This window comes from Sturnira hondurensis, unplaced genomic scaffold, assembly GCF_014824575.4.
Source record: "Sturnira hondurensis isolate 20B ecotype Veracruz unplaced genomic scaffold, ASM1482457v3 Scaffold0010428, whole genome shotgun sequence".
Lineage (NCBI taxonomy): Eukaryota > Metazoa > Chordata > Mammalia > Chiroptera > Phyllostomidae > Sturnira > Sturnira hondurensis.
In genome coordinates, this window is record NW_028083059.1 from 24,418,039 (window position 1) to 24,490,127 (window position 72,089).

General features: G+C 35.5%; 2 protein-coding genes across 5 annotated transcripts; one reads left to right on the forward strand and one right to left on the reverse strand.

The window, feature by feature from the left end:
- Positions 1 to 816: 816 nt before the first annotated feature.
- LIPI (lipase I) lies at positions 817 to 39,645 on the reverse strand. Of its 4 annotated transcripts, none has more exons than XM_037058852.1 (10): positions 39,600 to 39,645; positions 36,215 to 36,600; positions 33,479 to 33,587; positions 29,911 to 30,012; positions 26,075 to 26,164; positions 24,937 to 24,999; positions 23,106 to 23,207; positions 13,786 to 13,894; positions 9,900 to 10,076; positions 817 to 1,216 (listed from the first exon to the last, which is right to left on the reverse strand). In XM_037058852.1, exons 1-10 carry the CDS (start codon positions 39,643 to 39,645, stop codon positions 1,129 to 1,131), a joined length of 1,272 nt encoding a protein of 423 aa, XP_036914747.1. In that variant the 3' UTR covers positions 817 to 1,128. The 4 variants fall into 4 exon arrangements, with proteins under 4 accessions (XP_036914747.1, XP_036914745.1, XP_036914744.1 ...); XM_037058850.1 differs by having other exon boundaries at positions 23,124 to 23,207; positions 24,937 to 25,104; XM_037058849.1 differs by having other exon boundaries at positions 24,937 to 25,104.
- A 5,018-nt stretch (positions 39,646 to 44,663) lies between these two features.
- RBM11 (RNA binding motif protein 11) lies at positions 44,664 to 53,747 on the forward strand. The gene is made up of 5 exons (XM_037059037.1): positions 44,664 to 44,816; positions 47,049 to 47,211; positions 48,541 to 48,613; positions 49,823 to 49,919; positions 52,192 to 53,747. The coding sequence occupies exons 1-5, from the start codon at positions 44,721 to 44,723 to the stop codon at positions 52,471 to 52,473; spliced, it is 711 nt and encodes a 236-aa protein (XP_036914932.1). The 5' UTR covers positions 44,664 to 44,720; the 3' UTR covers positions 52,474 to 53,747.
- Positions 53,748 to 72,089: the final 18,342 nt, after the last annotated feature.

The window sequence follows — 72,089 nt, forward strand, 5'->3', positions numbered from 1 at the left end:
GTTAAGGCAGCCCCAGCAATATTTCCTGATACAGGAGGAATCCAAAAGCATACAGGCTGACTCAGTTCACGGATTAGTTAAGAAACATACATAAAGCAAACCTTGGGAACACTCAGATACAAGTGAGAGGGACCTACAGCCCAGGAATTCCTGCACTGAACAAGTAAATAGGACAATGCCGAGTACATGTAGATTACCATTTTGAATGCAATATTTGTAGATACAGATACTAACATGTGGAGAACACTTTATAGGGGTTAAAAATACGAACACAAGGGCCTGCTGACTTTGATTTAGATTTTGGTTTTGAGCATGATCCTGGCTACATTAGTTAACATTTCTGTGCCTCAGTTTCTTCATCAGTGGTGATAACAAGGTCAACCTCATCGGGGTTTTGTAATGATCAAATGAATAGAAATACAGCGATTTATGTGTTAACTACCATTATTTTTACCATTAGCATTGCAGGCAGACACTAGTCAAAGCATCAAATCAATCTTCACAAAAATTCTGAGTGACTGAAACAGGGCAAGATGAATCTGGTTACTCATGATAACACCATGAGCAGCAGCAGACCCAGCATCTGACCTTAAGCATTATGGACCCATAGATTATTATATTCCTAAAGATTTTAGAAACAAAATTTTTATTTACAAGACATTACAAAAATGCTAAATAGGTCACTACACAGAAAATGCATTTATGTTTATAAGATTTCCATTAATCCAAGTGGCTTCTCCCAGTGACAAATTTACAATTAAAAATTTTTCATATATTTTGCCACTGTAGTCTGAGAAATGGAGAATGTTTAGACAGTGTATTGAAGCAATAAGCTTCTCTTTTTTTCTAAAGACATATTATCTATGAATGATAAACAAGGGAAACATTCTATGATAAATGGTTGATTGAGGTAAACAGAAATAAACAGCTTTTAGAATGAACTTGGAATGCTTTGTCATATACATTTTTAAATTTTATATATTTTTGATTTTTAAAAGTTTATCTAAAAAAGTAGAAATATCTGACTTACAGAGTGAACAATGCATTCTAAAAGAAATGCTGATTACATTGTTCCCAGTTACACCTTCATTAATTCACAAGTTGTTGCAATTAATGGAAAAAGGCATGTCATATTTCCTCTGGTTTGCAAGTACATGGATTGAGAAATACTTCTTTGTTTTCTTTAAGTACGAAGTCATACCTACAGAGTGGTGGTCTAAGAGAGAGAAAAAAAAAGAAAGAAAAAACTCTTAGTAAAACAACAAAGTTTCTTTTCCTCATAAATATTAGAATATGTTATGCTTATACCTAACTAGTTTTCCAAACGCAGGGAGTTGGAACAAACCTATACCAAGGTTTCCACTCTCTTACTGGGCTTTCCTGGGATGAGGCATACACAATGTTTATGGGAAAAAAAGAACAGGAGAATTTCTGTGTTTCAACTTCTCTCTTTGCTGCTCCAATGAAATATGTACAATGCATGGGAGATATTGCTGAACACCAATATAAATGAAACCCAAACTCAACTCAGTGGCTAGGCCACCTCTCTTACCACTGAACTGAACAGACAAGTGCTGATGAAGTGACTTAATCAATTATCTTTGCCACCTACTAAAATGGAAGTGATAATATGTGAAGTATTCTATATCTGGGAGAGGTTGTGTAGTTGGTAATTGAGGATTTTTGAGAAGTTAAGTCACTGGGGTAAATCAAGCATCTTGTCTAGTTATCTTCCTCTTAATATCTTGAAAATCTTCGAAAACACAATTCACTAGAATTAATAAAAGACTGGTAAATGTTCAGAAATGGAGGGTAAAGAAAAAAATGGTAGTGATGAATAGAAATTTTCTGTGTCAGCAATCGGAACAGTCCAGGAGACAACTCAATGTCACAGGGGCTGGTCATTCACCCTTATTTGTCACAAGCACTTTGCCGATTCAAAGGACACAAGCTCCCGGCCTTCTAGCTTGGTTAAGGTGTCACTGAATCCATTTTTAAAATATTCAACAAAATTTTTAGGTTAAATTATTTAATTTTTTAAATAAACCAACTTTTTTCTGCTAATGTATTTAAAAGTAATAAAATGTAGGCATTCACCTTTAATTATAAAAGTTGATGGAAAATACTATAGTATTTTCCATTTAAAATAATAAAGGCATATTAAAATTTTAATGTTAATACTATAGCAGTAAATGTACAATAAAATGATAATACTTTAATCTCTTAAGAATTTTTAGGTGTTAGCAAAATATCTCTATTACATTCTTAGAATCAGAATATAATTGAAAAATCAAACTCATCTTTCTCTATTATAAGACGTAAGTAGAGGAATGACTTTACCACTCCCCACCCAAATGTATACATATTTATATCGATTATTCATCGCACCACATCCCTTATTCGCTGAACGTGCCTTCAGTGTTCTGGGTCTCCCTCCGCCTCCCTGTTTAACTGGCCCTAGTAGGACAAGTGTGCCATTAATCTTATCAATGGATAAATTACCTCAGCCATTAAATAATACTGCTATTCACATATTGTAGTACACAATATTAAGATAGGCTTTTTTTCAATCCTCACACAAGGCTATTTTATTATTGATCTGAGAGAGGAGAGGAAGGGGGTCGCAGAGAGAGAGAGGGACGTAAGAGAAAACAATCAGTCAGTTGCCGCCCCGACACTCCCCACCCAGGGATGAACCCACAACACAGGTGTGCACTCTGACCAGGAACTGAACCCGCAACATTTTGGTGCCATTTTGCTGTCCCCGACAACACTCCAACCACCTGAGCAGCCCTGCAGGGCTAGCTTTTCATTTTTTAAATCATCACCAAGGATATGTTTTTCTTCCATTGATTCTGGAGAGAAAAGAAGGGAGTGAGAGAGGGCGAAAGATAGAGGGAGGGAGACAGAGAGAAACGTGCAGAGGAGAGAAACAATGATGCGAGAGAAACAGAGGTAAGTTGCCTCCTGTATGCACCCTGACTGGGTTTCCAACCTGCAACCTTGGTAGGTGCCCCAACCAGGGATCAAACCTGCGACCTTCTGGCGAATAGAACGATGGTCCAACCAACTGAGTGACTGGCCAGGGATGATTTTCTTTTCTACAATAATACAAAGCCTCTGAACCCTGTTACTAATAGAACTATCTTCAATTGGTAATATACTAAATGTATACTTATAATTAAGTATTCCACACAATACAAAGCCTCTACAAGCATTACACACAGTTTAGGCAGGTTTGTAGTGCTTACAATGTTAAATTTCACCAGCACATAAGAGGAAAACCAAGTTTGTGTGTTTTTATGTTGTGAAAAGCCTATCCAGTCCTGGTTTTAATTTTGAAATAATTTACTCTGTTACTAATAATTCCTCCCTAGGCAATAAAAAAGATTTTTTTTTAAATCCATACTTTATTTAAAAGTCTGTGACACATGTTGAGTTACCATGGGGTAAAAATATTATGCTTTTTTCCAATTGCCAAAAGAAATAACTACTGCATTTTAGTGCTTTGCTTACCACACATTAGCAGAAATGAACACACTGTATTGATAAATTATAAACTTTAATAAAATAATCCAGTGATAATCTCTCTAAAATTCAATTACAATTAGTTTTTTTTTCGATTTCAATCCATATATATCACGACAAATTACAAGAGATATACATTCTTTCTCATTTCAAAATTCACCTTATGGATTTTGCACAACATATCAGTACATCTGCACCCCTAGTATTCTTTTAAAAATGTTACCTAAGATTAGTTCTCCAGCACTAGCACATGTGCCTGTCTCCACCTGTCAGAAGGGGAAAACCAACAACTCACAGGTCTCTGATAAAATGCATAAAGAGGTCTTGCCTCAGTAGTCAGAATAATGAACCCTAAACTGAACACTACTCCAGGTATGCCTAATAAACCTTAAAAGCAGGACCTGAAAGAATCAATTTGTTTGTAGGTAACTGAACAGCATCTTGAGAAGAAATTTGAAGAATATTCAGTGGGCTACAAAAATATAACCACTCCATGTGATAAAATACTCAATGTCTGGCATGTAATCAAGAATTTCCAAGAATGCAAAGCAGTAGGAAAACGGACCCAACATAATGGTCAACCAACTGAAACCAGCCCAGAACTAGCAGAGCTGTAAGAATCAGCAGGCAAGGGTATTAAAAGAATTATATAACTGTCTTCCATGCATTCAAATAGGTAAGTGGAGACATAAGAGATACAAAGAAATCCAAATCAAACTTCCAGAAGTGAAAGCTACAATGTCTGTTATGAAAAGTTCCCTGGCCCTGGTTGGTGTGGCTCAGTTGGTTGGGCATCATCCCACAAACCAAAAGGCTCCAGGTCTGATCCCGGTCAGGGCACATATGGGAGGCAACCAATGGATGCTTCTCCCTCACAGCCATGCTTCTCTCCTTCTCCCTCCCTTCCCCTCTCTCTAGAATCAATAAAAGTAAGTACCCTGGATGAGATTCATATTACATTAGACAATACAGAAGAAAGAATGGTGACCTTAAAGACATAGCAATAAAATATATTCAACATGAAATAAAAGAGAAAAATAAATTTAAAATTGAGACCATTAGTAAGCTGTGGAAAAATTTCAATAATAAAGCCTAATAAACTTGACATTAGAATCCTCAAAGGGAGAGCAGATAAAAAGGGACACACAAAAAGATTTTTAAAAATAGTTAAAATTTTAATAAAATTTGATAAAATGTATGAGTCCACAGGCCCCAGAATGTCAACAAGCTCCAAACACAAGAAGTATGGTAAAATTACAAGTTACAACATAATCAAATTGTTTAACATCAGTAATGACAAAATCTTAAAACCAGCCAGAGAAAAATGGCATATTTTCCTCACAGGAACAAAGGAAGGATAGTAACAGATTTCTCACTAGGATAATGCATAGTAGAAGACAGTACAGCAACATCTTCAAAGTAGTCAAAGTAAAAATAAAACAAAAATTTAAAGCTGTCAAACTAGAATTCTACAACCCAATAAATTATCTTTTAAAATGAAGGTATTAGATTTTTCACAGATGCAAAAAGTATAAAACAATTCACAATCAACAGACCTACACTAGAAAAAAATAGAGTTTAAAAAACTTTATTAGTCAAAAAATAAATTATACCACATGAAAATATCCAACTACTATGGCTTAGAATTCCACTAGAAGTGGTAACTAAGTGGATAAATACATTAATTTTCCTAGGTATTTATAATCTCTTTAATAGCTTGACTCTTTAAAAATGATAGATTAGGCCCTGGCTGGTGTAGCTCAGTGGATTGAGTGCGGGCCTGCGAACCAGATGATCGCGGTTCGATTCCCAGTCAGGGCACATGCCTGGGTTGCAGGCAGGTTCCCTGCAGGCCAACTCCCAGCAGGGGGCGCACGAAAGGCAACCACACATTGATGTTTCTCTCCCTCTCCTTCCCCTCTAAAGATAAATAAATAAATAAAATCTTTAAAAAAAATGTAAAAAAAAAATGATAGATTATATTATGGAATTTTTGGCATATGTGAAAGTAAAATGTATTCCAACAACAAAATGAAATCTATAGTGGAAGAAATGTAGTTATATTACTATATAGTTTTTATGTTATATGTTGTATGGTAAAATTCACCTGAAGGTAGACTGTGATAAAGATTATAATATCAATCCCCCCAAAACATCTAAAATATTTTTAAAAGAGTTATAGATTATAAACCCATAAGAGATAAAGTGGGCACATGAACTACTCAATTTATACAAAATAATGAAAACAATGAGAAAAAAGGAAACAACGAACGGATGGGACAAACAGAACACCAAATAGCAAGATGATAAATTTAAAACCACCCACATTAATAATCACATTGAATTAAAAGATGTAAATGCCCTTAGTCAAATGGCAGAGGTCATCAACATACTCTGTCAAGTTAAACCTAGGTTTACAAGATGATCCAGCAATCTCCCTGACAGGTACTTATCCAAGTAAAATAAACTTATATTTACATAAAAATATGTGTGCAAAAACATGCAAATATTTATGTTGGCTTTATTCAGAGACAGATATCAAAAACTGTGAACAAACCCTATGTCTTCCAACTGGTTAATGGATAAAGAAACTCGGGTATACCGTACATAGAATACTAGTCATCCATAAGATTCCATGGACATAAGGATGAACATGGATAAATTTTAAATGCACAAAGCTAAGTGAGAGGAGCCATATTTAAAAGGCTATATACTATATGATTCCATTTATGTAACATTTTGGGAAAGGCAAAACTACTACAGTGGAAATAGAATTGGGGAACGCGGTTGAAAATGAATGTGAGGGCACCAGACAGTTTCTGTGACTGATGGAAATGATCTGGATCTTGGTTGTGGTGGCTACATGAACTTATCAAAACTCCTAGACCTGTATGCCTGAAAGAGCAATTTTACTGTAAAGTTTAAAAAGGTAACTTTAGTCCAACTTTTCTCAAGATGTAATACCAGATCACCAACACTGTGAATGTACCTGTCAGTCCCCACATTCCAAGGCCCTGCTTTCCGAGACAACTTTAGAATAGAACTACACTGTAGTCTTTACCACACTTGGTTACAAAGAAATAATCACTGGTTGAGTGCTTACACAATTTAATCTGGAGCATAAGGCATCACATTTTTATAACTCCTGTTCCTAATAATTTGGCCGTGCTAATTCTCATTAATTGCACATTATCTGTATGGACAGATCTAAATAGGAAAAGCAACTAAATAGTTATGACAATTATCTAGGTAATTAAATTTGAGGCATACATTTTATCCAAGCATCTGTTAGCATCTCTGGCCAGCAGGGGGTGTTAACAGTTTTGCTAAACACCCACAATGTATTTTAGTTTTTTTTCCCCTGAGTAGAAAATTTTGTAAATTTGGTAAATTTCCATAGTCTATCCACTGAATTTCACATAGAGGTCAGTTACATGCATGCTTACTTTTTGTGCTGTAACATATCCCTATGACTTCACCCTATTTCTTACCAAACTAATGAATGAGTTGCATAAAACATTTCTCTATGTAAATCATAAAGAAGAACATAATGGCTGAACCATAACAGCGGTCACATCTGTCTGCCCTTCCTTTCTCCTTAAAATAAGTCACTTAGAAATGCATGAAGGGAGTGCAGTGACCATCGGTAGGCTCACCAGCATTCTGTGTCAAGGTGTGAACACCATGTGGTGAGGTGGAAGATTTGAAAATGTGTCTTCTCCTTAAAATGTCTTCTACGAATATAAAACCAGGGAACTGTTCAAAGTGTAGATAGTTGTCTATGCATAGCCAGTGTTTGTGATAAGCAAATACTGAAGACAAATGAAGTATCCAACAATAAGAGAAAAACTAAGTTGATTATTACACACAAGACAGCCGCCATTAACTTATGGTTGGAAAGAGAAAACTGTTATAAACAGATTCATGATGTTGCAAAGCTTCCAGTACATTGTGATTGTACTGTTATCTATGTGAACAGTGACCCTAGAAACTGTTGAAGGGAATAACCTTCATGACTCTACACAGTTTAAACAGTGAGAAGTGAATCTAGGCTTGGTATTTGCCCATATACACATAGGGCAGATACATCCTTGGTTCCTTTTACTGTTTAGACATATGGAACTAAATTTATCTTTCTCATTTTAAGCTCCTGTAATGTTTTATGTACAGTGATTCTAGCTAAATTTTTGGTGCCTGGCCAAGATTTCCATTGTGTGCTTTTTCTATACGATGGAGGTATTGCTTTTGTTTCTCTTTCCATTTATGGTGTATAGAAAGAAGACTTCATTCCTGGACAATATATACGCTTTACATCTAAATGCCAGAAAAAGAGTATGCAAGCTAAAGCCTCTAACTTCACTGTTTATAGTTACTTTCCTGATGCTCACAGAGGTATTAATAGGGGAGGGGGGATTTAAGGGAATCTGATGGTGCAACAATCCTGGCCCTTTAAAACCTAGTTTTGGGGACAGCAGAAGTACAACTGTCCCTTGAACAAAGCAGGGATTAGGAGTGCAGATCCCACACATAGTTGGAAATCTGTGTTTAACTTTTGACTCCCCCAAAACTTAATTACTAATAGCCTACTGTTGCCTGGAAGCCTCCCTGATAACATAAGTAAGTAGTCAATTAACACATATTTTGTATGTATATGTATTGTACTGTATTCTTGCAATAAAGTAAGCCAGAAAAAAGAAAATATTAGGAAAATCATAAGGAACAGAAAATACATACATATATTGTATGTGTTCATGACATACCTAGCTGTAATTTTTTTTAAATTTCTATGCTATGTGATTCCTGTACAGTTTTTTCAAATTTTCACAAATCTTCAAAAACTTTTAAAGTATATTTATTTTTAAAAAACTATCCATGTATAAGTGGGTCCATGCTATTCAAATCTTCAGTCCTTCAAGCACGACCTCATAATCCCCCCAATACATTTTGTCAGGGAATAATGTTGCTAATATTCTTAACTAAAAATATCCATATATTTCCATATTTCAAAAGAAAAGGACAGTAAAATTATCCCAGTATTTTTCCATTTTAATAACATCTTACTTATTGACTTTTGAATTACTAAATATTCTTTTATACCAAGTTACAAAATAACTTATGCTTTAAAGAATTGCCCCAACTCTCCTCTATTTGATATATATGTCATCTAAATAAATATTACTTACCATGTTTATTATTTTATTCTCCCAAAATTCTATTTACTAAGTTCAACAACACCCATAGATAGGCAAATAGGAAATCAAATATATTAATACAGAGAATAATTAATACAGAAGAATAAAAATTAAGTGTTGCCCAACTAAAGAAGAGAGATTTCTAGCAATCCCCACACCTATTGACGTCAGCACTTGGTTCATGCTCCCTGTGAGAACACCTCCTACTCAAACTGCCAGATGATCAGCTCACTGAAGACCTCTGAGTGGTTCTTAGTGCTTTCACAGGGGCGTTTTCATGGCAATATGGGTTCTGCCAATGTGGACATGTATTGGTATGTCAAGACCATGAGGTCAAGGATGGTGGGAAAAACCTCCTTGGTTGTGAGGACATCAAACCAAGAACAGCATATCAAATGGGCTTAGGAAAATGCTGTTAGAGTCTATTGTCTTTTAAAAAATGGTACCCAGAGAGTAATGCTGGTGTCACAATTTGGGGAATAGAGATATTGGCGATGTTACTGACCAACCAAGACCGGGGCTGTAAAACTGCAGGGGGAGGGGGTATGGGGCACTAAATGGTATTGGGAAAAATACAATACAATTTTTCTTACAAGTGCAGAGTCAGATTCTCCTCATGTTGTTATTGTATATATGCTAAAGTCTGACTCCTGTCAGTATACTCTTGGGGTTGAATCTCTAACAATTGGTAGAATCTTAGCTACAGTGGATGAAAATGGACAATATTCCCTTCTCAGATAGAGAGTAATAAAGTTAGGCAAAAGAAAAGATCATTGAAAACCATGACGGTTTATAAGTTCTGCAATTATATGTCTTACTATAGTCAGTTGGACCTCATCTAAAGGATTGTATAAAAGGACAATAAACCACTCTGTAAATATATATGTACATGTAAAAATTATTGATAAACTTCTAAGGCAGACATTTGTCTTACTCTTTTCATTTTTGTTGTGTCTTATGCAATAACTGTGTGTGTTTTTCTTTGGTGGGGTGATGTGATTCTAAATGAATCTCCTCCAAACAAAATGCATTTTATACCTTTTAGATAGTCTCATAAAATATAATTTGAAATACACAAAAAACAGATATTTGAGTACTTAAATTCTTAAAGCATTTTATAGCAAACCGTATTTTCAAGTTTAAAAGACAACATATTTAAATCTAAATTTATTTTCTTACCTCTCTGGATATGTAAGGGATTTTAACATGAGACGCTGGATTCTATATTGGCATGTGGAACACTGATGATTTGAGCTCTGATAATATGCCAAACCGATGCTTGAGATATTTACAACATCGTTTAAAAACTGAGCAAGAATCTTGACTTCTTGAACTTTATAAAGTGATTTATTATTCCTAAACAGAAAATTTGACATACTCAGAATATCAGTACTTTGAAATATAACTTAACTCTAAAATCAATATAATATGAACAATGCGGTATAGAGACCAATCATATAGGAAAAGGCCAAACAAGAAACATTATTTAAGTAATTATTTAAATAATTTAAACAGTAATTTAGAACAAAATATATAAAATAATAATATTTTCATCCTTATACATGATATTTAGAGAATACTTTTTCAAAAAAAGTGGGACATCTTATCTTTCTGACTAGGTGTTTAGATTATTCCTTTGTCTAAAATTAGATAAATCATCTTATGCTTCTTTTTTTAGACCCCCAAACAACTACCAGAGTTCCCTGGATAGAATGGGTGCTCAAATAATGACCCTTTGTTCTTCTGTGCCACTTTGTCAAATATTTGTGATTTAAAGACACAATTGTAAACGCCTGAGTTTCTAAAGAAAAAATAAATAAATTCAATATTAAATAAGCACAATTTCCTGATTGTTTGATAGAACTACAATAAAGCTTTACATACTTGATCTTATTTAGTGATCTCCACAATTCCTTTTATTAGGTACTATTTGTGTTACCATTTTACAGATGAGGAAACTGAGTATCAGGGAGTATAAGTGTCTTTTCTAAGCAAGTGAATGCAAAACTGGATGCAAACACAGCCACGTCAACACTCTTTACCACTCTGCTCAGTCCCTTATCCATATGTGGAATGGATAAGGCCCCATATCCTTTGTAAGGAATGTGGGGCCCTGGGGTCAACACGAGTCTGCTGACTCCAAACAGAACTCTGAGGAAAATGAAAGTGAGAAGAGAGAGGAAGGGGGGGGGGAGGAGGGAAAAGGGAAGGGGAGAAGGGAAGAACAGGAAAAAGGGGGACAGAGGGAAGGGGAGGGGAGGGGAGGGGAGAAAGGAGAGAAAGAGTATTTTTAAAATCTGTTAAAATAATTTCCTTCTTTGAGGCAATGTCTTACTTGTGCACAAGTCTCAATCACACATAGAACAGCACAAGTGCAACCAGCCGGCACCCGGCACTAGCTCCATCTTGTATTTATCTTGTATTTATCTTGCTCTCCTCTCCTTTTGAACCTCCACAGCAGGTCGGCCAGGAATGGTTATCACTCCCTCAAAGTTTATCTCTGTACACTCCAGAGTGAGTCACTGCTGCCTCTTCCACAGAATATGTCATTGGTCACACCTCTAATTTTTGTCCAAGAGCTTATCTAGGTTTCTCAGAGATATTTCAAAATGAGCATATCCAACTGGGTGTGTGTTACCTTACTCCACAAAGTCACACCCACTCCAATGGTTTCAAATACCTTGGTTTGTGACCACCAAATCTCTGCCTCCAGCTTGGTCCTGTCTGCTGGATTCAGACAATATACCTGCTGTTATTCACCATGTCCATTTGGATATTCATCTGGAGGATACCTAAAGCTCAATACACTAAATCTAATGATACTGTCCCCAACACCCACCTCTCAAAAAAATCAGAATCTACACATTCCCTTACCATTTTAAACAGCAACCCCTGCTTATTCCCCAAATCAGACAACTAGGATTCATCCTTCATGGTATCCTCTCTTTCGTTCCACACACCCAGTCAATCACAAATTACAACTGACTTTACTTGTGAAATTCCTCAAATGTGCTTTGAATTCATCCTTATTTATCCATTACCAGTGCAAACACTCTTATCTCAGGACCGTTTCTTGCCCATATTCTTACAACAGTAAGAATGTCTTACCCTGTCTTTCCTGCTTCCCATCTACTGTGGTCAAACTGTTTTTCCAAAATAAAAATCCAGTCCTGTCCCAACCAGACTGCCTCAGCTAAAGCATGTCAGTGGTTTCCATTCGCCCCATGAATAAAATAGAAATCCTGGAACATGTCCCACAAGTTCTAGTTCCTACAAAACCTAGGTGCTTTCCACCTCTCTCAGGTCTCTCTTGCTTTCCCTGCCTGTATTTTCAGACATAACGCTCTTTGTTCAGCCCCAGAAATCGACTGCTCCCTCCTGCTTCAGGAGCTTTGCCTGTGTTGGCCTCTCTGCCTGGAACACAGCAAAGCAGACTAACTCCATCCCATCATTTACGTCCTAATCAATGAGTATAAAACATCCCTAAAGAAACGTGTAGTGGCCCCACTAATTCTCACCCCCTCACCCCAATTTTATGTTTCCTTTCACACCATCGTGTGCCTCAAGACATATTATGATATATATACATATATATGACAGATTTTATTTACATATTTTTATAATTACTTAATTACCTTTATATTTTTCATTAGGATGGAAGCCTAACGAGAGTAGGACCAAGTCTATTTTTCTTTTTGGCATTACCCTCAGAACTTAGCACAGTACCTACTTCTGTGTGGACAGTCATTAAAAATTGTTTGAACAGAGAAATGACAAACATCATTTTATTTGTATTATATACTTGTGAAGTCTTTCTGCTGCCCTAGACGATATAAAGATAAAAATCTAGTTAATCCAAAATTCTACCCCCCAATTTGTAGTGCAGTTACTGGCTTATAGAAGCTCTCAAGAATTTTATTGAATGATTACATTGATTCCTCTCCATGTAGCTTCGGGCTCAGTGAATGGCACCATAACTTAAGTAGTCCTAGAGATTAACACTTGAAGTCCCTCTAGATTGGTTTATTTCATTCACTCTCACATGTCTAGTTGTAAAAACAGATCTATCCTAAATCTTAAAAACCCATTTTCACTTACTTGGTTAATATCCCCATGATCTTTCATATCAATTATTACAATAATCACCTTTCTGTTCTTGTTCCTCTAATCCCCCCATTAGCCACCCATCTAAGGAGTTATTCGCACCTCAATATCCATTATTGATAATGGCTTAAAATTGTAGATTGGCATATTAATATATTTAGTATATTTTAATGTATATGACTTTAATGACACAGAGAAAAGTGATCACAGTATAGCATTTACATAAAAATCAAGACACAAGATCAAGCAACAAGATCCCAATTTTAAAAAATAATATGTGTGTGCACAGGGTCATGTACTAAAAGAAAATATAGGACAAAAAAAGAGGAGGTGAAGAAGGAAAAGGAGGAGAAATGGTTATAAATCAAATGGTAAAACTGAATGTCCCTAAATGATATAATTATAGATGATTCTCATTGTCTACTGTATAATGTGACATGTTCTTTTACAGAAAGCAAATATTCCTATTTGGAAAGGGAAATAAAAGCTCATTTAAATGTCTCTGACTTCCCTGGCATCTAATGTAGGTAAATCCCAAAGCATAACTAAATTTATTAGCAAGGATATTAATGGAAAAATAATAAATTCACTGGCCAGACTTAGATGGACAGATTTACCATAGATAAGTAGTCCATATTTTGTATTCCTTTATAAAAAATGCACTAATTCAAGTATTTGAATAAAACACCTGGGTATTTCACAGTGCTCTGCATAGGACATGATGTTTGTAAAGGAAATGAAGACTCACAACCTCCTTGCCTTCTCAGCCAGGTTGAAGCAACTGTTCTAGGGTAGCAGTCTCAGTGCTACCATTGAAATCGGGCACACTCCTACCACTATCTATGCCTTTGAAAGCAGCCTGGTGAAACAAGTTTACATGATTTGAATTATCTTCCAAAGTGGATGCTGGCAAAAACAAACATTTTATTTCTGGATAAAAATAATACTAAATTATACTTACGCATAGAGCTTTGGTTCTTCAACTTTTCCAAGCTGACTTAATAATCTAAGTGTTATAATGCCATCCTTCAGAGTGTCATCCAAAACAATACTGAGTACAAAATAATAGGCTACAAAACAAATATATAGAAGGCAGTTCACATTTTAAAAAATTCTTTTGGTATATATGTGTATAATCTAGGGACATATTATAAACATATACAAATAACATCAAGAGGCACTTATTTGGTACATGGGTAATATAGTTTACTTCCTGTCAATTTTTAACTGGATTTAAAAACAAAAAAAAGGACAAAGTCTGCCAGACAATGAAGGGTATAGTGAAGAGATGAACAAATAGTATTAGTGAATACTAACTGTTCTTCAAACCAAAAAAATCTCAGAATTTAAGTAAATTAAAGAATCTTTTTTAAAAAATAGCACATCTAAAGTAAATATAATAGTCCTACCTAAGCTTGCTTGAAAATATATACCCAATCTCACTGGTTGTTTAGGAATGACTATGAAATTAAATACTCCTAGATAAAGTAAGCTCACAGTAGTTCTTATTCAAAATGCTCTTCTTCCTAATTGATACAGTATATCTTTCAGAGGTTGCGCTAGACAGAAAGTTCAGACCTTCGGTGAGTTTTCCTGATACTGAACAACATGTCCTAAAGATAATGTATAAAAACAGAATACTGAATGCATGAAATTTTCTTATGAGAAATACATGTGCTAAAATTGTGCATGCTAGCTGTTAAATGTTGCTGCTAAACAGCCAACAGTAACTTGTCTTTTGTCTGATGCTCAGCGCTACCTCAACTAATGTAATGGATGTATGACTGGACCTCATCAATTTCCGACACAAGAGATAAACAGGTGCGCTTCTTTCTCTGAAGTGACTGCGCAGTATTACAGAAAAGACTTTGGTGCTCCTCACCATAAAAGGTGGGAGTTCAGACTCGCTCAGGTGATTTCTGGCAGCACAACATGTGGAGGTGTTACACAGTAAGCCCTCCTCCTGCTAAAGCACATAGACATTCTGGATGTACAATCCATACGTTAAAAGCACAACCAAGCTCAGATGAAGAAGGGAAATATCAGGAGGAATGAATGAAATTAAAGGAAATCCTAAAACTGTAAGGACTAAAGCCCTGGATCCCTACAGAACTTAAGAACTGGGTGTAGCATGGAGACAAAGCCTTACGTGCCAACTTCTGCTGGGACGGCAGATGTGATGCTAAGTGATAGAGCTAAAATAAAAATCCCTGCACAGTATCAGGGTCCTCATTTTTTTGTTTTTTCACTGAAAGAGGAACATGGATTCTCCTATTGGTTGCACATGGGTCTTAGGCAGAAAAAAAAATTCTCTGAGATTAAATAAAACTCCACATTACATAGAATTTAAATTTACATTCATCACTGGAAAGTGTCCCTCCTTTAATTTAAATGGAAAATGCTCCATGATTATGTTACCTAAGTTCAGGGAGTAGAAAAAGGGAATCCACCTTGCTCTGATGGGAGAATTTTGAAGAAGAGCTGGCTGTTAAGAATTTTCTATATTAAAAGAAGACATGGGTTTTTATTTTGATAAAACAAATATTTTATCTTACCTATTAATTAAAAGTTGGAATGACCATTATGACTAGAAAACGATAATAAATCATTCCTAGAGAGGTACACAGGTAGACAGACAGACAGATAGACAGGCAGATAGATAGAAAAATAAATAAATTTAACCAGAAGAAAACTACAGATTTCTGTATGGAACAATTAAATTGACAATAAATGAACAAAAAAGGACTTTACCTGAAGAAGAAGATAATAAATACCTTTACATTGCTAAGTGATTAAAACTCTCAACGTAGAACTCTATACAGAACTAACTGTACATTCCAAAATAAGAAAAAAATAAGGTCACTAAGGACATATTTCAGCAAGGTAGAAGTTAGACCCAAAAGAAAGAAGTAGGACACAGCAAGACAAAAGTGTAAAAAATTGAAGATCCAAAAAAAGACACATAATTCAAAGACTTCATGAGGCAAATGCTTGTGAAGAAATCCAGTAAATTGTCTTTGAGGCAAGATGCATTCTTATATGTAAAACAAAAAAGAAGCAGGAAAATAGAACAATAGAACAACCCTGAACCTTTATACATTAAAAAAAAATGACAACCTTGGAATACAAAGGCAAAAACCTAAATAATGTGGTTGACTAACTGCTAAAAGAAAATATTCAAAATCCAACTCAAATTCTAACATAATAAACAAAATATCCAGGATGTGACTGAAAATTACTCACTGTACTAAGAAAAAAGAAAATTAGAACTTTGGTGAGAATAGACAATCAACTATGACTAACACTGAGATGAAAACTGAGAATTACCTGACAAGGATGTTAAAGAAGCCATCATAAAAAAGCTTCAAAGTTATAGTCTGTTAAAAAATAAAGAAATAGAAAAATCTCAGCAAAGAAACAAAAACTATAAAAAACAGTAGAAATTACATAAGTAAAAAATATAACAGATACATAATTCACTGGATATACTCGATAGTAGAGTGGAGATGCTAATGCACAGAAACCAGTGAACTTGAGAGCAGATCAATCTGCCACCCAATCTGTACAGCAGAGAAAAAGCAGACTGAGAAAGAAAATACCAGGGACCTGGGAAACTATAACAAAGATATAATACATGTGTTAGCAGAGTGTCAATGGGAGAGAAAAGAGAGTGGAACTGTAAGAACATTCAAAGAACTAATTGCTGAAAAATTTTTTTAATTTAGTGATAGAAAAAAAACAACCAACCACAGATTCAAGAAGCCGAGGATAACAGGATAAACCTGAAACAATCCTCACCAAGATATATCAGAATCAAACTTCAGAAAACTAAAAATAAAGAATAAAACCTTGAAAGCAGCCAATGAGAAATGACGCATTATCTACAGGAGAACACCAACCCGAGGCACAGGAGACTCCTTCTCTAAAGCCACAGACAGCAAGGGTCAGTGGCTCCACATCTTTCAAGGGCTGAAAGAAGGAATTAACTCTGAATCTTATATCCAGCAAAAGAATCCTTTGAGTAAAAAGGAGAAATAGAGACATTCTCAGACCAAGAAAAACTACAAGAATTTCTCATTAGCAGACCCATTCTTCATTATTGTAAGATGGAATTTCTTTACACAGAAAGAAACTGATGAAGTGAATAATCTTGGGGCATAAGAAATAAAGGGGGAACAATAAAAAAGAGAAGATATATTGGTACACACAATAAATGAATCATTTTTCCTCATGCATTTTGTAAATCCTATGAGATGATTGAAACAAATTATCACACAGTCTGATACTCGAGACAATAATATTTAAAAGTAGAGAACGTGAAGGGAACCAAGTGGAAGTGAGGGTGCCACATTTCACTGAACTGGTAAAATGTGGACACCGGTGGTCTGTGAAAAACCACATATGCATATTGTAATTGTGGTATACGTCCCCAAATAGGTCATGCCCTAATCTCTGGAACCTGTTAATATGCAGAATATTAATTATTTATATATCCTTTGAAATTAATCAGCAGAATCATGTCCTAACATCATGTAGAAAACAGAAATTATACATTAAAAATATTGGACATTTAACTGAGGAGATTTCTAGGCAAAGGGTTGAAAGTGTGGCCTTATTTATTATTGGTGTTCATGGGTAAATATAAGAGAAAACACATAGATTGAGATAAAAGTTTTAAACTGAAGCAAACCTTACCCTGATGATCTGAAAAATCCTTATCTCACCAAGTTTGTAAAAAATACTACAATGACAAGATTCGTCACCAGAACAGGATGCTCTAGAAAAGGACGAGATCAGTGGCTGGGCAACCTTTCGCCTTTAGAAAGATTCAAGTTAGAGATTCAGTGACACACAAGCCTCTTTGAAAGGATGACACGTGAGGCTTGAAGATCCCCTGAGCCATTTTGGCAAAAGCCAAAAATGCAGAAAAGATATTTTTGAGGAGCCTTTTGTCTAATGGATCTCCGAACCATACTAGCAGAGCTACAGGTTTGAAAATGTTGAGCATGAATACTACTGGCTGGGACTGATGGGGACACAGAGAGCACAGAATGAAAGAAGATAGGGGACCGCCACAGTTCTACAGGCAAGAACAAAGCTGATGAAACTATTCAGCTGTTAGCACAGGCTTCCATTCATATAAAAATAAAAAATAAGGAAAGAAGGTGACTCTGAGAGCTGCAAATATGAAGCTGTGAACCCGAAGGCAAGAACCCAGGGTGAATGAACCACAGGGGATTATTCCCAGACCTTGAAACCAAATGAATCTGTCTCACTGGATTGTGAATACACTTGGGACTCTTTTCTCCATTTGCCTTTCATTTTCTCCCTCCTGAACAGCAAAGTCTATAATGAGTATCCTTTGCCTGTATCAACACTCTTATTTTTACAACAGGTACTGGAACTTAATTCTTCAGTTTCATAGGCTCACAAATGGAGACAAACTGTGCCCAAAGGTGGATTCTGTCAAGTCTCATCCAAATCTGATTGGCATTTAGAATTAAATGATATGATTGGAAAATTTTATCAGATGAGATTAGATAGTATTTTTAACTTTGAGTCAGCAGTATTGGGGACCAACCAACAAAATCTTACTGACATATATAGAACACTCCACCCAGCAAACACAGAATACACATTTATTTTAGGTACTTATGAAGCAGTCATTCAAGTAGAGCATATCTTAGACTATAAAAAAATACCTCCATGTTTAAAAAAAGTAAAATTATACAGTCCAATGTCTAACCATGCCACCAAATGAGAAATTAATCATGGAAAGATAGGAAAATCTCTAAACTGTGGAATTAAATAGCATGCTTATAAAAACATCCAAAAGTGTCCAAAAGAAATACATGGAACTAATGAAAAATGAAAACACCATGTATGGTAGCACGTGGGACCCAGCCCAGCAGCGCTAAAAAGAGGTTCACAGGGTTAGAAATGAAGAAACGCCTCAAACCAACCATCTAGTATCCCACCTTAAGAGAAAAAAATAAATAAATACCAAAAAAGTAGGAGGAAAGATGTAATAAAGAACAGAACGTAAATCAATGAAATTTAATTATGGAAAACAATAGAAAATCTATGAAATAGAAAACTGATTCTTGGGGGAGAAAGAGTAACAGAATCAATAAACTTCTCAACATAGACAAAAATAAAAATAAAGAGAAGACAAAAGTCACCACTATAACCAGTGGAATAGAAGGTATTACCACAGATCCTGTAGTCATTTTAAAAATAATAAAGAAGTAGTAAAAACAACTTTAAGATCATAAATTTGCCACCCCAAAATAATAGACTAAGTCTGGAAATTATAAACTATAAAAATTCAACCAAGATGTAATTGATAATCTGAGTAGCCCCATGTCCATGAAAGAAACCGAGTTTGTAATTTAAAAGCTCTCAAAACAAATCTTGAGATCCAAGTGGCTGTCCTCAAAAATTCTACCAAGCACCTAAAAAAGAATTACAAAAAACTTTCACAATATATTCCAGAATATAATAGAAGAGAGAACACTTACCTACTCATTTTATGAGGTTGTATTGCTTTTCTATGAAGACAGTATCATATTCATGTACTTAGACTCAAAGTCCTCAGGAAAATATTAACAAATGAAATCCAACAATGTATAAAAATACTCACTATCCAAATCGAATTTATGACAGGAACACAAGACTGGTTCACATTCCAGAAACACCAATGTAATACAATATTTCAACAAAGTAAAGGGAAAAGTGTATGATTACATTAGTAATCCAGAAAAGCATTTGGCAAAATCCAAATACATTTATAAGAAAAAAGTCTTCACAAGTTAGGTACACAAAGGAATCACTTCAACTTTATAAAGGTCAGACACATTTTACAGGGAAACACGTATTTCATGGTGAAACACTGAATGCTTTTTCTCTAAGATTGGGAAGAAGGCAAGATGTCTGCTCTTACCACTCTTATTCAACACGGAATTGGGAGTTTGAGCCACTAAAGTAAGTAAAGAAAAATAAATAAGTAAAAGACTTACAGATTAGAAAGGAAGAAAATAAAAGTTCCTCAATTTGTAGGTGACATGATTGTCACATAAAAAATTCCAAGAAATCTATTTTTCAAATCCAAGAAATAATAAGCAAATTCTGAAAGATCCCAGAAAACAAGTTCAAAACAAAAGATTCAGTTACATTTCTTTACACTAACAATGCACATGAAAATCACAAAAACTTTAAATATCATTTACCATCATTCAAAAAATAAAATACTTAGGTGTGGATGTAACAAAAGAGGCAGGGGATCTGTATGCTGAAACTCATAAAGTGCTAATGAAAGAAATCAAAGATTCAAAACGAATGGAGAGGGGACATAATATGTTCTCAACTCAGAAGATTCTACATCGTAAAGATGTCAGCTTTCTTCCAACTGACCTATAGGTTTAATGTGATTCCTACCAAAGTCCCAGTTAAGTTTCTACAGACATATACAATCTTATTTTAAAAGTATATTAAGATGCACATACCTTGGAATATCTAAAATAATCACGATGAAGGCAAATAAAAAAGAAATAATCATTCTACCCAATAATAAGGCTTATTATACTACACCCTAGTAATTAATACTGCGTGGCCTTGGAAAAAGGATAAACACACAGATCAGTGAAACAGAATAGAGAACATGGTATAGACCCAATAGAAACAGACCTAAACAACTATGCTTAACTTACTTTTGATAAAGGTACAAAAGCATTTCAATAATGTAAGGATGGCCTTTTCAACAAACAGTGCTAGAAAAAATGGGCATCCATAGGGGCAACAATGAACTTCAACCTCACAGATGATACAAAAACTAAACTGAAATGGATTACAGACTTAAATGTGCCACATAAAACTATAAAACTTTTAGAAAAAATTGTAGAAGAAAATCTCCAAAACCTAGGGCTCAGCAAAGAGTTCTTAGACACCAAAAGCATGGCCCATTAAAAGAAAAAAATGATTAAAAATTAGACTTTATGAAAAGTAAATACTTTTGACCTTGCAAAAGCCCTTGTGAAGAGATAAAAAGACAGTCAAGTTATAAAACAGGGAGAAAATACTTTGCACATGAAATATACAACAAAGGCTACTATCAAAAACAGATAAAGAGGCTTGGCCAGGTGGCTCAGTTGGTTGGAGCATGGTCCCATACACTGAAAAGTTTCTGGTTGGACCCCTGGTCAGGGCTCCTACAGGAGGTAACTGGTTGATGTATCTCTCTCCTATCAATGTTTCTCTCTCTCTCTCAAATCAAGAAACATATCCTTGGGTGAAGATCAAAAATATATACCTAAAATGAACTCTTAAAACTCAGAAGTTTAAAAAATCCAGTTGGAAAATGAGTAAAAGACACAAATACACATGACACAAAGAGAATATATTGAAATGATATTCAACATCATAAGTATTCAGGGCAAAAAAATCAAAAACTGCAACACAATTATCACCATTTGTTTATCACAATGAAATTTTTTTAAAAACAATGATAACACCAAATGCTAATAAGAAATCCAAGGAACTGGATCACTCATACTTTGCTCAGAGGAATGCAAAATGGTAACATTACTCTAAAATCACCTTATACATTTCTTATAAGGTTAAATCTGCAATTAGCTTTGGACCCAGCAATTGCATTCCTAGGCCTTTATGATAGATGAACAAAAACTTACATTCACACAAAAACTTGTACATGAATATTCACAGAAGCTATATTGATAAGGGCCAAAACCAAAAACACATTCTAATGTCCTTCCGCAGATGAATGATGAAACAAACTGTAGTAAATACACGCCATGGAATACTACTCAGCTGTAAAAAGGAATGAATGATCAATACATGCTGCAACATGGATAAAGCTCCAGAGAATTATGCTGAGTAAAGAAAAAGGCCACATTCTGAATTACTGCCTTCATGTAACATTTTCAAAACAAAATTTTAGAAATGTGTTAATGGAGTACAAGGATTAGAAACAGCAGTGCCACCCAGAGGATACTTGTGGTAATAAAACTGTTAATATCTCTACTGCAGTGATAGATACATAGCCCTATGTGTGTGATTACATTGTGCAGAGCTAAACACACACAAACACACATGAAAGCACAAGCCTGTGAGAAAATATGAATAAGATATACGGATTGTATCAATGTCTTGCCCTGGGTGGTATAGCTCTGTGGATTGAGAGTGGGTCTGTGAACCAAAAGGTTGCTGGTTCAATTCCCAGTCAGGGCACATGCCTGTGTTGTGGGCCAGGTCCCTAGTTGGGGGCACGTGAGGAGCAACCACACATTGATGTCTCTCTCTCTCTCCTTCCCTTCCCCTCTCTCTAAAAAATAAATAATTAAAATCTTAAAAAAACACAAAGTCAATATCTTAGTAGTGATACTACATTTTATAGTATTATGAAATTTTACTAATTAGAAAAACTGAGTAAAGTGTACACAGGTCTCTTTGTATTATTTCTTATATCTGTGTGTACATTTAAATTTAACTCAATGAAAAAATGAATTTAGAAAATAGGCTCAATTCTGGATGAACGAAAACATCACTAAAGTTTAAAGAATTATACTATCTTATAATTGACAGAAATTGTGACTATAAACATTGACAATGACTGATCTAAATATTTTTTAAATATGATCATCTATTTTAAATATTTATCTCTCAGTAACCAAAGTTAATGACAGTGACTGGAAACTTTTCTCACAAGATTCTTCATATAATACAAGAGGATCTACTTTTGTTCATAAACCACTTTGAGCTTTTCATCTCTAAACAGAATAACTTTGCTTTCTTAACTAGCCCTTCATAAATCTAATTATTAAATATATTTCTAAAAGATTCTTATTCTTCAATTATTTTCCTCTTGTCTAATTCTAAATATGTTAGAAAACTTATTATTTGCATTTTTTGCATTTATATAGTTTAGTTTTACTTACCAAAAATGTGGTAATAATGTTGATAGGTGTCTTAAGCTCTGCCTGTTTTATGCTGACATAATTATAAGGGTGGGAAGGATAATCATGTAAATTTGGGGGGAAAGAATAAGGACTTGATTGTTTCCTTAGGAAAATGTTACCCAAAGCATATGTTCATTTTATCTAAAAATCAAGTCCTTATTTAAAAATTTACAACTGGCTCTAACAAGTTTTTAACTTTCTTGAAAGTACATGATGAATTTGAGTGGGTAGAAAGAACATTTTGGATAAAATAAAAATTAGTCCATTAAAGCAATCATTTATTTATTTGCTAAAAATGTTAACTTACTACAGAATGGATTTGTGCCAGTAGTATCCAAAAACACAGTGGTCCTAAGAGATCTTTTTTTTCTTTCTTTTAAAACATCTTTCCATAGCTCAGCTTGATAACCTGAGATTTGAGAAACACAACATTAGAAACTGGACTTCCATCAAATAGCATGCAAAAACTTCAAATTATTAAAGAAACTAAAGGACAATAATAAATAACGTATAATAATAATAATATTCATGTATTTTTACAATGTCACAATTTTCCAATAATTTCAAATTTTATTTAATTACAATGATAATGCAATCTCTGGAAATCTTATCAGAGCTTAGTGTACTCCAAATTGCTACAGTTCATTTGTAGACATTTTTTACAATTGTATTACATGTTCAGAATTTTACTTGTAACTCTTTTTAGTAAATTCAGTGGAATAAATTTATTAGATAAAACTTGAACACTAAATTTAGCTTGATGAGTACAACCCCCAATACTTCTATACATACATTGATATAAATATGGTATGCATATGTATATATTATATACATTATATAGATAGCATCTACATACACTATGTATTGTTATAAGTAATATATATTTTAGATACATAAGTTATATGTACTTAAGAAATCTGTATTATACACATATACACACATATTTAAGATGCTTTCAATTCATGTATTTGTCTATTTCCACTTGCTACCTCCAAATTTGAGATCTGAATATAGTAGAAAAGACACTTAACTGGGAATTCAGAGGTCTAACATAAGTTCTTACTTGTGCCCTTAAACAATCCATATGTTCATTTGAAGTCACAATTTTCCTGTGTATATGGAAAAGCAATGGGAGCAGAAAAGCAATCCCCAGCATGAGCTCTGAAGAAAACCAATTCTACAAAATGTCTTGTGAACTAACAGATCTACAAGAAAATAAGTCTGGCAAAGCTTGCTTATTTCCTGTTTCTCCTTAGCAATTCTGTCCTTTAGTACAAACCTCCTGTTGAAGAAAACTGTGGGAAGCTATTTAATTCAGCCTTTGTAATTGTTACGGATTTCATTGAGCCTTTTGGGCTTTGGAAACATTTCTGGCAGATCTTGTCATGATACTGATCGGATATTTACATGCTTGTGACACGCTCGGGGTCTACTATCCTCTTTAGAAAACGATGAACAAACAGCCTTGAGACTCTTCCCAGCTTTAACATTTTATTTTTATGCAGAATATTTTTTCACTAAATTTCTCACTGGCAAGCTTTTGTTTTTAGAAGTGACAATACTTAACTGCTCTTACCAAGCTTTATCAATTTCAAAGGTGTGAACCACGCATGAGTCATGTCTACTTGTTAATAGCAAATGAGAAGCTAATTATGCTTCATACCATTTCACTTGCTCCTAACACTTCACATAAAAAAAAAAAAATCAGTGCCAGTAAGATTGCACAAGTCTGTTTCTTTAGTGGGGTTAGAGAAGGATTACATATAGATAATGAGATTCTTTTTTTCTTTTTGATTTTATTTTTTATTTTTTTCCATTTTTTACATTTAATTCTTGTTCAAGATGAGATTCTTTTGGATACCAAGCACAAGGATCATCATGAAACCACCAAATTCGTCCATTACATATACCACAGAAAGGCAGTTTCTCAAGTTCCCCTCACTAAATATGCTAAAAATATTTAGTAGAAAATAAACTATTTTTTCTGGTTGTTTGTCCATAGATAATTGCAATTATCCACAGATAATTTGTCCATAAAATGTTGACGTAGAAATAATAAAAGCTTCAAGCAGTAAATACTAACAATTATATTACTCATTTCCCACAAAAATTACAGTAATTACAACAATCGCTCTTACCTAGCCTAGGGCATGATTTTTTCTCAAAGTCGCCACAATCCACACATGAACCAGTTTTGTAATCTTTGTATGAATGACAAGGAAATGAAATAAAATTGCAGTTTGTTTCCAGAGCTGCCAAGAACAAGTGAACTGCTCTCTGGTGGTCGCATTTAATAAATTTGATTCCTTAAGGGTTAAAAATCAAGCAAAAGAATTATAGGTGTATTAATCTAAGTTCAAGGAAATTACAAAAAAAATTAAAGATTAAGTTCCACTCAATACCATGTTTTATGAATATTAAAGTGTTGACTGTAATGCAGTGTTATCTTAAGCAACTAAATAAATCATACCATTAAAAACTTAAATTTTGTATGTATTTTACATGATATAAGAAATTTTTCTAAAGTAATAATTAACACAGCAAAAAACGCTTAATTTCAATAATTTAACAAACTCTGCAAAAATGGTTTCACCATACTTAATAACTAGTGAAAATATCTATCTTTTCTAAACTCACATCCTTAACATTTTACTCAGTGTCAGAGATGACTATGAAAGCAGGTGATTTTAAAATTTTATCACGTCCCTTTCCTTTCCCAATGCCTCACATCCTTATCCCTTTGATTAGATTTCTCTAGCTGAAGTGCCATTTAGCGTAGTGTTACTTGACCAGTTGCCACCGTAGAACTCAGGACATTTCTCACTAAGGTTCTGAGGTTAGCCAAATTCGACACCTGGAGCTGTTGCTCAGCCATTTCTGTAGAGAACACCCAAGTGCGATAGTTTGTAAATCCGTGTTTGTACAATACTATGATGATGGTAGAGATGAAATCCTGAGCAGATTTACATTATTATATGATACTCGGTTGGCAACATGTGCTCCTTCAATGACATAACTTTTCCTAATGTTAAAATTATGATCTAAAACTGCTGAAACTACAATATACTAGGTCTCACCCATGAACATATGGGATGTCAACTGGTAACCTTTACAAACTGAGAAGGATAAAACTAAACGATTTTCCACCAATCACTGCTGATTCATGGGCAATAGTGATCAAAATCTTGCCTTTAGATTAAGAGGGCACAAAGTCTATTGATTGCCTTTCATCATTTTGAATCACGTGTACTTCATTTGGAAATGCTATTCGTATACCTGAAAATATTGATTTAGGACAGCCAGGCTGCTTTTTTCCTCCATTTGGATAAAAATCTATATGTCCCAAGGGTTCTTTAATGCCTAAACCTGAGAAGAAGAGTACCCAAGAATCACAAAATACATACAACCAGATCAGCAACAACTGTATAAAATAAAATGCCCTATAAAATCTACTGAAAGAGACTTTTCAATAGAGTTTTATGGCTCAATCTATTGAATGAGCCATAAAAATATGGCTCATTAATTTAACACATTTACCAGCCACCAGTTTACTGTGGGCCCATCACAGTCCTTTGCGCTATGAATATAAGTGAAAAAGAAAAATGGAGCAAAAGTATCATCATGAAAATTGCACTCAGTGGAAGTAAGACATAATAAACAAGTAAAAACAGGATTTCAGACAAGTGCTATAGAAAAAAATAGAATAAGAGCAGTAAGAGACTAATGAAGGGGGTATTTCACACTTTTAAGTAATTTAGTTAGAGAATTTCCTACTGAGGTGGTGAGAGTTGAGCAAAGACATGAAAGATGTGAGCGAGACAGTGAGCCAAGTATTATATATAACTGTGTGAGCATGCCTGGGGTATTCAAAGAAACCAGGAGAGCTAGAGTAAAATGTGTAAGAGGGAGTATTGGAAGAAATGAAGGCAAATCATATAGGACTTTTTAAGCAAGTATGATGACTTGTTCTCATTCTGGATAATAATGCCTAGGACTTGGTGCTAGATTCACAAGTAGAAAAAATCTACATATGTGTTTCAGTTGGAACAGGTTGGGCCAGAGTGACATGAAATATGTAGCTGTTAGTTAAGGGGTTTTCTACATTTGTAGATCCTTAGGGTACTGGGAAAAGTGCAAATTCTGTGTCCATTACCAAAATAGGGTCTATAACCCAGGGGATCCATGGAACTGAGAGAGGGTAGCAAGCTCAGAATATTCAGGACTGTGATTAGATAAAAATCTTGCTGCCAAGTAAGACTGCAGTGCTTGGGCTTCAAGCAGAAGAAATATCTAACCTACAACATAATGAACTCTTGGAGAGATCAGTAATAAATTTAGCAAAACAAAGATAAATAGATCAACAGCAAGGACTAAGATGCAACAACTTGATTTAATTCTAGCATGTCACAGGACAAGTAAACAGCTAGTGAAGTGTCCCCAGGGCATGAGAACTGGGCATGGGCATCACAGGGGAGTAGATTCAGCACATAAGGAAAGAAAAAGCATACTTTAGATTACTTCCTTAGAACCCTTTGGAATTCAGAGAAGCATGTGTGATTTGATTGTGGCAATGTAAAGTGTATGCTAACCAATCCCTCCTTACATTTCATCATCTGCTTAGTTTGTGGAATTTAAGCAAGGATGAACAAATCTTCTGAAAATGATTTTTAAAAAGTCCAATAATTTTTGAGATCTTTAAAATCTCCTCACATCTGCACTCAACACGAAGTTTCAAGACTAAGGGTTACAGGTTTAAAGCCATCATTTTCTCCAATCTGCCACAGGAGTAGAATCAAACCAAGATGACATCTCGGGAATCATGAAGAAGCAAAAGATATTTATTATGAACTTAGAAACAGTCAATTCATGCACATTATTTCCCTTTTATTAGATGGAGGGGACAGGGCAGCTTGGTCTGTTTTAGGACTTTCATTTCCTTGGTTTCAAGAAGGGTAAAGAGAGTAGATAAGGGTTTTTAATTCTTTTTTATTATAGATGTGACATGTAGATGTGGAAAAGAACATAAAGCACAATGCTACTGATCATTATATAGCCAGTAGCCACTTAACCAGGTTAAGAAATACCCAGGTTAAGAAATAGTAACTTAGAAGCACCTCATGTGCCCTTATCCAATCACCAGTTTCTTTCTTTTACTAAAGATAAACACACATCTTGTCTCCTAATAAAATCTTTTTTTTTACTTTTAAGCATATCTCCCAAATTATTAAAGTTTAGATTTCATCACTTTGAAAATTTCTATAAATTGTCATAAAAATATCAAAGAGATCTTTTGATCTCTATGACATCTAGTGGCCACTTAGATCTGACAGGCTGTCATCAAAAGACATTGAGAGTACAGTTGGTCCTCCATATCTTTGGATTCTGCATCCATAGCTCAACCAACGGAACATCAAAAAATATTCAGAAATAATTGTTATGTTGTTGCTGCCATGTAAGATGTAGATAGGACTTGTAGATAGGTCTGTGATGGCTACATCTGTACTGAATATGTACAGACTTGTTTTTGTCATTATTCTCTCAACAATATAGTATCACAATACTTACATAGTATTTACATTCTGTTAGCTATTATAAGTAATTTAGAGATTAGTTAAAGTAAATGGGAGGATGTATGTAGGTCATACGCATGCACTATGCCACTTTATATAAGGAACTTGAACAGCTGTGGATTTTGATGTCTGTGGGGGTCTTGGAACAAATCCCCTACAGACACAGAGAGATGACTATACAAGTCAATCCAAAAGAGTTTACTAGGAAAAGTTGAAGATGTGAACAAAAATAAAAAAAGGCATAAAGACCTAATTCAAAAGGCTACAGGCAGAATAGAAATTGGAATTTCAGAAAGTAAATTTCAGACAAAGAACTTGAGAGTAACTGGGCAGCAGGTGTGCTGTGTGTGGTAATGTTAAGCTGATACAAAGAACTGGAGATAAAAGAGACTTGAGATGTTGGGGCTATCATGGTAGGAATATGAAACTGGGCACCACAGGTTAATTTAGATTTAAAATACGGAGCAGAATTGTTCCCATTATAGGCTCAGCCCACTGACATATAGACATAGAAGTTGAAAAATTGTCACCTATGGCATTTATACTCCTGAAAAATCATTGGTATGGATAACCATAAAGTGAATTCAGAGGAATATGAGAGCAAATAAATGACCTGGACCAAAGAGAGAAGAAACCTGGAGACAGAAATAGGGTAGTGTGAGTGTCACTTCCTCCTGTCCCTGTCTTAGCACCACACCCTCCCCATGCCCACAGCCACAGCATATCTTGATCAGAGTGACACACTGGTGAAGTGTAGACTCAGTAATCCAAGGTGTGATTTCAAATTCTGCCTCTGTCACTTACTGGCCCTTTGACCTCAACCCTAGCTTCCCCATTGGTAAAAGGGGATGATAATGTTCACTTACCTCATAGAAACTTAGAAAAATTCCATAATTCGCGTAAAGAAACTAAAACATTGCCCGATGTATATGAAGTGCTCAATAAATATTAGTATAATCAGTTTCAAAGGGGATCAGGGTCATCTAAATCATTACTTGAAAATGTCTGCAATGTACTCTGGCCAAAACTATCAATAGTCTGTTAGACATTTTCATGAAGATAATTAAAAATGACAGAGCAGATATTTCCCTACCTGTAGGGAAAGGTATTCTCTATCTGTGCCTAAATTGCTGCATTCACTTCTAGTTGGCACACATCACAGTGAGAAAATGCGTGGAGAGAATGGTACCCTAAATGCATTAAACATGGGGGACATTATGATCAAATCAATAAAACTCTCCATAGAATGAACAGGGTGAAGTATTGTGTTTACAAATTTCAATTTTTTGATAACATGATGTTTCTTGAAATACAAAGGAAGAAGCTGAAGGCAGACACCACATGATTTGACTCCACATGCTATTTGACACCACATGATTTCACTAAATTCAAAAAATATTCTTGTGGGAAATACAGTCACTACAAAGTTACAGGTTTATCATCACGTTCCCACTACTCTTACTCCTCTTATGTTCTCCTTCCCCAGAGTCTACACCCCTTTTTCATTTTCAAAAAATTAGGCAATAAATCCTGCTTTGGTACCATCAGTATCAGAGTGGATGACATCCACAAACTTTGCATCCGTGTAATCTAATCTGCCATTTGATGGTTTTCCAGAGAATTTTGGCCCAGCAGGGTCAAGACCTGAAATTCAAAAACGAAACTGTCAATCTAGTAATTAAGTCCTACTGTACTGTTTGTTAGATAATATGTTTGCATTATTATTACATTATAAACACAAGCCCGCACAGTTTTAGCTTAAACCTGTCTTAATGCAAATTTTAAGATAAATAAAATTGGGTAAATAGCAAGTATCTTTAGTATTTGAAAAAGCACTTTTTTACCAATCTTCAGAGTTTATGAATAACAGAGCATTAAGCCACACTAGAGAAACCTGACAAAATTTTGGAGAGGCTTCTTTCACACTTTTATTTAAGGAGTAATTAGAAAAAAATGGTACAACTTTAATAATAAATAAGTACTCCAACTCCTAAGGCAGAAAAATCAGTGGTATCCTGGTCCTAGCTTGAAGCTTGTATCTTATTGTTCATTCTGGATCTATCTATATATAAGTCTAAAATGATTTTGAAGTGTCAGAAGCAACATGGGCTATGGGATAAAACATATTTATTAGTTTTATATCTAAATAAACATGTTTAGCATTCATTTCTCACAAAAGTTTACCACAAACACAAGGGAAAAATATACCATATTTTTGGACTATAAGATGCAGCCCCCAATTGGGGAGGAAAATGGGGGTGCATCTTACAGTCTGAATGTAGCTTACCTGGCTTGCTGTGGGGGACAGCGGTGAAGCAGGGTCACAGAGCATTAAATATTTTACCACGGTTTTTGCTTCAAATTTTTTTTCCTGTTTTCCTCCCCTAAAACCTAGGTAAGTCTTATGGTCCAATGAGTCTTACAGTTGTAAAAATATGGTATTAAAAGTTCCATGCAGTATGAATATATTTCTGATATATTTGAAATTCTAAATAAAAATTCTAGGCTCATTACCTACTAGAGAGTATCAAAAAAAGGAGGGAGAAGATAAAAGTCAATGCCTAGGATGGGAGGTGGGCATGGCTGAGGTGGGGTGGAGTGGTGGGAGGGAAATGGAGACAATGGTACTTAAATAACAATAAATTAAAAAGGAGACAAAAAATGCGTTGAGAAGATCTATGCAATGGAAGACACAATCATCGTAAAAAGATATTTTAAAAAGTAAACTATAGCATTGCTTATCTCAGGCCCTTCTATTATTCCTGGTTTATTTAGCCCACTTACTGAATGAAACAGAAATTTTTCTCTTCCTCTAAATTATTCCAATGTGGAAGTACCACATCTTCTGGCCTAGCAAACTTTCATAATTGCTTGGATTGTGGAGCCTTTCAAACTGGCCTAATATGTGTGTAAACACACCTTAAAATAAAGAGTAGGATTAAACTGAGCTAGCATGGTGATTGAAAGAAAATGAGCTTTGGGTGTTAGAGACTATTGTGTAAATCCTGGCTTAGCTGTTGCTAACTTTTTAACCCTCTCACATTTGTCCAATTAACCTCAGTTTTCACATCTGTATAATAAGAATGATATTAAAACTGATTAAAGTATACTAAAGGTTTGTAAACATCTTAACAATCTGTAAAAGTTACCCACATCTCCCCTCCTCCTTTGTTTAACTTTGTTAAAAATTCTAATATCTTTTATTTACATTTGACATTATTACAGATCTTCAATGGGCATGGATATCCATTGTTTTTTAAAAGCTAAATTGGTTGGGGAGGGATATTAACCTACTAGTTCTAAAATCGCCACCATTCNTAAAAATTCTAGGCTCATTACCTACTAGAGAGTATCAAAAAAAGGAGGGAGAAGATAAAAGTCAATGCCTAGGATGGGAGGTGGGGATGGCTGAGGTGGGGTGGAGTGGTGGGAGGGAAATGGAGACAATTGTACTTAAATAACAATAAATTAAAAAGGAGACAAAAAATGCGTTGAGAAGATCTATGCAATAGAAGACACAATCATCGTAAAAAGATATTTTAAAAAGTAAAATATAGCATTGCTTATCTCAGGCCCTTCTATTATTCCTGGTTTATTTAGCCCACTTACTGAATGAAACAGAAATTTTTCTCTTCCTCTAAATTATTCCAGTGTGGAAGTACCACATCTTCTGGCCTAGCAAACTTTCATAATTGCTCGGATTGTGGAGCCTTTCAAACTGGTCTAATATGTGTGTAAAAACACCTTAAAATAAAGAGTAGGATTAAACTGAGCTAGCATGGTGATTGAAAGAAAATGAGCTTTGGGTGTTAGAGAGTATTGTGCAAATCCTGGCTTAGCTGTTGCTAACTTTTTAACCCTCTCACATTTGTCCAATTAACCTCAGTTTTCACATCTGTATAATGAGAATGATATTAAAACTGATTAAAGTATACTAAAGGTTTGTAAACATCCTAACAATTTGTAAAGGTTACCCACATCTCCCCTCCTCCTTTGTTTAACTTTGTTAAAAATCCTAATATCTTTTATTTACACTTGAAATTATTACAGATCTTCAATGGGCATGAATATCCATTGTTTTTTAAAAGCTAAATTGGTTGGGGAAGGATATTAACCCACTAGTTCTAAAATCGCCACCATTCCAGGGCCAGGTGGGCACTAGAATTATTGAATACGGTTACTTTGTAAATTATGTAGTTGTCTAACCACTATCCTGAATATCTGAAACTAGTACAAAATAATATGGAATGTCAACTGTAACTTAAAAATAAAAATTAAAAATAGTAATAACAAATTAAAACAAAATAGTCACTGACTGACACTTAGGCCAACTATGAGGTCCAGGAAACCCTTTGGACACCGGGACCACTGGGCAAGGGGAAATAGAACCTTACTGGCTGGATGGCATCACAGGCAGAGAGAGAAGCTAGCTACCACCACCCAGTGACAACACACTGAAGAAGTGGAAGCATGCTTGTTGTGTCTATCTAAGCCACTTCTGACTCTGTCCCCAGAAATTAAAACACGCTCCAAGACGACAGTGGGCAGAGAAAAAGAAGTCTTATGCTCCAGTTTGGGTTCTCTCACAAATTACATTGCATCACAGAAGTAGGAAGACCAGACGGCCATGATTTTCCCAGGACGAGCTGCTGTGCTGTGTGGTTGTAGCCTGGAGAACTCAGGGGAACACCACTTGCACCGTATCCCTAGAGATGTACACAGTTCAACCTGGGCAGCCATGCTCTGCAGCCTTAGAGCCAATCCATCCCTACCATAAATGGAAGTGTTTCAATACAAAGGAAATCTATAATTCTAAAAAAAACCCAGCACTCTAAAGGGAAGTATGAAATTCCACATCAGCATTATTTGGCTACCATTATTTGGCTACAGCATTATTCAATAATCTCAATATTCTCAATGTGATTATTTTCAATTCTATAAGGGTAACTTAAGCTCAGTTAAAACTAACTAAAACAAAGACTAGTATTTGAATATAATACAAAAAATAATTGTGTATCATTTTATTGCTTAAATATTATACCTGTTAAATGTAGTTATTTCTAATGCTTAAAATTATGCTAAAACATTGACTTTATCAAAAATATTTTACCTGTTATTCTTCCAAGTTGACCTTGAAATCGCTTTCCAACATATCCACTAATATGAGCCCCTAGGCTCATACCTATGAAATGAAAATTATCAAGAGATGCTCCATGCTTCTGCAATTGAAAGTACAGTGTTACCATATTCATTTCAGAAAATCACCAATTATGCCTTTGCCTCAATATTTTAAAGTTTGTTATTCTTTCCAGTTTAGTCCATTTCTGATACATACAGAATAAGTTTTGTAATTTCAAAACAACTATATCGTCATTCAACTTCTATAAAATACCTGATTTTTCTCTATACATATTTAATAATTACATTAAAATTTTACTTAAAATTTAAAAAAACGTTCTCATATATTATGAAGAATAGTATATGCAAAATAATACATTTAGTTAATAAAGTATTTTGTAACAATAATAATTAAAGATCACTGGGTACTTTGTACTAGCTACCTTAACAAGTGTCATAAATCTCATTAAATATTCACAATAGCACTGAGTTATTTATTTTTATCCTATTGCCTAAAACTATTCCTGGAACTTGGTTTTTTTAAAGATTTTATTTATTTACTGTTAGAGAGGGGAAGGGAGGAATGAGGAGAGGAGGGGAAACATCAGTGTGTGGTTGCCTCTCACACGCCCCCTACTGGGGACCCACCTGCAACCCAGGCATGTGCCCTGACTAAGAATCAAACCAGAGACCCTTTAGTTCACAGGCTGGCACTCAATCTACTGAGCCACACCAGCCAGGGCTCTTCCTGGAACATTTAAAATGCTGAGTAAATATGCTTTGATAATGAGTTGCCCACAGCCACATATGTGTATACTTAGAAGAGCAAAAGACACACTTCAAGTCCAGGTCTGTTTAACTCCAAAATACATGCTAATCAGATTATGTCAAAAATTCTTGGAAAACTGAACAGCGTGAGTAATCATCCTCACTTGAGAGATGATAAAATGAGACTCATAGATGTTAAATGATTTCCCCAGATCACCCGCTGGAAAGTGACAAAATTTGATCTTTCAAGCCTAAATTTAAACACCTCTCAGAGTTCCAGACACTCCTCCCCCGTAGGGGTGGAGGTGGGGGCAAATTAGAGCTTAAGTGAGGGAGAATTTCTTCCCCCAGGCTCTCAAGGAGCAAGTCATGGTCCAGTTTACACACTAACACATCTGATGACTTGTAAAAGATGTGGAGCATTTACTTCTAATGAAAAACTGGACACAGGCTTCCCACGTACAGAGTGGCAATTTTCTTCAAATTTGTCAGAGCAGTTCCCAGAAACCTGAGGGAGTATCACTTTCAAGTTTAGTGTTACTGATCTTTTCTTAACTTCTCAACAGGAAGCCTTTGCAAACAAGGCCACTCTTAGAAATTTATCTAACACTACAAATTTCATAAGTTCATTTAACATCCATAATTCCCACACTTTGAGGAGCCTGTTAATTAGTTAAAGACCACTGGAATAAGAAAATATCAATTATGCAATGTAGAGATTTTCAGTAACAGCAGAGTTGCATCATTTACCTCTGTGTCTCTAAAAGGATGATTTGGTTTAGTCCAAATTTGAGCATGTAAAAATAATTATAGTAGCCAATTTTATTCAATGATTATAATATTTTCATATGAAAGGCATTGCTCAAAAGTTAATTTCACTTAATGCTTAAATATTGTTATAAAGTTTTGTTATTCCAAATGAATAGCTAAGGAAATGAGGCAGAGAGGTTGAGTGATTAATTAAAGTTACACAGATGATGAGCTGGATTTAGTCTTTGAAAAGCGCCGATCTGACCCCTAGCCACTACATGTAACCACGTGCTGGATATGTTCTGCTTGCTCAATTTCAGCAGAGTCTTGGAAGATAAGCACCACACAACTCAAAGGCCGATTTCAAGCCCATGATTGACTCCCAAATCAGATACCGCCCTTTTTCTCTTGAGTGCCCATCACGGCATCTCTCTCCAGACAAGACATGAATTCCCATGTGGGTTAATTTAATAAACAGATGACTTAAAACTGTCCTGAATTTATTTCACCTGTCCCAACCTTGGACCTAAGTGCTAGACAAATGTGAATGAAAAAGATCTGCCTCCAAGGTTGGCAGAAGTAAGAAAATTTTCAAGTTGTTTTTCCCTCATTTTTTACCAATTCACACTTGATTGATTATAAACATATTAGCTATAACTTAGAAAAATATCTAAAGTATCTAATGCTTATGTAGTTTACTTCCTATGTCCACACAGAATCAATACCTTATCCTGAAATCTGTATAGGCAAAAAACCCGTAAAAATTTTAAAATATTATATGACAAAATAGTAACTTAATCTTTAAAATATTTTTTTTAAATTAGATTATGTCTAGGCATAAAATTATCCATTTACACAAATTTAAAAAAGCTGGCTGCACACATTACCACATCAAAGCAGTAAATCTGCGTGTTTATGAGGAAAAAAGCATTAAGCATTAAAAGTAGTAAAAAGCACCACTTCCCTGGCCATGTAGCTTTTTTGGTTAGAGCACAGGTGCGAGAACGCGATTCCCAATCAGGGCCCATACAAGAAGCAACCAATGAATGAATAAGTAAGTGGAGCAACAAATCAATGTTTCTCTCTGTCTCTCTCTCCCCCCTCTCAGCACAACAAATAAAAATTTAAAACAATTATTAATACTTTGTAGTGTTGCCTAACACACTGTAGATTGTATAACACATAAAAATACATAACATTCCAGACTTACCAAAAGCCTCTGAATGCACTCACTCAAACTCACGGCAACTTTTCTGGCATTGTTAACTGCTCTATCGTAAATAAAAGTTGTAGCACCCCGGTTCCAGTCTACTACCACTATGTTCATATCGTCTTGATTCAGCAAAACCCTTAGAAGTTTCTGAAGCCACGATGGAACGGAGCCCATTGGTCTGTATCCATGAATCAGCCAGACTGTTTTCTTACTTGTGTTGAAATTAACGTTGAGTGAATCATCCTGCTCCAACAGTGGCTCCGCACAGTTTAGGTTAGTCCTTGTATACATTAGCAGAAACATCTGCATCTTGGGATTAAATAAATCTCGGAAGGAATCCTTTATACTTAAGTCAGAGAATTTAAGGCATGGTCTTTTACTCTCTGGAATAAAAAAAAAAATCAGTATTCATTTTAAGCTCAGTACTGAGCCAGTATTCAATTCCATTCCTGCTGCTCTTGCAAAAAATAAATTGAACTCAAAGGGTAGGGAATCTAATTTCATTAGCACTTCAACATAATTTACTAAGTAACTACAATGTTAATTTGTTGATTATTTATAAAGAAACTTTGAACAAAAATATTTAAGATTCACAGTGAAAGTAGAGGTAAATGTGGTTAAAAATGTTCATCTGTGAAAAACAGCATCAATATGATAAAATCATTAATATTATTAATAAAAAATTATGTGTATCAATAAAAGCAGATAAATCATCAATTTTAACAGAAAGTGTGCAGAAAATACTTGTATGTGGGTAATACGCATTAGAAAAATATATTTTACCTGAATAGTGATCAAATAAATACAAATCAAAACACTGGTATCATTTTTCTTATCAAATTAAACAATAGAAGAATCCTTTTAATACTATTTGTGATGGTAATAAAACAATTATTCATATACATGAATGCCAAGACATAAGTTATACAACATCCTTTTGACATTTTATGTGTGTGTATCACACACACATGATCTTAAAATATTTATTCTTCCTGATTTTTTCTAGGATATATATTAATGAAATAAACAATTATATTAAATGTAAAGACACAAATCACAGGGTTATGCATAATCACACAAAAATTTAAAACATCTTATGTTTCCTCATCCCTGTGTGCATTTTACCTATGTATCTATGTATCTATCTATATATCTATGAATCTATCTGTTTGTATCTTCCTACCTACCTATCCATTCATCCATCTATCTTAGAAGGAAGTAGGGCAGAATCTAAATAACTAAGCCAAATCAGTAGCCATTTGCTAGGCATTGCTAGGCATTTGCAGTTAATTGCTAGGCACTGACATAATGGCTGCTTGATATTTTCTTTTTCATAGTTGTATTCATTTTATTATATTAAGTTCTTTAAAAAACACTTGACTAATCTGTTTTTCAGAAATATTTTGTTTATTGACAGAAGATGTAATCACATAATTATTTTCATATTGAAGAGTTTGATACATGACCTCTGAGAAGTATATAACAGAATCTTTAGCAGAGAAGGGAGTAGGATGTGTAATTTGAATAAGGCATTCTTATATAAATAAATTATATAAGCTTATGTACCATTCAAGAAAATTTTTAAAAAATTCAATAAAAATTTCTTAGGCATGTGAGAATTTGAGGAAAACGTAAGCAAGCATAAGAGTTTGCATAGTGTAGGAATGATTTTGAGAGTCACTGAGACCTTTAATTTCTTTATTTCCTGTTTACTGATAATATGTAAAAGGTCTAGTATTTTACCCAACAGAGACAGAAACAAACTTACTAATCATATATGAGTTTTCCCAGTTAAGAATATAGGCAACTGCCTAACTACTAACAAAAAATAATAATAATCTCAGAAAGTCAGCTCCGTAAATGTGGAGGATAAACTGTGATGTCAGAAAGATGTAAACCATGAGTTGACACAAAGGTTAGGAGCCTCGACTTCAAATTCCTCTTTCTTTCAGGTTAAGGTATTATTATTATACATTACAGAAACATAACATGCCTATAAAGAAACTTCCAAATAAGTAAGATATAAATGATAGACTATGTTTTAGTACCACGTAGATTCAATATTTGAACTGTGAGGCTTCAGAACAAATTGCCCTAAAATCTTTCTCTGTGTTTTTCAGATTGTTTGAGCTAAAAACAACCAAGACCCTCTAGGCTCGAGAGGAATTTCTATCCCCTCCCCTTAACTATATAGACAAATTTGAATTAGGGGCCTTGCCTATATTTAGAGATTACCTAAATATACTCTTTTTTTTACCTATCTCTGGGGCATGGGAGACTCCTAATTGCTAGACAGCTGCTATGATCATCCTGGAATTGACCCCCCCAACCCCCCGGAAGCCCCAGGTACCTTACCTCACCCTTAGCTTAGACTCTCATATATCCCATTTTCACTTTCTGTCTTTGAATCTCTCATGCATGTGGGGTTCCCATGCATACATATGTATTAAATTTGGTTATTTTCTCTTGTTAATATATCTCATGCTGATTTGATTATTAGACCAGTTGAAAGAACCTTGAGGTTAGAGGAAAATTTCTTCCTCCTCCACAAAATATAAAACTCAAATATTTCCAAAATTTATATTTGCTCAAATATCTAGTTGAAGAGAAGCAAAAAATAATTTGAATTTCCAGGTTACAGTTTTAAGGTTATTCAAGTATGCAGTCAAGAATTTTAAATAAATCAAAGAAAAAATGTTTTTGCAACACCCCTACAAAAAATAATTCATCATGAATTTTAAATGTTACTTTTCTTATTATCATAAAGTAGAACAATTGTACTTTATTGCCATAAGGTAATAAATAACATTATTAAAGTTAGTAAACTTTAATATCATAAACTAGAAAACCAAGAGAAGAAAGTTCTACTTTATTACCACAAACCAGTTTGGGTTTTGATTTTGCTTTAGCAAAATAGGAGAGAGAAAAAAAGGAAGAAAGGAAGAAATTGAAAGTTGCCATATGTGTTTACTTTGTTTGCTTTGCAATTGATAATATTCTTATGTAAAATTTCCTCAAAAGCAGGGCTATTCGAACTAATGCAATTGAAACAAGATGTTTATTATGTCATAATTTTCAAATACTGAATTTCTTTATTACTGAATTATTTTAATTTCTCTTGAATATTTCAATTTGTTCTCTATATCTTCTAGTTACAAATTATCTGGAAAGTAAATACAGAATACAAAAATTACTAAATATATAAATACATATACACACATATATATACACTAACTTTCTTCATAGTAATCTGTTTCATATCATTAGTATCCATAATTACATTTTTGTAATATTATGTCAGCATTCTCTATCCCACAATATAAAGCATATTCATTATTTTATAGACAATTTTGAAAGATAAATCAAATTATCAAGTTCTTACCAGATCTTGCCCAGCACATCAAACAGAGAAATATGTAAACTCTCATTTGGAACCTGATGAAATTTTTTTAAAAATGCACTGATTCACCAAAAAAGAAATTCTGAAATTCAGCGAGGTTTCTCCTTGGTAGGATTGTCACAGTCTGGTAGGTTTTAATGAAAACGATCCTTGAACTTTTGCTCCACCCTGTTTGTTGAAAAGGTGAGGTAATTTGTTTTCTCCCAATTAGCTTGTGGTTGTGAGGCAGATTTTTAAGTCAAAGACTTTGTAATAAGTCACAAACATTCAACTACACGAGCTGAATTTCAGGGAAAGAAAGAGCTAATTATATCTTCTTTTATTCCTCTTAGCCTCAGGATTTCAGAAGTGGTTGGGAAGAACCTATTTGTTGAAAGCCTAGAGCAAATGGGATGTTAGCAAATGCTAGAAATGGAAAGAGTCAGAAAAAGTTGTGGTTTATGTTCATTTTGATTATAAACTAAGTTGCCTTTATACACCATAAAATCAATAATGAAATCCATATCCATCAAGCTGTCAAGTATAAAATATGGCTTTTTCATGTTTGTGACATTTCGCAACCCAAACTCAGTAGCTATTTTAACATTCAAAATGCTAGCCTCTCTCTTGAAGTCTATAATTTTAAAATAAAAAAATTGTTTCTAGTATAATGAACATTTAAAAAATTATTATAGGTTTCCTTTACACATTTACTTAATCTTTCTTATTTTCCTTCCAGCAATGGACTTTAGTAGGCAAGGAAAACAGAGACCTGTTTTAATTACATGACTTATAAGTTCAAAGTTAAAATTGTCTTTTAGAATTTTAAGTCTGTATACTTCCAAAGATACTTTAAGAACAGACATGTTTAATTTAAATCATTGATTATCAAAAGCCAGTCTGAGGTCTGGGGAGGTGTTTCAGAGGATCCACAAAAAAAAAAATAATAAAACAATTATTCCTTTAAAAATCATGAAACATTTCATTGCTGATGAAGCCTCATCATCATTTTTTCACTCTTGATCTCTGGAGATTTTATGTGAGACTTCATTTTTAAAAGGGTGCCACCATAAAAATTAGACTGAAGACCACCAAATAACCCACGTCCTTCCACATTATTTAGCTGTAATAACTGCCCTTCTCTAACAAAGATATAAGTAGACTACATCATTTCAAAACTTAGGAAGAAAGTATAATTGTCATACTGTTAAAAGTGATTTTGCTTAACCATTTTATACTCATATTAAAAGCTAAATCTTTCTGCCCTGGCTGGTGTAGCTCAGTGGATTGAGCGAGGGCCTGCGAACCAGAGGATCGCCGCAGTTCGATTCCCAGTCAGGGCACATGCCTGGGTTGCAGGCCGGTTCCCTGCAGGCCAACTCCCAGCAGGGGACGCACGAAAGGCAACCATACATTGATGTTTCTCTCCCTCTCTCCTTCCCCTCTAAAGATAAATAAATTAATAAAATCTTTTTTAAAAAAGCTAAATCTTTCCATTTTAACATAAATTTTCCTTTCCCTTTGTGCTTTTGATATGACAGTGTAATATGAATCTCATACATTATTTTCATCTTTTCCATTCTAAGCAACTCATAATTAAAAATATCAACTGGGCATTTAAGACAGCATAATACATAGCAAATGACTGGGCTCAAAACATAAAATTACCTTTTCAGATTTTTTATTTATTGTCAATAGCGAGAAAGTTGGGATTATCAACATCCATTGCATTAAATAGCAAAATAGTCAGAAATGGTGAAATATTATATAGAATATCTATAATTTAGGAAGACAATATTTATGTACTTATTTAGCTCTCCTTGGATTAAAAACATGACTTTCAGAAGGTTATAGACATACATACAATGTAAACAATACTATAAAAGTGATAATGAGGATGGTGATAGTACAAAATTGATTGAACCCTACCTCCCAAGCATGCTTTTAAGCACTTTATAGGTAAATATAAATATAGGTAGTTGAATACTGTTTATTGAGATGGGGGAGTCATTAGTTACCCGAATATATTTCGGCATGATCTTTTATACAATTTGGCAGTATGTGTCAAAATATTTAATGATCTTATTCTTAATTCAGCAATTAAACATCCAAGATTCTTTCCTACAGAAATATTTACACATGTGCACAAAAACATAAGCACAGATGTTTACCTCAGAATTTTATAATAGTCAAAATATAGCCATAATGTAAATGTCTAACAGTTAGGGATTAATCTAATTATGCATATACTATGGATTAAAATTAGTGATGTTAAAGATGTCATCTTTATTGGTGAAGATGGCCTCCATTATATGGTTAAGAGGAGAAAAGGCAATCTAAAAGACAATATGTTTAGTAAAGTTTATTTTCCTAAAATGTGTTTTATGTATATATGCACAGATCAAAGTTAGCAAGGTTTTCCGTTAAAATGTTTATCTGTGTATAATAGACTAATGATTTTCACTTTCTTACTTATTTCTTTAAATATTAAAAATATTTTAAATAAATATTTAATACAAGTAAAACAAAAAATATTATGTTGACTTAATACAAATATAATTAGAAAAAAATCAGAATAACAAAATGAGTAAAATAATGAAAGTGAGGTCAATTTTAAAAATTCATCCACTATAGTCTCTTTTCGAAAAATATGCTTACTTATTTATTTTAGATAGAGGGGAAGGGAGGGAGAAAGAGAGGAAGAAAAACATCAATGTGTGGTTGCCTCTCAAGCACCCCCTACTGGGGACCTGGCCTGCAACCCAGGCATGTGCCCTGACTGGGAATCGAACTGGCAACCCTTTGGTTCAAAAGCCTGCACTCGACCCACTGAGCCACACCAGCCAGGGCCCACTAGAGTCTCTTAACACTAACTTATCAAGTTTCTTCATACATTCATTCATTTGTAGATACATTTATACAACTTTTAGTAAGCATCTACTAATATCTGGCATATCAGATAACTGATATCCAGGCATAACTTTTTCATACTGTATTATTTTCACAACTATTTATAATACATTCACAGATATGTCAGGGATTATGCTAGGGATGAAAATATATTTACCCTATGGTACTTAACAGTGAGAAGGACTTGAAAACGTATGTCTAAAAAAACTACTGAACTACACAGATGGGGCAGCCAGCTAATTCAGAGTGTAGACTTCAGGGAAACCTAGCTGGAGGTGCTACCTATGCTGAACTACAAATGAAAATAAGAGTCAACTGAACAAAGAATGGGAGAAAGGAGCTCTAATTAATATATAAAATATATAGCCCTGGCTGGCGTAGCTCAGTGGATTGAGTACAGGCCTGCGAACCAGAGGATCTCAGTTCGATTCCCAGTCAGGGCACATGCCTGGGTTGCAGGCCAGTTCCCTGCAGGCCAACTCCCAGCAGGGAACGCACGAAAGGCAACCGTACATTGATATTTCTCTCCCTCTCTCCTTCCCTTCCCCTCTAAAGATAAATAAATAAATAAAATCTTAAATATATATATATATATATAAAATGTATAAAACATATAAATTGTATAAAATATAAATACATAAATTTATCTTATACAAATATCTTTATAGGAACATAGTTTGTAGTTTTATAGAGGATATATTACATATTAGTAAACATTTTCATTTTTGATGTGTTCATACAGTTAGGGGTTGAAAATATCCTGATATGAATGAAGAAAAGCTAATTCTTTGTAGAGTGCCCATGCACTTAACCTATAAACCTCTGTGACTAATGGTCCCACAAATGCTGAGAGTAAAATGAATTATTTTCAGCTTCTACTATGCTTGTGACTATGCATGCCTTCAATATAAGTTAAGAAATACAGTATGCTTTTATACTTACTTTTATACTTATTTGTTTCTCAAGGATTAAAGTCAGTGCCTGGACCATAACAAGCACTCAGAAAACAGCTTTTAAAGAAGTAATGACAGTAGCCCAATCCATTTCTTAAGAAATAGAACTTCAATTACAAAAAAAATGAAATTTACTTACCTACAATACTTACCTAAAATCATAACACCAAGTAATGTTAGATTTCAATTAGAAATCAGGGTTCCAAAGATGTGTCCCTTTTCATTACAAGAGGTAGGTGATTTTATTTGTTCACCAACTAAGTAAAAGCATGCCTGAATTCAACGCGAATTACCATGGGTGCCTACCTAAAGGTCAGATGGTGTCCTGATTACTTGAATGATAGCTACACAATGATTTCAAGTTTCTATGTAGACATACATTATATTCAGAAAAGAAGCCAAGTTAAAAGTTGACAGTTAATTTACCAAAGTGCTGAAATTCTAAATTTCCTCACCTCTTTCTTTCAATTATCTTTATTGTTTCTAAGATTTTTAAAAATCCTCAAGTAAGAATCCTTCACATTGGTACACTGTATACAAAGTACAGTCCTAAGATAAAGTGCACATATGGGAACCTGCTACGGTGCCCAGGAGCTGTCTTCATGAATTCTAGTATCAGTCACAAACTTGCTATATACTCTCTCCAATATTCCTTGGTATAGGCTGTTTTCTCAGGTTCAAATGCCTTCTAGGATCCCCCTAAAACCTCTTCAGCCATTTTCAGACTTCTCGAGAAGTCCTTCCTAGGTGAATAAACTTCAGTTTTAGCAGTCTTGTACCCACATTCGTGCATACATTCTTTCAAAAAATAATTTTATAAAGAATATAATTTTAAAATCCTAATGATTTTATTCACTCTATGTAAACTGGTCTCCCGTTAGCCTGGAAGCTTCTGTAATGCAATCAGGATAACTCAATCTCTGTAGACAATGTATTTAAAATGTCGGTTGAGTAAATCCAGAATCAATTAACAAAGTCACGCCCAGGAATATGGCAAGCACTACAAAAGAACGAGAGGAGGGCACAGCCTCATTTTCACAGGCATCCTTATTCTGACTAACTCCTCCATGGTCCCAGAGGGACCTCCGGGCCGTGCGGTAGGCGTGGCCTGAGGGCGCAGAGGGCGTGGCCCGAAGCCTCGCCCCGCCCTCCGCGCGGCGCTAGGGTTTTCGGCCCCAGCCCTTCACTCCTGAGACCGGTACAGAGGCGAAAGGGTGGGTAGTCCGCATCTTCTCCTCAATCCGCGGCCACGACCGAGGGGATGTTCCCTGCCGTGGAGGAGGCCGAGAGGACTGTGTATGTGGGGAATTTAGAGGCCCGCGTGCGGGAAGAGATCCTTTACGAACTGTTCCTTCAGGTACCGTTGTGGGGAAGGGGCGGCCTAGGGGCTGGGGCGCTGCGGGGCGAAAGCGCAGCCTGAGGGGCGGGGCGCACCGGACCTTTCGGGGCCCGGCCCCCTCCCGCCCCATCCTGGGGCCCTAGTTTTAACTGGGTCCGGCCTTGCCCGGGTGTCTAAGTGCACGGTTGGGTGGCGGAGTGACAGCCTTCGCCCCCGCCCCATCCTCACGCGGGAGCCCTGGGAATGGGCGGTGATTGGGCTCCGCCCTGAGGAAGGGCTGCGGGGAGGCTGCCTGGGCCGCGGAGGTGCCCCGTAAAGACGGAAAACAGCCGTGTCACTGTCTTGCTTCCGGCGGTGAACTAGGCGCCCTCGCGCCTGACATCCCGCGAAATGAGCGGCATGGGTTTTGACATGTTCCCCTCTCTGTTACTTTCTCTGTAACCCCTTTTATGTGGCGGGTGTATGATAAATGAGACTTGAGCTGATTTGCTCAGCAAATGACTGTGACCGGTCAATAACCTGGCCAGTCCCTTTTATTTCGTACCGAGAAGACTTGGAAAGTTTCCAGACCTGCCACCTCCGGGATCGTGTCTCCTGGAAACACTCACCCATTGTACACACACACCTGGGTCTCACTTGCTGAACAGAGAGCCTCAGTCAGCCACTCACCTAACCCGGCAGTGGTCCAGAATCCCGTTCTGAACAGTAAGGTACTGGGCATGCACATTTAAGAGAGAGATTTTGGCCTTTGTAAAAGCGAGAACTTAAAATTAATTGCCATGGCCTAGGATGATCTACAAAATAGAGGGATGCACAATGAGGCAAAGTGTGAATTAGAGTGTGAGTTCTGATGTCAGCAAAGTGACCTGGGCTGAGTAACAATAAAAGTACAACAGTTTCCTCAGATGTTGCGTGGGGACAGTAGTATCCACAGTATGATGTGTGGAGGTTAAATAAGCTAATGCGGGTAAGACAACTGAGCCTGCCCCTTGCTGTTTGATACGGCTGCCGCTGCCACGAGTAGTACTGCTAGTATTACATCGAGAAACCAGGAAAGAGTGACTTGTCCAGAATAAGAGCACGTCCCGAGTGAGACCAGAGCAAAGCTAAATTTCCAGTAGTAAGAATGGGTACCAGCTGTGAAATGGGCTATTCATTTGGTTTCTCTGGAAACTAAATTTATAGAAACAGTCCCTTCCAGGAACACGTTTCCTGTCCTGGACATAAAACTTTTTAGTATTTGAAAAATAGTGTTTAAGTATAAGGCATTCATGCTTATCCCTCTAATAACTTGCCATCTTTTTAAACTTGCCTTTTTAAAATCTCCTCTAATACTTGTATTTTCCTATAGTTGTCCACCCCACCCCACCCCGTGTCACTTAAAACTTGTCTATCTAAAAAGCAGTAGGAAGAAGGAAGATGAAGGGAGGGAAAGAGGGAAGGAAGAAACGATGGACTTAAATCCTTCTTTTTGTATAGAAGGTTTATTTTATGTTGAGCCTCCAGAAACGAAGGAAGGTGGGATAAGGCATGAAATCTCAATACACATACATTATTTTTAGTCAGTGGGGACTGGATCTATAAGACTATATAATATATACAATTCTCTTTTTTTATTATTTCTACCTAAACAAAATGTTTATCTTTCTTAAAAATAAGGCAACCAAGCATATGTTTTTATTTTGCCTAGGTCCTTCTTAATTCTTAAACAGTGATTTTTAACCTGTGTGCTTCAAGAATTTTTAAAACATGCAGTACCTGATTATTAGGGTCACTGACCTCTTTTCCCTTAGATTGTCAGCTAAAAAACTGACAACAGTCAATAGCTGTCCAATGTAAATGAATCAAAATTACACCTATTTTTGTCAGATTGGCAAAAATACATATTTGGGGTATCCTGCAGTATTTTAGTCATCAATTCACATGTGTCATAAAATGAAAAAGAAGTTGTTAAATTTGTTTTGCTAAGTCTAATCAAAGTGTAACAACTTTCAAGATTTGGACCTACTGCATAGAATTTCCTATTAGGTAGAGTTTCCTATTAACAACATGAATGTTTCTTGATAAGCCAGAAAGTACCAAGAAAATGTATGAAGTGTAATATGTATTGTTAGGAAAATATGCTATTAGCAGAGCTACATAAAGCTGTTATTGGTAACATTTTTTAAATCTAAAGTTAAATATTCTTGATTTATCTAACTGTAAAAAATCTTTAGATTTATGAGAAAATAATTTTTAAGTTTTTTATAGGCTGGGCCATTAACCAAAGTGACTATATGCAAAGACAGAGAAGGCAAACCGAAGTCTTTTGGATTTGTCTGCTTTAAACACCCAGAATCAGTGTCTTATGCCATAGCTTTGCTGAATGGAATTCGTTTATATGGAAGACCAATTCATGTGCAGTATCGATTTGGTAAGTCTATCCAAGTGAGTTTTGTTGGTAGTGATGTTCTCAGAGGTGTAAATATTTTGTTTTCTATATAGCATAAGACCAAAAAAGTTCCCCCATAGTCTCTATTAGTTTTCTCAGAACACATGTCTAGTTCATAATGGTATGCAGTTAGTATTGCCGGTTACATTATCAACCCTATTGCAGAGCTGTTTTGTTAATACAACCCTAGTATGGGTTGTATTAACAATTTTAATGTTCTATTTTAGTATCAGCCAGCAAGTATCTATGATAGTTGCTCTTGGCTGTTATAAGTTAAGTAAATTTAAATGAACTGGGGATACACAACTATAGCTTTTATATAGCAAGATTATGCTAATCTTTTTGTCATTGCTAATGTATGGTATCAAATACCTACTATTTGGAAGATAGGGTGGGTGACTTAGTCCTCCTAGGGGAACCATGGAATGAATATATATATATATCTATATCCATCTCTGGATTTAAACCCCCATAAGAGCAGCTGACCAAAGACAGCTGCCTAGTGACATTTCATAGTGGTGGAGGAATGCTTTCTGAAAAAAATGACCTCAAGTGACTTCTCCTTGCACACATGCTAAGAACTGATCATCTTTGATTAGCTATCCAGAGGACACTGTACTAAAACTGTAGCCCTTTCGTGTTTAGAGGGACTGATAGAAGCCGTCCCTCTAAATGTTTATGTTCCAGTGTATGGAATGCTTATGTTGTTTCCCTCCCTCAAATGAGTCAGGCTTATTGATATATCCCTTGTTTGTTTGTTTTTTTATTCCTCTTGCTAAACAGAAACAATAATAACAAAACAATGTCTTCTTGCCAAGGAAAAGTACTTCTCTTTAATTTCATATTTTTAATGTCTTTGTAAAGAAAATTGGCTGCATGATGCTTTCAAGTACTGCCTGGTTATGTTCTGATACTTACCTAGTCAGTTGCTTAGCATCCTCTGCAATGCTGCTTTGTCAGTGCAGTTTAAAGAACTCATGCCTTATACACAGGAGGTAAATAACACTGATTGGTTTGCCGTTTTTAGTTTACAGGTGTGTAGAGCAAAATAGCATGTATCTTATGTGGTCCCATGTCAATGTAATTCTTTTGTAGAGCCATTGCTTTGAATAAAGTTTGATTATAAGTCAGTCATTTATAATAATATAAACAATCTGTAAATTATTTGTGAAACCAGAGACATATTCATATCTTATATCAGTATAGAATTTTAATTAATACTGTATCCTCTTGAGTTTGGAGGTTTTGATGGCTTAATGTTAGAACTTAAATTGTACCATGAAGTAATCCATTGTTCTGTTTTCTCTGAAGGGAGTTCCCGCTCTTCTGAACCAGCTAACCAAAGTTTTGAGAGCTATGTTAAGATAAATTCACACAGCTACAGGTAATAAAAATATTTTTCATGAAGGCAAAGAGAATAAACATGTTCTTAAACCAGGAAGATTTTTTTATATATTCTGCATTATTGTAAACCTTACCATTTAGGCATGATAAAATTAAGGAATTCATTTTTTTCTGAAACCATTAAATATGACAGAAAATGTTTTCATTTAGGTTCAGTCATATTTTCTTCAGCAGTACCTGGGTTTTATATTTGTTGTATTATTTATAGTTTATTGTATTCTTTTCATAGCTATTAAATTATTTAAGCATCCAAGGTCTCATTGTAATGAATCATTTAGACTTCTTTTTTTTTCCTTTTTATTTATTTATTTAATTCTTGTTCAAGTACAGTTTTCTGTCTTATATTCCCAGCCCTGTTAGGCTTCTGTGTGTCCGCACTTATTAATGGGGTATCCAGCTATTCATCTGACTGATTCCTGTTGTTTTCCTGCCCTCATCTTTGCCTCTGCCCATCCGTGTTAATTTCACTCTTCCCACAGTACAACTTCTGTCCTAAGCGTTAGTAGTAGTAGCATTAAGACTATGGAATACTATGGAGCAAGTAGAGTAATGAAGACTAGCTATAGATCTAGCCAATATTTGTAACTTTGCAATTTACTGAACATCTTCATAGAAGAAAATACAAGGTGTTAAACTTTTAAATGAAATTTTAGAACACTACAGTTTTTAAATTAGTGATGTTTATTATCTTAATGTGTAGAAGAAATCAGCAAATATTCTTGTGAATATCAGCAGTACATTTAGAAAATAACATAATTTACATAGACAATGAGTATATATTGAAATATAAATTGAAAAAAATTGCTACCTTTCTCTTTTTAATACCTATAAAAGACTGAATATGCCTTTGGTAATTTTTAATGACTTGCTCTGCTGTGTTAATATCTAAGTGTTCCTTATAAAACTAACATTGCTTAACATTTTCTTACCAAAAAACTAAATGTGACTTGAAATTGAGATTTCATTATAGTAACGAGTAAGACTTTAGGCACTGCTATGTCAGTACATTATCAGTATAATAACTGATTATTTGTGGATGAATGTTTAAAGTTAACTAATCTTAACTGAGCTCTGTTAGAGAAACTTTGTTTTTAATTACAAAGAGTTGTATCTTTTTTTTCGGAAAGAAAAAAGAACATTTGAGGGTAGTAATTTTAACTTGTTATTATTTTCTTTTACCTTTCCAAAGAAATGAAGAAATCATGGGTAGATCTTCCTTTCCCATGCAATTTTTTCCAACTACTAATGCAGCTTTACCTCAAGAATGTTTTTTCTCTCCGAAGATGGTAAGTTAGATATGCCATTGTTTCAACATGTAGTATGATGCAAATAGTGAAGAATATGAAAACCATTTAGAACTTACAGTGTTCAAATCTAAACCTGGGACAAAGGCAGAAGCTTCTCCGAGCACTTTTCCCTAATGGTAGTCAGCTCTGACACAGTCATCTTAAATCTAACACACAGCATCTCAGCAAGCAGCCAGCACGTCTGTAGAAAGGGGCAGGTGGCAGTGACGATGCACCGTGGTCCAAGTAAAATGTGAATCCAGAGTTGTCATTTAAATGACCATTTTAAAAGATATTTTTGGGTTTGAATAATTTTATTTAGTGAATCATTTTTATGTTATGCAAACATTAATCACAAATGTATTACTTTTGGACATGGGTTTTTTTAAGTAGTTTTTTTTTCTGAAGGCAAAGATTTTCAATGTATTAAACTATATTATTTCCAAAGACTCACAAAAATATGGTTGTGGACTAGAAATCATAATTACAATCTTTATTATTAAAGAGGAACTTAGTAAATTATTTTTAGCTTTTTATTTTATTTTATTTTCATTTATTTATTTATTTTTATCCTCACACAAAGACATGCTTATTGATTTTAGAAAGGGGAAAGGGAGAGAGGTGGGCGGGGAGAGAGAGAGAAAAGTATTGATTGGTTGGTTGCCTCTTGTACACTCCCTGGCCTGGGATAGAACCCACAACCTGTGCATGTGCCCTAAGAGGGAATCAAACCCGTGACCCTTTGGCTTATGGGATGATGCCCCAACCAACAGAGCCACACCAGCCAGAGCTCAACTCATTTTATACATAATAAAATTGAGGTCCAATAATACTAACCAGCAAGCTTGATTGTACTTACTAGTGACCGATGTGGGACTGGAACACGAGTATTCTGATTCATAGGGTGGGATTTTTTACTAACATCTAGCATACATGTGAGCTCAGATTTTTTAAAAAGCCTTTTTATTTTTTGTAAAGATAAGGAAAGTTGATCATTTAACTTCTGGAGAAAACTTTTCTTAGTTACACTGAGATATTAGTAAACCACCAGTTCATATCTAAAACTGTCAATATCTTCTAGCATTTTTAAGTTTTGGTAGATATGAGAAAAAAACACATTCCTTCACTCTAAAGTTATCTTTATTAATATTTAATGTACTTTGAATAGTTAGAAGTTTTAATTAAAAATACTTTAAAAAGAAAGAATTATGTATCATAACTATTAACCATGGTACAGTCATCCCTCCCTGTATCACAGTTCACTTATTGTGGCTTCACTGTATCACGGGTTAGTGAAGCTGCAACAATTGAACCGTGATATAGTGAGGGACAACTATATACTTCACTGGTGAGTACCTGTATAGAATTTTATATGTTGTTAAAATTACATAGGTTTAAGAGTGTAGAAAGTGTTTAAGGGAATATGAAGTGTTTATGAGAGTGTGGGAAAGGTTTAATAAGAGAGTGGGAAAGGTTTATAGGAGTGTGGGAAGGGTTTATAAAGCCTTAAAATATATATAAGTAATGAAATAAATATAACACTGCCACTTTGCAGATTTTTACCTATCATGGGGGTCTCTGGAACGTAACTCCCACAATAGGTGAGGGATCACTGTATACAATATGGTGGCCATTAGCCACATGTGGAGCTAAAAAACTGAATTGTTAATTTTAATTAATTTAAATTAAAATTTGAAACATGATTCAGTTATTGGAAAACTTTTACATATATTTAAAAGAACTTGGATATGTATATTTACTTTTTCATGTGTAAATTTTATATAATCTAAATTTAGATCAACTATTTTCTTTAAAAATTTACCATCAGAATTGATATATTCTGTAAAGTATAAAATGTATACCAGAATATGAAAACTTAGCATGAAAAAAGAAAGTAAAATGTGTCATAATAATGTTTATATTGGTTACATGTTGAAATATTTTGAGATAAAGTACATTATTTAATTGCACCACTTATTTTTTTATTGTGCCTACTCAAAGATTTAAAATTACATATGTGACTAGCATTTTAGTTCTATAGGAAAGCACTAAGCTATATTGTAGTAAGCTATACAATACCTTGAATCTTTCTGTTAATCATTTAAGGAAACTACCACATTCCTACTAAGCAAAGGCATGGCCTTTCTTTTGTCAATACATGACTTGGTTTGCATGTAGTTATTTGTATAATGCATTTAAACTGTAAACTTTTTTTTAACTTTGGGCTTGTTTTCACAGATTAATGTTTTTGTTTTTGTTTTTGTTTTCACAGCAGTGGCATGCATATAATCCAGCACTGCAGCGTCCTTACTGTGAGATGACAGCACCACTTCCTAATAGCACATCTGTGCCTTCACTAAATCATGTTCCAAATCTAGAGGCTGGACCGAGCTCTTATGAATGGACTCACCAACAACCACGTGACTCTGATCTTTACCAGATGAATAAACGAAAGAGGCACAAACAAACAAGTGATAGTGATAGTAGCACAGAAAACAATAGGGGCGAATATAGGCAAAAGTTCCAAAAGTGTAAGAAAAAGAAAAGACACTAGTATTACCTTCAAATGAATTTATCTACCTTTGTCTTAATACTATCAAAAGATTTTTAAAAACCTGTATTCTACTAAATAACCAATTTAATGGTTTTCTTGTCTTTTTCGAAATATACACTAATATGACATCTGATTCGCTATTGAAGTTTTGTTTTGAATGACGAGGACTATTTTTTGTTTTTGTAATGGTATTGTTGACACATTGGTCAACAAGAAATATATTTTGAGTGATGTATTTTAGTACCGATGATGAAATTGCACTAAACTGTCAATCAGAAGTCACTTACTGAACACATAAGTAAGGCACCCTGCCTTCCTAAATACTGGCTTATAGGGAGTGGCAGATTTCCTGAGGGAAATTTCCAGATTTCCCACAAACTAGTGCAAATATTTAAGGGTTACATGTAGTTCCTAACATAAAAGGAATAAGCGGGCTTTAGTTTCCTTTGTTAATAACGTTATTTATTTCTCCATATGTTATATCTGAGCCTTCTGTTCCTACAGGTTTATTTCATAAAATGATGATACATGACTGTGATACACAAGGAAAGATGATGATTATTGAGCTAGTTTTGGCATCATTCCCTTTTTATACAATTGAATATAAATATGAGTATGTATCTTCACACTCCTTGTATTTCATGAAAATTAGTTGGCTGTGTCAGAATTTATTATCAGCTTTTATCAACTGAGTTTGAGAGGGTATATTTAGCATTAAGTAACTCTTGATAATGAATAATACAGACTATTTAATTAATATATAATTAATATTTATTGTCAAATCAAGTTTCCCATTTCTAGTTCATTTATTTTTAGAAGATAATTAACATTACATGTAAAATTAATGGTTTTTGGACATTTTTATTCAATATTTAGCTGACTATAAACTTAAGTAATGAAAATATATATTGACTAAAGCCACTTGAAAGACTCATTGGGAAGACCCCACCCAATGAGTAGGACAGGCCATGCTTGGATATTTCTTTGGCATGTTGCATAGTACTTTATAGATCTTTATTGTGTAAAATAATAAAGATGTTTTTAGAAAAGTGAGTAACTGAATGTCACTTTTGGTTATAAATATACATTATAGAGTATTAGCCCAGTTTTAAATGTAGACATTAGTTTTTCCATCTGATAAACATGAAAAACTAAATTCTGGTTGATGTAGTTTGACCTGTATACTTTCAGGTTCCTAACTATTCAAACTAAAAAACATAACACTTTATTTTTAAATCACATTTGCAGTTTAGAATTATGCCAAAGGCATGTAAGTAGGAAAAAAAGAGAAAAAATGCCTTAGCCCCGAATTATTTTTCAGTGAGATTGGCATTATAAGAAATATGTACATGAAAAATGTCTCTTAGCAAGTAACAGTGACATTTGTAAGATAAGAAAATTATCTTGGAATACTGTTAACAGACTAAAAATCTTAAAGCTGCAAGGACTTCTTGCATCTTCTTTCATCACAGGCAGAAATTACCTCAGTAGCAACGTCAGCAAGTCAGCTGAATGAACCAGGAGGCAAATTCATCTGTTTACCTAGTGCCTTTTATTAGTATATATAAAATTCTCTTTAAATGTTAACAACATGTACAATCCTGTGTAATTTTAAATTATTGATTTTCCCAATAATAATTTTTGAGTTAAAATGTATTTAAATTATTTATTTGCCTTAGAGGGTTTTATTTTTACACTTTTAATTCTCTGCTTTCAAAATCTATTTTTAAGTGTGTACACATTCAACTCCAAATGTTAGATGAAACTTGGAATTTGAGAACAAAATCAGTCCTCTTATTCTTATATTCACTCGTTTATTTTTTTAAATGATTTTTTGTACTGCAGTGGAAAAACAAGAGAAAGATTACTTAAAGTTGATCCAAAAGATGAGTGCAAAATATACCCTTGAAATCTATAAACATGCATTTTCTACCTCTGTGTTCCATTTCCATGCATCCCAGTAAAGCCAATTACATCAGAATTAAGAGTCTCTCTCATTAATTTATTTCCTGTTAGGCAAAGTGAATTAATAGCCAGGGATTGTTTTTTTGTGAACATGTGCACTATTATATAAATCTCTATAGAAATCATATTTTACTACAAAAAGCTCAAAAAATCTTTTTAACAAACAGTGATACCTGCCTTTACACTTCAAGCCCCGGGAAGCTGAGTGAGCCTAGCCCTTCCTGTTTCACTAAGCAGTGTTTGCTGAGGTGGTTAGTGATGATGGTATGATGCCTGATCAGAATGAGCTACACAAGGTCACATGACGTCTCAGCTGTGGGCTAAGCTTCTTTATTCTAAGTCATAACCAACCTGCAAGAATTACTTAATGTGCATGAAAAAACTCAGCAAGTAAGGACCAGTTGATCTATTTGGTTCCTGGCAAATTTTTCTTAGTGTTTTTATTATCCTCACCAGAGGACTTTTTTTCAATGATTTTTTATAGAGAGGGAGGGAGAGAAACATCAATACAAGAAAGAAGCATCAATTGGTTTCTTTCCGTGCACACGTGGACTGTGGATAGAACCTAAAATGTAGGCCTGTGCCTGGACCAGTAATCAAACCCGGAGCCTTTCAGTTGTGGGACGATGCTCTAAACTGAGCCACTCTGGCCAGGGTCTGGTAAAATTTTCTTTGGAGCTTCCAATACCATCTTGTTACATCATCAACAGGTTAGATAAAGATTAGGAAAAACATATGCTACTGGCATTGTGTTCAGAGAACCTAACTGATTTAAAAAGATACGAACAAAGATATTTTCTGAATTTTAAACCCTGAGAAGGATCAAGCCCAACAAACCTACATAATAGCATCTACAGCAAGGAACCCAGATCTAACTATGAACCTAACTCATAGATTCAACTACTTGACCTTGCTGGGGGAGCTTAATAAAAACATTCTTTAAATGAATAATGCTGATCAGTCCAACACTATTTGAATCCTAATTACTGTCTTTGCTTCTATATAACAAAAATAGTAGTATCCTGGATAGGAAAATAACTCTCACCCCAGTTGCTTACTGCAAGCTAACAACATCCTCATTGATTTTATCCAGCCTCCAAGCTAATCACAGGGGAAAAATTTCAAACTCTCCTGTTTACTAACCAAAACCCTGTATGTTATTCTAGACAATTCCCTCTTAATTTTTTTCTAAGTGGTCATTAGCTCCTCACTATGCCCTTGTTCAGGTTCTCTTCATTTCCTGCTTGGAGTATATATTAAGCATCTCCGTCAACAATGAATATCATTCTAAACACAGGTTTTATTGCTGGTGCCCATCCCTGAAAAAAACATGGTCCCAACATTTGAGGAGCTTATTGCCTAGTAGCACAGATGGACATTCAAAAAGTTAATTTCAGAAAATGTTAACGCCAGACAATCGAGGTTCGATTCCCAGTCAGGGCACATTCCTGGGTTGCAGGCCAGTTCCCAGCAGGGGCCATTTCCCAGCAGGGGATGCACAAGAAGCAACCATACATTGATGCTTCTCTTCCTCTCTCCTTCCCTTCCCCTCTAAAAATAAATAAATACTTTTTTTTAAAAAAAAAGAAAAGAAACCCATTAAAAAAATGTTAATGGGTAAGTAAACACAGTGCAGTGGGAGAAGGGAGCCAGTCACCTGGATAAAGATTTTCTCTACAGACTCCCATCTGTTTGCACATCCCTGCTGTCCACCCCTCCTTGGAGGTATAGCTCCAAGTTTTGAGCTAGTGGCTTGCCTCATTTGGTATTACCCACCATTCTCTTAAGTATACAGGAACTTGGAATATGGAAATAAATGAAAAAGGTAAAACTTTCTGATCTCATGAAGCATTCTAGTAGAAAGATAAATAAGATAAATAAAGGTATGTTAAGGAAATAGAAGACCAAAGCAGGAGAGGAAGTAAGTGGCATGGATATATGAAGGAAGAGCTGGAGGGAAGAGCTTAGAAAAAAACGTAAGGAAGCCAGTGTGGTGGGTGACAGGGAGACATGGGATAAGAAGACAATGGGAACTTACTAGCCACTGTAAGCACTTGACATTTAGTGGGGATGTTTTATAAATAGGGGATGGGAGTGAAGGTGTGACAAGGGCAGGAATATTGAGACTGTTGAAGTTATCTAGGCAAGGAAAAATGGTTGCTAATATCAAAGCTGTAGCAGTAGAAGTGGTAAGTGGTCAGATTCTGTTTATCTTGGATTGGACAAAAACATGGCTCTAGAAGTGTTGTCTTTAATTTCATTCAAAACAATTTTGTTAGATTGTATTGTGACAGCTGTCATATCAGCATACATTTAAAAAAACTTAACCAAAATTGGTGAATTTTTGTGTAGCCATTTTAATGTTGTAGACAGGAGAAAATATACAACATTTTGGCATATTATGCTTTATTATTTCAAGAAAGGTAAAAATGCAACTGAAACACCCACAAAAAAGATTTGTGTAGTATATGGAGGCAAAAGTTTTTCCCTTAAGATCAGGAACAAGAAAGGGTATCTGCATAATTTAACATAGTATTGGAAATTCTACATAGTGTTGGATATTCTAGCCATAGTGATCAGACAAGCAAAAGAAATAAAATGCATGCAAATTGGAAAAAGAGAAAGTAAAACTGTCATTATTCACAGGTGACATGATAGTATACGTAGAAAACTCTATAATCTCCACACACACACAAAAAAACTTGACTGCAGGGGTGATTTTTCTCACAAGTCCCCGCCCCCTGTCCACCACGAATTAGAGTAAACAAAACATGACATGATCTGCGTGTGGAAGAGAGGTGGCCGATCCCTCAAGAGGGATGGGCTGTGAGCAGTGGCCATTTTCTCTGAGAAAAAAGGTGTTGAGCAGGGGAAAAAGCAGTTTCCCAGGGGAAAAAGGCCTCAAGCCCTCTCCTGCAGGGGCTTTTATTGAGTTGTAATACACGGGAATACAGGACGGCAAGGATCAAACAGTACATAATATTTCAAAGAAATCTGAGGGCTTAGTCTGAGTCAGTGTCTGTCAGGAAGGGAGTTTTGCAGAAATTTTGGGAGACATACTCATTTCCTGCTCGGACCCTTATCATATGAATGAAAGCACTCTTAGCAGAGCAAATTTTACAGGTTTTTCAGGAATTCTTTGTGATGCTATATTTTTTCCTCAGGACACGCTCTAGCAAGGCAAGGAGCTGCACCCCTCCTCAACAGGTATACAGGCTTAAGGGGATTAGAGCCAGAAAGCGCTTCTCCCAGAGACCATGGGGACTCAGGCTATGTCACATAGCCGGGGGGCATGGATCTATTGTTTGCTCTTTGTTGCAGTCCCCCCACCCCGAGTCCTTTCATGATGGCCTCCTAAGTGGTTGAGTCTGGCTTAGGTTGCTCCCCACTGTGAGGAAACTTACCCGTCATGGACTTCTGACCATGCTTTGGGAGCAGGGAGGAAACTGAGGCAGCATTTGCTACCAGAGACAAGCTTTGACTCCTGTGGCTCACATTCTGGAGGTCACTTGCTCATCTTTAGCCACAGGGTAGGGGAATGGTTAGGGTTACAAATCCTGAAACCAGGCAGAGCAGTCCACAACACTTGACCTAATGAATGAATTGGACAAAATAGTGGGATGCAAAGTCAAAATTCAGAAATTGATGGCATTTTGGTACACCAACAATGAACTGTCAGAAAAAAAATCTAGGAAAAAAATTCCATTTACTCTAGCAAGTACCTAGGAATAAATTTAACCAAGGAGGTGAAAGAACTGTACTAAAAAAAAACTATAGAACACTGAAGAAAGAATTTGAGGAAGATACAAATAAGTGGAAGCATATACCATGTTCATGGGTTGGAAAAATTAACATCATTGAAATGTCTATACTATCCAAAGCAATCTATACATTCAATGCAATTTCTAATAAAACACTAATGGCATATTTCACATATTTGGAACAAATATTTCAAAAATTTATATGGAACCAAAAAATCTCAAATAGCCTCAGCAATATTGGGGGGGAAAGGACAAAGTAGGAGGAATTACAATACTTGATATCAAACTATACTTGATATCAAACTATACTATAAGGCTACTGTAATTTAAAGTCTAGTACTGGCATAAGAAAGACACATAGATCAATCGAGCAGAATAGAGAGCCCAGAAATAAATCCATCTCTATGGTCAATTAATATTTGACAAAGGGGAAATGAGGATACAATGCAATAAAAATGGCCTCTTCAATAAATGGTGTTGGGAGAACTAGACTGGTACATGCAAAAAAAAATGAAACTACACCACTAACATATACCACACACTAGAATATAAACTCAAAATAGATAAAAGACTTAAATATAATTTGTGACCATAAAAGTCCTAGAGGAAAACACAGGCAGCGTAAAATTTCAGGTATTCCACATGGCAATATTTTAGCCATTTTATATTCTAGGGCAAGGAAAGTAAAGGAAAAAACTAAATGGGACTACATCAAATTAAAAAGCTTCTGCATGGCTAAAGAAGCCATCGTTAAAATAAAAAGGGAACTAACTATATGGGATATCACATTTACCAGTGATACACTGGACAAGTGTTTAATCTCCAAAATATATAAAGAACTCATACAACTCAACAGCAGGAAGACAATCCAATTAAAAACTGGGCAAAGGACCTGAATACACACTTCTACATGGAGGACATACAGATGGATCATAAACATATATGAAAAGATGCTCAACATCATTAGCCATCAAAGAGATACAAATTAAAACTGTAATGAGATATCACCTCACTCCTGTCAGAATGATAATCATTAATAATCAATGAACAAGTGCTGGTAAGGATGTTGAGAAAAGAGAACCCTAGTGCACTGTTGGTGGGAATGAAGACTGGTGCAGCCACTGTGGGAAACAATATGAAATTTCTTCAAAAAATAAAAATGGAACTGCTTTTTGATCCAGTGATTCCACTGAATTAATGAATTTAAGAAAAGTTAAATTCACATGGATAGGAGTACTCCACAAGGAGTAGCTTCCCAAACAGCTAAGAGATAAGGTGGGCATGCCTGCTTAAAAAGAGGCCAAGAAAAAAGTTTCATGGGTATATCTGAGAGGAACGCAAAATATTAAAGGTTTGATAAGGGCAGCAACACTGGAAATCTATCCTTAACAATAGCCAACTGCCTTTAAGAATTTGAATAGACAGGGGGAGGGCAAGAATAGTATGGGAAATGTAGAAGCTAAAGAACTAGTGACACATGGACATGAACTAAAGAGGGGGAATGTGGGTGAGAGAGGGTGTGGCAGGGTGGAGGGGAATGAAGGGGGGAAATGGGATAACTGTAATAGCGTAATCAATCAAATGTATTTTTTTAAAAAGCAATAAAGTACTGACTTAGATGTGAAAAAAAGAATTTGCATAGGTGTTTCTTTGTCTGGAAGAGAGATGAACACTCTATTGACTTACAGCATTTGAAAATGAGTACTTGATCGCACTGAGATATTGACATGACCTAAAGAGGCAACAGTTGTTTATACCAATAGAAGTTTATAGCAATAAAAGTTTAAATATGGGGGCTTCATGACCTCAGTCAGCTGCTGCCTTCAAAAGCACTCTGTTTAGATTGATTACAAACTAGGAGGTCATCAACATCTTGGACAAGAGTGAAGCCTTGGGTAAAAGTCACCGTGTATAAATCAGCTATAGGGACTTGGGAAAATACTGAGTGGGACTCACATTATCCTGAGGAATGCAAGTTCACGTTAACTATCTTCCTCCAGATGTGAATATAAAAAAATATGAGTCCGTGTGTGCAATGGTATTGAGAAGGGAGCTAAGTAGAGGTCAACTGCCATAAGCCACATTGCCTTAGCAGAGACTGAAGTAAGGAGAATTGGTGAGTTAGGGAATGTGGCATAGCATGGGACCATATGAAGTTAATTGCCCTTAAGCCTTATAGAAATCAGTAGATTTTGTTTCTTTTTGAATCAATTTTCCTTTCTTTCTTTCTTGGCAAGATTAGGGTAATGTGTGGTGAGAAGAAGATAAAGACAGCTTTTTGTAAAAGGGAGTCTATCGTAGGTTTAGTTCCTCATTCTGCATGTCCATAGGGGGAGTCTGGGGCTACGGATGGGAGAAGTCTACTTTTCCCCAGGTAAGGTATATGGGTTCTGAATTTAGTATTAATGCAATGTCATTTGCATTCAAGATCCAGGTAATTCCGACACCTTTTAAGAACTGACCTCTTTCAGGGGATTTTGAATCACCGTGGGTTTCTATTAAGGACAGAAGGAAGTTTGAAGTTTTTGTCTGCAGGTAGCGAAATGAAAATGCACTTTTAGTTGCAATGTAGTTTACCCTTGAACTTACACAATCTCTACCTAGATTTGCTGGTGAGTAGTTAGAGACCAAAAATGAGTGGTGAGTTTCACGAGGCCCTGTGGTATTCATAGCCTAGGATATGGCAGCAAAATAAGTTTTCCAGGGACTCCAACTGCTTGAATGGAATTAGAAGTAACAGATAAAGATAAATCATCTGATGGTAGAGAAAGTCACATCAATTTAAATATCCTGTTCATTTAAATGATGGGTTTTAGGGGTGTGACCGAGGATTAGCTGATCCTAATCAGTGGTCAGTTGGTGGGGGTTATGGGAAATTGAACCAGGATGGGGAAAAACAGACCCCCTGAAGATGCTGAGGTCTAGCAGAATTACTATTTAGATTGTGTTTTCTTTTAAGCATAGGATATCCTTTTACAAAGGTCCTACCATCATATTTTATCTGCAAGTATTCTGAGATTTAAAAAAAACAACAACAACAAGGCTCTGTTGTTGGTAAGAAGTATAGATGGGTTTTGGGTTTCTAATAAAGTCACATTTTTGTTTTTGTAAAAACGTCAGTTATAAAATGAGCACTGTTGTCTTTACTTCTTTCTTTCTCTCACTTTCCACAAGCTGTTTTCAAACAATTAAATGTCAGCTTCACCCTGGCTGGTGTAGCTCAGTGGATTGAGCACGGGCCTGTGAAGCAAGAGGTCGCGGTTTGATTCCCAGTCAGGGCACATGCCTGGGTTGCGGGTGGGGTCCTCAGTGGGGGACACATGAGAGGCAACCACACATTGATATTTCTCTCCTATTCTTTCTCCTTCCCTTCCCCTCTCTCTAAAAAATAAATAAGTAAATTATTTAAAATAAATAAATGGCACTCTCAATTATAGGTAGCACTAAAGCAGGGGTGTTAAACTCATTTTCACCAGGGACCACATCAGCCTCCCCACTGCCCTGAAAGGGCTGAATGTAATTTGAGGACTGTATAAATGTAAACTACCCCTGAACTAGGGACAAGGAGCTCAGTGCCAGCTGCTGGGTAAACAAGTGCTGAGCTCGATAAAACAAGGTGGAGGGTTGGACTCGGCCTGCAGGCCTTCTGTTTTCACTTGTGCACTGAGGGGCTGGCCTGCCCATCCAACTACACTATTTTAGATTTGCTTTTTCACATCAGAGAGATTCCCAATTAAGGGAGAAATCAAATGCTTCCTATATTCTAAGGCCTCTAGAATAAAGGCAGTTGTGTCTTTAGAATGTTTTAGGCTGTGTTCTATCTACAAAGGCTCTAGAATATCCTCCTTCCTTCTGAGCACGCAGTTGTACTTACGGCCCTATGCACTTCTGGAGGGAAGGCTTCGCTAATGGCTCCCATCAGGCCTGAATATCAGCCTCCAGTTGGCCCGTTTCTTGATCATTTGTAGGATGGCCTGGGAGGAGGTCTGGCCATCTGTATCCTCAGTGAAGAGGGTTTTTCTCCAAGGGCCATCTGTCAAGTCCTATAACTGTAATATAGTTTGAGGAGGGAAGGAACACCCATTGACAGTTGAGGTCCCTACGAGTGGATTGTGGAAGGCCACTAATCTTCCTCGTTCTTCTCTAAATGTGTTAGGATCTCCAGGAATTGGGGAATATAGGGATTTGTAATTTAGAAGGTCAACTGCTGTCCAGGGTTCATGAGTTCTTTGTGATGGGGATACATAATGGGCATTTCATGAGACACAAGAGGCTGGCGGGGCCTGATTGTTTGGGACCGGATTAGAGTCACAGAAAGTATGCTCTGTATCTCCAAGCCTGAAGCTAGAGCTTTTTCTTGGTGGACAGCAGTCAGTCACATGAGCGACTGGACTGCCCTATGTTTCAAGGTCAGTTAGGAAAGGCTCTTGTAATTGTTGTAAGGAAAGGGAGACATTTAAGTGGTCAAGAGATTTTCTGGGGAAGCTGGAGAAGTTTTGAGGGTTCAAAGAATTGGTTGAGGAAATGGGTCTGGATTGGGGGTGAGTATATTTGGCTGCAGTCCAGATATCTAAAAGATCTTAAGTAGTTGAGAGTAAAGAGGACTAAAGAAGGGAAATGGAGGGAAATTTAGTTTAAATTATTGTTCTAAGTCCGACTTCTGACATGTGCCCTGCTTTTTTTACCTGTTCAAACTCCTGTGCAATATTTGGTATGAAAATTGGCATTTTTCTAAACCAGAGATTGTTAAATTAGTAAGTGTATTGCTTTAAAATTCTACTGAGATCTTCTGAGCTTAAAACCTCACCCCTCAGTGATAGTGAAGCTCAGGGCTATGCCACAAGATTTTAGACGGCAAAACAGACCAGCTATTTACCCCAATTTTCTCCCTCAGATTATGTACAGACAGGTAGAATCTGATTACATAAATGTCACATTCAGAAAATAAGAAATCCAAAATGTCAGCCTGCAGGTTGTATGTGAAAATGGGAGAGAGGCTGTTACAAGCCATTACTTTGATGAAAATCTGGTACCACCTCCACTCTCTACCCACAGATCATGCAGCAGTCCACACAGCAGTTTCTTTCCTCCTTGTCTGGATCAAAGTGGTATGAAGACACTCATTCTGATCCACTCTGCCCCAGAAGTAATTGGGAACCTTTTCAAAAAATTATGCAAGATACCACAATGTACTTTTCCGAAGAACACTGAAGGTAAGTTCACTGAACTGCTTCAAAGAACTAAATTTTCAGGTAACAATAAAAAAGAGATTAATCAACTTTTTGTGTTTACTGCTAGATATTCATTACTTGATTTTCAGAGTAGGAATGAATGAATGAATAAATGTATGAATAAATGAGTGAATGGAGGGCTGAACCTGTAAGAGGTTAATAATCATAGTTAATCATACTAACCACTATGGCTACTGCATGCCAAACATTAGTCCTGAGAAAAACAACATACAAATGAGGAAGCTGAATTCAGTTGCCCCAAAATACACATCTTTTGTCGGCAGAGAAAAGCTAGGATAGAAGTCTCGGGGTACCTACGCCAGTGCTCCAGATGTATCACTACACTGTTGGTACTAAAGGTTCACTTGCAGGATCTGTAATAATCAGATGGTGCACTTGAATGGAAATTTGTATGACATCATAAGGACCTCTTCTTAGAGTTGACTTCATTATCACTTCTAGCTATAAACCTGGGCCTAATGGTGTGACTGAAAATGAGACCCTGTATAAAGACTCTTACTTAAGTAATTATAAAGTTCAAATGCATTAAGCTTACTTTGGATAAATAAAATATAGGTTGTCCTACAATATTCTGTGTTGAGAATCATTTTATGAAAAGACTGATTTTTCTCCTAATCACTTACTCATCTTATTTCAGTTCCTTATTTCCCCAAGTTTTAATGGTCTTTTCTCCAAATAATATGACTATTTAGGAAATTTAAAAAAGAGAAATTTTAAAGGACTATCCAAGTGTGTGTCTGTGTGTATAAGAGATATTAGGAGCAAAACAAACAAAAAAACTAAAAATAAAGCAGAATTTTAAAAAACTTTTAAATGCAGTAAAGCCACGTTCTACAAAGATGACTGACAATGGATTGCCACTCTTAATGATTTTTAAATACTTCACTTTTTCTTTTGCTTCATTACATTTTTATGTCACTCGCTTAAAAAAAAAACCTGAAACTCAATGTGAAGAATCCATGAGGAGTTTAGTTCTCTATTTTGAAATTTAGAAACCTGATTATGTCTACACAGCTATTGTGGATCATCTTATATGACATTTCATTTAGAGACCAGTCCCCTCTCACCATGATCCATATTATAAACACCATTTTTATAAAAAGTCACTTATCTTAGTCACAGATGCTTGAAACAGCTAAATGTACAAATGCCAGGTCAAACCCATTACAGCTTCCTTTTTGCAGCCTCCCACTTCAGAACAAAAATGCTTGGCTGGAATTGGTATCCAATCCAATGTGGTGTAGTCATGGTGTCTTCTGCTGGAAAATAAAAAAAGGGGGAAAAAGTGGTGGCTTTATCAGAAAATGCAAATTCAGGGTCTGCCAGGAGCCATTTTTATCTTGTGGATAAATAAACTCGATGAAGTCCATCACAGAATAGAATAACATAGATATGCTGAGAAAAGTAGAAACAAAAAAGAGAACAGTAAAGATAGTTGAAACCTTATATCAATAATCTACCTAAGATTGTATAGTTTTACAATCAAGTTCCTCTTTTTCATTTAGTTCTTTGATGTAGATTCTAAAAAACATACTCTTTAAATCCAAGCATTTATTAAGTGGAGAACATAGGTTGAACTCGTAGTGATCTCTGTATTAAAATCTAAGTTCCATCACTTCCAATCTGTTACTTAGGATAAATTGCTTACAATCCTTGATTTAGTTTTCTCTTCAGCAAGATTAGGATGATTTATATTTTGTCAGCAGCATATATTGCTTAGTCATTTCAGGCTGGTAAAATAAAGTACCATAGATGGGAAGCATCCAAACAAAATATATTTATTTTGGAGGCTTCACAGTTTTGGAGGCTGGATGTTCAAGATCAGAGTGGCGGCACGGGCAAGTTCTGGTAGAAACCGTCTGGCACAAACCTTCCAGGTTGCAGACAGTCGACTACCCAAGGTGTCCTCCTGCGGCAGAGAGCAGAGAGGGAAAGCAAATTGCCTCCTGACATAAAAGGGCACTAATTCCATACATGGGGGCTCAATCCTTAGTAACTCATTTAATCCTAATCACCTCCCTAAATCCTCACCTCTTAATACCATCACACTCAGGGGTAGGGTTTCAACATGTGGATTTTGGGGGAACACCATCATTCAGTCCATGAAATTGTAAGAGGACTCGTATTCCAACAACCTTACACTAATTAGATATTCAATTTGTTTTAGAATTGTCAATCACTAATCTAGTGAGCTGAGTATATTATTTTTGTTGTTTATATTTACATGTATATTATTATAAACAAAGCTCATGAGGAAAAATGGATGATCCTTTTTTCTTATTTATTGATCATTTTCTCGTCTGTGTAAGTCAAGTTCTTTGTCCACTTTTTTTTATTGTGGGAATCATACAATCTATGTAGAATCAATGTTATTGTATTCTATAAGTTAAGGATCAAACCTTATTTATTATCCAAGTGTTTGGTTAAAATTACTCTTCTTTTTTGGTTTTTATTTTATTTATTTTTAAGTATTTTTATTGATTATGCTATTACAGTTGTCCCATCCCCCCTTCACCCTTTCCCTCTTGTGTCCCCCCACTATTCAGCATTCCCCCTCCTGAGTTCATGTTCATGGGTTATACATGTAAGTTCTTTGGTTTCTCCATTTCCTATACTATTCTTAACCTCCCCCTGTCTATTTTGTACTTACCAATTATGCTTCTTATTCCCTGCACCTTGTCCCCCACTCTTCTCCTGCTGATAACCCTCCATGTGATCACCACTTCTGTGATTTTTCTCCAGTTCTAGTTGTTTGTTTAGTTTGTTTTCATTTTTTAGGTTTTGTTTTTATTGATAGTTGTGAGTTTGTTGTCATTTTACTGTTCATAGTTTTGATCTTTTTCTTAAATAATTCATTTTAACACTTTGTAAGTGACACCCTTATAACACTTAATGAGGGTTTGGTGATGGTGAACTCCTTTAACTTTACCTTATCTGGGTAGCACTTTATGTCCCTCCATCTAAAATGACTCTTCTATCATACAATACATTCTTAATTGTTTGTGTTTCTGTATTTTTTATTCTAGTCCATTGAACTACCTGTCTTTTCAACAATACTATTTTGTTTAATTACTCTAGCTTCAAAATAAAATGTATTATCTCCACACATTTTGGTATTTACATAAAACATTTAAAATAATAAAATTTTAGTGCTGTTAAATTTGTTTTTTTGCTTATTTTATTGATGCAAACTAGTTTAAATTCAGAAACTGCTTACCAGCAATTTAATAAAGAACCGGATTAGTTTTACTTTGGATTTGTTTTCCTTTTTTTAATCTAAGCTAAAATAGCTAAACAATTATTTGAAGTCCTGACCATTATTTTAAAAGTATATGTGAAAATGCTGCCCTCTTGTGTCAATGTGATTTACAGCTTTATTAATCATATCAGCTGTAAGTAGTCTTCAGGTTGATGAAGATAAAACAGAATCAATATTTTAAAATCATTTAAAACTTTTTTCAATTACAGTTGACATATATTATTATATTACTTTCAGCTGTACACTGCAGTGATTAGACATTACATAATTTAATAAGTGATCATCTGATGAATTTTGCAGCCATCTGACACCATGCTTAGTTACTACTGACTGTATTCCCTATATGCTGTGCCTTATATCCTTACATTCTGTAACAATCAATTTGTACTTCTTAATCCTTTCACCTTTTTCATCCATCTCCTCAACCCCTCTCCTGCCTGGCAAACAACAAATGTTCTCTGTATCCATGTTTCTGATTCTGTGTCTGTTCTGCACATTTGTTTATTTTGTTTTTTAGACTCAATTGTGGATACGTTTTTATTGCCATTTTATCGTTCATATTTTTTATCTTCTTAAAGAATATCTTCAACATATCATGTAATACTGGTTTGGTGACAATGAACTCCTTTAGCTTTTTCTTGTCTGAGAAGCTCTTTATCTGTCTTTTGATTCTAAAGAGAATCAATATTTTTGAACATTTATGTGAATGTATTATTTGACCCAGCAATTCCACTGTTGGGATTATACCCTAAGAACCCTGAAACACCAATTCAAAAGAACCTATGCACCCCAATGTTCATAGCAGCACAATTTACAATAGCCAAGTGCTGGAAGCAACCTAAGTGCCCATCAGTAAATTAATCCATAAAAAAACTACAGTACATATATACAGTGGAATACTGTGCAGCAGAAAGAAAGAAGGAGCTCCTACCCTTCACAAAAACATGGATTGAACTGGAAAGCATTATAGTAAGTGAAATAAACCAGACAGTAAAAAAACAAATACCACATGATCTCACCTGTAAATGGAACCTAATCAACAAATCAAACAAGCAAGCAAAATATAACCAGAGACATTAAAAGAATGAACAAACTGGTAGTAACCACAGGTACGAGAGGAGGGGATAATGGGGTAAAACAGGGGAAGGGCTGTCAAGAAACATGTATGAAGGACACATGGACAGAGCCATAGGGGGTAGGTTCAAGGGTGGGAGGTGAGGGTGGGTGGGGTAGGGAGGCATGGTGAGGGGGAAATGGAGACAACTGTACTTGAACAACGATAAAAAATTATTTAAAAATAAATAATAAAAGAAAAAATATTAAGAGAAAATAAACAATCTAATTGTGCTGTCTTTTTTCTTTTTATTTCTCTCATCTTTGTTCAACTAACAACTCTTGTAACATGAAAAATTATTTTTTCTACAAATTCTGTTCTCTCTATAAAAACATGGCAATCCCATTTCCGGTGGAATTGGCACGCAATACTTCCGAGGACTAAACATTCCATAGTACTTCAACATTTATAGCTATGTTCGAGAAATGTTTCTCCACACAGAGGCCTCCATTGGTGTGGTCCCTTAGCGGCCAGGAACCAGGAAGAGCCTAATCAGGAATTTATATTACGACTTTCAGCTCAAGAGCTGGGAATACTAGCTTTATTGGGGAGAGAGTCAAGGTAGTATAGTCACTACAGGTTGCTATGCAAATATCAGCTGTCTTAAATGAGACATGTACATGCAAGTTCTGGAATTCAGAAGTCGAGTAGACTGCACTGAGCAGCACATGACAGCTACCTGCTCTCTCTGGGCTGGTGGGTGCATGGACTCCAAGAACATCAATAGCGCTTCAGCTGAGAAACGCAGAAGGATGTTTTTGCCAACTGAAACAAAAGTAAAGGAGGCAGCCAGGTTTTGTAGGTCTAAGCAATTCTCTAACAAAAGGTAGAAGTGACAGGGCTGAAAATATCTTCCCATTTGTTGAGCTCACATTACTTGAAAAACAAGGAAGAGCAGCAAGGAAGAGCCAGGAAATGAAAATGAACAGGATTTTTAAGTTGCAAAGAAGAGCTTCCACCTTTGCAAATGTTCACACTTCCTCAGACATTAACAGTGTTTCAGTTGTTATTCTCAGTAAAAGGAGTCTATCCAGGTGTGTTTTCCCAGAAATACAGTAAATATAGCTTCTATTAAAATAATCCTTCTACTAGGAGACATCCCTAAATGAGTTTATGTATCTATACATGGAGCACTGACTAACTGGTGTCAAATGAATCGTACTGACATTCTGTCATCTGAAACCAAGAAAATCTACCCATCTTCCTATCTACCTTCTCTACTCATTTATAGCAAACTCTCCTGGAATAGATTTTAGTAATGCTAATTAGTGGGCTCTGAAATAACAGCTTTCATGGCTAGAAACTGGCTTTTTTCTAAATTTGCTGGGGGTTGCATCAGTACTGCAATATTCATGAACATCCTGTTAACTCTTTGGACTCTCAATTATTTAAAGTACATCAGAGACTTGGTGGTGAATCAAAGCACATCTAAAAAAATGTACCCATTTCAGTAATTTTGCAGTAGTCAACTTAGCTAAGCTTAAAATTATATTTCCCAGGAGTCTCTTCTCTATAGTTACAGGTCAGATTAGCCATATGAGAAATGATCTTTAGAAGAAAGCATGCAAGCAAAAACCATTAGGATTTGAAGACTGTCAGACACTGTCGGAGCTCACACAGGTTTGCTGCTGGTCTACTGGCTCTTGTTATTACACGGGGCAGCAGGCAAGTCCGAAGTTGCTCCGTGTCCCCTGGATCTCCTTGTTCAGGGTTTTTCAGTCCCAAAGCAAGCCAATTGGACGGTTCTGTAGTGAGAGCATCAGCCGCTTCTGCAACGCACCCGCATCATCACGGCTGACTGAGCAATAAATATGGGTTCCAGTTTGTCCTTGGTCAGTCCACTTCACATCCATCTTTTTCTCTATTTCTGGCCATGTTGATCTATAACCAATTACCAGAAGTAGGAGTAGCATTTTTCCATAGATTTGTCTACCACGTCCCACTATTAGGTAAGATCTAATCCCTATAACACACCCCTATTCCTTTTTACTTATAGTATAGTCATTCTTCTTCCTTGACTGTATACTATCAAGCGTGATGCCTGGAATAGAGGTGCTGCCATAGCAAAAACCTAAAACAGGTCGCATTGGCTTTGGGAGAACTGGCAGGAGGAGAGAGGCTGGCAGATGGAGAGACTCCAGAAGACCATTGGTTAAATATGGAAAGGACTTAAGAGCACAGTGAGGATCTGAAGAAAAAGTAAGGCTATTGCTATTAGAACGTTTGGTAATATCCTGTCATAATGTGGAAAATAAATAGGATATTTAATGAACCCTAGGATCTAGCAGGAAAGATTTATAGACAGAATGTAGAAAACTCCAACGGGCTTCTTCTAGGTTTCTACAGTTAAATAAAAGATGGAAATGTACATTTTCACTTAGAATTTAGGAATTTCAAGGAAAATATACAGGATCAAGGAATTGTTGGCTTTGAAAATAAAAATTGTTTCCTATCCCCAGTTATTAAATAAAAAAGATTCTTAAGGAAAGAAAAGCTTTAGCAAATATAAAATTCAGCATACCAAAAGAAATTGAGGGCACAAATTGTGACTCATGTACATCTTGTTGTTGAGATCTAAAAAAATTTTAAAGCATGTCTTCTAGAGTTCTGAAGGATCTTATATATGTTGCCCCACACCATCTTTATTCTAGGCCCAAGGTAAAAAAAAAAAGACCTATATTAGTTTTTTTAAGATATATGATTTATGCTAACAATGTGGATTAAAAAAAGTATAAACTAAGTTTTTGAACCTCCCAACCTACTGTGACTAGGAAGCAGGATGAGAAGACCACCTGGTTGTAAAAACTGTCTATTCCAAACAGATAAGGACCCAGAAGGCAGATCCATGAGCCCAGAAGGCAGTGCCAAGAACTGAAGGGAGTCATTTCAAAATCACTTATGACCAGTAACTGCTGTGCCTCTCATTCCTGCTATTTTTAAACTGGAGATCCTACATTACCTTTGTCTCACCACTATATGGTGGTAGAAAAACTTGTCTATTTAACCCACAGCTCATCAGTTGGAGAGGAACCATGCCCCAGGAGTCACAGAGCCTCTTCTATTCCTAGACCTGATTTAGGTGATGACCACCTGGAACCTGGCCTGAGCACAATGCTGTAATGCAATGAGAGCTTCAGAAGTCATGAGAAACCTGAACGCATTTTCTGTGTAGTCAGAGTGCTTATAAACTGTCACACAAGAAAAAATGATCATAAGTTCTTTGGCACTTCTCTCATGAAGTTCCTGGGTGTTTTTCTCCTCACCTAGAAGCAGAGTAGGCTCTTTGGCTGCTTAGGAAAATAAATTATGGGCAAAGTGATGATGCTGTGTCAGTTTGGGGGTCCAGGTCTTTAAGACACAAGGGTTTCCCTTCCTTGTAGCTTGGAATATTCACCTTTGGAGTCTTGAGTCTCCATGTAAGATGCTCAGCTGGAGGGACCATGTGAAGAGGTCCTGAGACTACACAGGGGATAAGAACCCAGTTGAACCCCACCTTTCAACAATCCCTGCTCAGGCCAAGCATGTGAGTGATTCATTTGGGATCTTTTAAACAACTCATCAGCTCAACACCACCAAATGACTCCAAATGATGCTGTAGGAAAAAGAATTTCACAACTCAGCCCCACCTAGACATCTGACCCATAGAATCAAGAGATATAATAAAGTGTTTTGGTTTTAGCCACCTTGGGGGTAATTTATTATATACGCTGCAATAGATAACTGGAATATTTCAATATGAGATGCTCCAGTCTGCAGCTGTGGAATATAGAAAAAGAACTTCATATAATTTTAATATGGAAAGGGGAAGCATTGCCCTTTCCCTTGGTCCATGGGGGGGTGGGGGTGGAGTTGGCCTCAAGTGTAAATAATTCTGTCCGCTTTACCATGAATTTTATAAGCACCACCCTTACTGGCTTAGTAAGCTTTATGAATTTCAGAGTCTAATAACTGGGGCCCATCTGGATCTCATACTTCACTACATCTTCCTTCCAAGATTTGTTGATAAAGATCATTATGTTTTGGCCTCTGTCTCCATTTTTTGTCTTCTCATATTTTTAGAATTCAGGTGGCGATGTGGATATATATTCTCTCATCCCTCTCTAAAGTAGTTCAGCCAAGCCCAACTCTCAGAATTTTAATGCAAATCAATAGATTTTATTGGCTTTTAAATACCAGTGAGATGGAAAGGAAAGAACTGATTTTTTTGTCGCATCCCATTAACCAGAAAAATAACTTTCCATATGCTCACTGAACAATTTAAATGC

Bases quoted from the DNA above. Each gene is read 5' to 3' on its own strand.
- RBM11 (XM_037059037.1), top strand. From the start codon at position 44,721: ATGTTCCCTGCCGTGGAGGAGGCCGAGAGGACTGTGTATGTGGGGAAT. The intron at 44,817-47,048 runs GTACCGTTGTGG...AGTTTTTTATAG, and splicing joins TTTACGAACTGTTCCTTCAG to GCTGGGCCATTAACCAAAGT. The intron at 48,614-49,822 runs GTAATAAAAATA...ACCTTTCCAAAG, and splicing joins ATAAATTCACACAGCTACAG to AAATGAAGAAATCATGGGTA.
- LIPI (XM_037058849.1), bottom strand. From the start codon at position 39,645: ATGAGAGTTTACATATTTCTCTGTTTGATGTGCTGGGCAAGATCTG. The intron at 25,105-26,074 runs GTATACGAATAG...TTAACCCTTAAG, and splicing joins TCCTAAATCAATATTTTCAG to GAATCAAATTTATTAAATGC. The intron at 13,895-23,105 runs GTAAGTTAACAT...TTTGTTTTGTAG, and splicing joins TGGCACAAATCCATTCTGTA to CCTATTATTTTGTACTCAGT.